Source organism: Astyanax mexicanus, chromosome 6, assembly GCF_023375975.1.
Source record: "Astyanax mexicanus isolate ESR-SI-001 chromosome 6, AstMex3_surface, whole genome shotgun sequence".
Taxonomy (NCBI): Eukaryota; Metazoa; Chordata; class Actinopteri; order Characiformes; family Acestrorhamphidae; genus Astyanax; species Astyanax mexicanus.
In genome coordinates, this window is record NC_064413.1 from 21,156,676 (window position 1) to 21,228,764 (window position 72,089).

Sequence of the window (72,089 nt, forward strand, 5' to 3'; positions counted from 1 at the left end):
AAAAAACATTGACTGTATTGACATTGTATAGAATAATTTATTGGTTGTCTCAAATAATGCATATTTCCTACTAAGTCACTACAAAAAAAATGAACAAACGTTTCAATAAAATATGTGTTAACTCTGGAGTTGCTGTGATTGTAGCTGAATATATTTCTCAGTTCAGTCCAGTATTGACATTCAATGTGATGTAGTTGTAAAAAAAAACAGCAATTTCAGACAGGTTTTACTTATCATGTTGAGCACAGGAAAGCTGTTTGAACTCAGCGAACGAAGACACTATGTGAGATCAGCTGTGATTGGTTGTTTAAAAAAGGGGCATTCAGTTGTGGTGTGTATGCAAAAGGCAAATGAAACCACAGAATGTATGCTATGCAAACTCTCTCTCCCCAACCTCATCTCTCACATTGTGATGCTGGTTGCACAGGCATCTGTTAGCTTAGGTATTGGGCCTGGTTCGCCGTGCATTCTTTTGAGCATATTGGCAGGTCAGTATCCTGTACTGAAATGCACAAAGTTCAGTGCTGTTAGGATACGAACGCTCCAAAGTCAGAGTGCACCTGGTTCCTAAAGGAAATGGCATGTGACACACTTATTGGTTTATTTCCCTCTATGCCCAAAACACACACATGATTAATAATTAATGATAAATTAGTACATGTTTTTTGAGCATGAAGACACACCTAAATCCAGCTGTGTGATCCACAATTGACCGGTGCATTATAGAGCACAAAATAGGGCCCTTAAAATTGTAACAATCACTTTTTAAAAATTTCTTTACACACACACACACAGCTCTTTAACAAACCTGGTTCTTAAAAAGAACCAAAAATAATTTCTCTTGTTCACCTCCTCTAACCTAAAAACTAAGGCCAACCTTTGTGTGTTATTTTCCAGTAATTGACTGGCTTGTGAGAGGTCAGGCCATAAGCTGATTTCCAGCATGGTTGTGCAATATCCCTGCTGAAACTGGGGCAGTGGTTCTTCCTAATTCCTCCTCTGTGCTGGATTAGTGGGTGTCATTGCTCTGATACCATTGTTGTGATTACTTTAGGTTTTAATGTTAGCAGTCCACTGAATTAGTGAAACTTTTACTCAGGAAATGTCATTATACAGCAAAAACCACAGTACTGAGTACATCCACAAGACTTAACTTACCCACAAGACTAGTTACATTTAACTCAGCATTCTTGAACTCTTTAACTAAGCTAAACCATTTAAAAACACAAAGACATGGCATAAAGAGACACAAACAGGAAGTCAACCTGATCTAGAGAAAGACACGAATGGCATGGACACAATTAGACAGTTATTCAATATGCTTAAGTTTACAGTGGAGGATTACAGATTATCAGTCTCCATTTATAAATAGGTTATACACCCAACGAGCATAACATTATGACCCCCTCCAATCTCCAACAGCACTGCTGTGTCTGATCCACTTGTAACCGGAATAATACACACTAACACACCACCACCACGTCAGAAACAAGATTATAATGTTATGCTTGTTATTGCTTTACAGTTGACAACAGTGTCACAACAAATGTGGGTTTATAATAATCACATTTCTGAATGCGAAAATATAGACAAACTCCAAAGAATTTTCAAATTCCTGCATAACACAAACAATAATTTTAAATATTTTACTGAGGAAAATTCAGTTCTAGACAAACCTACTGGGTCAGAATAATTAACAATGGTAGGGATCCAGATGTCAGAAAAGTTGAATGCTTCTAGCTGAATGTTTTGTATAGTAAATAAAAAAATAAAATGTCTTTAGCTATATATATATATATATATATATATATATATATATATATATATATATATATATATATATATATATATATATAAGTTTGTCTTTTATTCGTACTTTTTTAATTATTTATTTATTATTACTTTTTTTTATGTTTTATATTATTATTCTTATGTTCTAAGTTCATTATTATTTATTCATTTTATCATTTTTTTCATTCTTACCATCTTCCTTTACTTTTACTATTGTTATCTTTTTCTTTATTTTATATTTTATAAATTCTTAATTTAAATTCTCTGTGTGTTTTTAACCTTCTAATTAAATGATATATGTAAATAATCTACAGTATGTAGTTAAATAATTATCAATACATTTGGGAAAAAGGAACCATATTGCGCCAACATTAGCTCCACAATGATCGTCACACATCTAGTTTGAGGAACAAAAACTGTTGAAATAGAGTCTACTGATGTCACTTGTCACAATGCATTTGACATAACCCAGAGTGCATGGTTTGCATTATTGTAGTTAGTCATAAATGACATGGTCTCTTAAAAAAGCTCCAAAAGGTACTTTTTCCATTCTGCTTCCTCTTCATTCCTAGTCATTATGGTTTAAACCTTAATTTGGTATTGTAAATTGACATATTCAGTGAATCCTATGAATCAAAAAACATTGTTTTACAATAATCTTGAAATGGTTTTAGTGTGATATTTATGTTAAACACACCTGCATGGAGAGATACATGAAGAAAATTATGGGGTAATATAGTATCATTTTTTTTTTCAAGCCCTGTTTTACTATGAAGATTATTTTTAAAACTTTTAAAACCTAGTGTTAGATCACTGGTGGGTTTGGATAGTAAATAAAATGGTTATACTTGTGTTATAGACACCACTGTGAAGGAATATTTTTTTTTTCTCCACAATAAATCATTTCAACAGGTTTTTATTTTTATTTTCAGTATGTAATTAAAATTCTTACATTTGATTTTACAGACAGTATGAACAAGATATTTCATGTTATGTCTGCTCAACTTCATTTTATTTGTAAATATACATCAACTCCTGCATTTCAGGCCTGGAACACATTTCAAAAAAGTTGGGTCATTGGTCATTTAGGTACTAAGTAAACTTGCCTTGATTGTCATGTCATAGACTCCACCTTAGCATCATTAAAGTCTCGAAGTTTGTGAGAAAGTATAAAAGTAAAACTATACTATTGTAAAAACAATTCAGCAATATGTGACTGTAGCTTTTTCTCGTTGCTGTTTTCAGATGGTCAAGGTAGCCTTTGATGTTCAAGATGGTTGAAAAAATGGTCAACCAACTAGGTCATGAAGCCCATGCTGGTGGTTATTCTTAAAAGCAGGTCTATTTTGTATTGCTTTTGCTATTTCCTGTATTAAAATGTTTGCCGTTTATATGCATGCACTTATTATGCTACTCTTTTGTGGCAGATTTTTGGTGTTAGATTACTTCATTTTTGTTAAATTTTTTTATTTTGTTACATATTTATTGTTTTATACAAAATCAGAGTATTTGTAACTGTACTGTTTACAAAAAAGGACAACCTTTATAGACTTTTTGTTTCTACGGAATTTATGAAACTCTTGTGTTTTTACAAAATACATTTTAATATTCATTTTGTTGCAGTAGTATATTCTTTAAATTATTTCTGAAAAATCAAATGTTGTCATATCGCTGAAAATGTTGCCCATCCCTAGTATATGTCTAGTATTTACCCTGTACTAAATTTTACCTTTTCTGAAATTGAACAGATACAAACAGGGCAGTTTCAATTTATGTGGATTTGGGGGCCCCAAGCTAAATGGACCAGGAAGAAAGCACTAGCACTGACTCCCAGCAAAGTAGCTAACATAAGCATTATGCATATACAGCTCTGGAAAAAATAAGAGACCACTTAAAAAATTACCAAATTAAAAACCTGGAATATAATCAAGAGGAAGATGGATGGTCACAAGCCATCAAACCAAGCTGAACTGCTTGCATATTTGCACCAGGATTGGCATAAAGTTATCCAAAAGCAGTGTGTAAGACTGGTGGAGGAGAATATACCAAGATGCATGAAAAGCTCTGCATTTTTTTTTTTTTTTTTTTTTGTTATTTCAGCAAATTCTCATTTACTGCAAATAAATGCTCTAAATGACAATATTTTTATTTGGAATTTGGGAGGAATGTTGCCCATAGAATGAAACAACAAGGTTAATTTTACTCAAATATTTAACTATAAATAGCAAAATTAGAGAAACTGATTTAGAAACTAAAGTGTTCTCTTATTTTTTTTCCAGAGCTTTATGTGGGCATGAGCTCTTTGTGTCTTTGTGTTCAGAGTGGACCCACAGGGGGAGCTGTGGAGGAGCCAGCGCCGCAAGTTCCTTCAAACCAGTATAAGTCTGAGGACACTTCTAACGGGTGGAGGAGGAGAAGTGGAGGCGGAGATGGCAGCGCTCCTGTAGCGTGTTCTCTCCTGAACAGCAGTTTTCTATTGTTGTGTTTGGGTGAGGAGACGCGGACGGTGAGAGCGGGAGCTGAATGCTGAGCCCCCCGGAGTGGAGAGCCGGAGAGCGGGGGAAGACAGGGCAGAGAGAGGCGGCGGCGGCGGTGTGTGTGAGAGAGGGAGAGACACGACACCACCGGGGCGCTGGTTTCACTGGTTTCACCGCGGCTCCTCTTTCTTCCAGAGGCTGGACTGGTCAGGAGAAAAGCAGAGACGGACAGGGCTGAGGGAGCGGGGTTATCTGGAGGGAACTCCGAGGAGGGAGAGCTCGCCATGAAGAAGAACAATTCAACAAAGCGGGTAGGGCTGCTGACTGCCCGCGCTGCGGGGTCTTTAACTATCGGGGCTCTTTGTGTTGTTCTGGAGGCTCTTCTGAGCGGAGTGGAGCCGCTGCTTAGCCCCCGCGCTGATGTCCGCTGAGCTAACTAACCTAACTAACTAACGGTGCTGGGCGATACTCATCCAGTTCAATACTGCGATACAGTACAATAGAATTTACCGCGGTATCACTTCAATTTTAACCGTCTGTGACTTTAATTATATATTTTAAATATTTTTATTTTATTTATATTTCACATTTTTTGAAGCTTGTGAGTCCATATGGGTCAGTGTAACGTTTATTTTAAGTTTAAGGCTAAATACAAAAATAGAAAATTGTATGTAAAAATTCATTATTTGCTTTTTTTTAATGAAGTGCTGTGTACAAGAAACAAGTTTTCATCCATTTTACAATTTTAGTTTTTTCATCTCTGAACCTCACAATTGGATTTTCAGGAAAAAATGACAAATCTGAAAATATGAAAAAGATTTACCTTTTCATTTTTTCCAGAAAACCTGTTTGCTAAAGGCAAAAATTATATAATTAAAAAAATGGAATAAATCTAATTTCTTCTTCACTCAACTGAATGGAAAAAAATGACTAAGTTTTATACACAATTTTCTATTTTCGAATTTAGCTTGATAAAGTCAGAAAATTTAACTGCTAAACGTCACACTAACCCCTGTGAATACAGCAAACTTAAACTTAGATTTTCACCTTTTGATAACAAAATGATATGAATTTCAGTTTGTTATCAGTTGTTTTAGACCAATGAGGCACCTAAAACATGCACAGTAGATGGAGGTCTTCAAGACCATAGATGAGAACCGACTGCTTCATCAGGAATCATTTAGTTCACAAAACTAACAAAAGTGGTATAACGGCACTAAAGGCAACAGATTAATACATTAGGCTTTGGTACGTTTACAACAAAAATGTAAAAATATATATATACAATATACGTATTCTTGCACATATACATATTTTTATGTATGACCTGCTTGTATGCCACACTATTTTGGACACATATTAATAAGACATGTAACATTATATTAAAGATAAGTAAGTAAGCAAGTAAATAAGTTAACATGGTGTGGTATCTGTATCCAGACTGGTGATAATTTGATTTTACAGCCTGTTTTAAAGAAACTGTCCTATTATGTTTATTTATTTAGTAAGCTAGCGTTAGAAAGAGTTAACTCAGCTAACCTAGGTTACCAAGCAACAGTATTAATATTGTTAACCAGATAGAAAACCGATTTTCAGGCAAGATACAGATTAATAAAATTTTTTTGACTTGAAAAATGCTGAACATTGTCTGAAACGAACAGCAAATTTGCTAGCTAGGTTAGCTAGTTATGTTTTAACTGTATTAGAGTTAGGTGTGCACAGAATATTTAAAAACTGAAAAAATGAGGCCAAAAAAGGCAAGGAAAAAACACTTATGGTATATGGCTAAATAAAAGTAAAAAAAATTCAATAATTTGAAAAGCATGACAATAAACATTTATACAGTTTGTATTATGTAGTATTGAAAAAATTGGTAAAATTAATGAAAACCTGCAAAACTTCCAGATTTTGGCTTTTGACAGTTTTTTTAATCTCGCTCGGTTTAAGTTTTACCCCCTACGAAAATCAATATCGTAACATTTCGGTATTACATTACACAGTATATGAATTGTTCTGTGGTTCTATACTTAGTGTTTTGTGTACTTGATGTAATAGGTTAGTAGGATCTGCCAGTTTCCTTAAATGCACTTATAGCAATGGTTTATTGCAGAGCGGTTGGTTCTCTCTCAGCCCCTCTAATGCCTTTTTTTGCCTCAGCTTGCACTGCTTGATCAAAATCTTTCCCAAATCCATTATTCAGCCTAGTTCACAGCCTGCGACAAATCTGTTTTCACGCTGAATGGTTAAAGGATCATTTCAGACTTTCCTCGGCCTCACTTGATGCAAAGTCCTGCATGGAGGGACAAAGAATCTACATGACAAAGGAAATGGTAGTGCCTTGGCGACTCCACCTAGGCTGTCCAGATTCAGTGAAATACGTCTTTGTACCTTGGTGAGCCATTCAGATGTACTCCAGCCTTTTTCTCACCGCTTTGTCTCTCTGTTTTTGGTCTTTTTATAAACTCAGGGCTTGCAGGACTCCAGCCAGCACCCTGCACAACCAGAAAAAATCGGCTGGATTCGGAAGTACTGTGGCAAAGGACTGTTCAGGGAAATATGGAAGAACCGATTTGTCGTGCTAAAAGGAGAGAAACTCTACATCTCCGAAAAAGAGGTTAGTTCACATTTATAGAAATGCTGATTTAATAGTGTTTTTATTATTTTCATATGCTTATTACAGCTTAATTAACGCAGTGCTTTGCTTCTTCATAATATTAGAATGATCTAACAGTGGCATACAGGCATTTCTCTACAGGAATACTGGCTCTGTGCACATTGTTGTGCTATTACATTACATAAGGTTTACATAAAGAGAGCTAAAACAATGTGCGATTAGTTAAGCAAAATGTTTCAAGGCTTCATTAAAGTTCATAGTGTGAAGTGTGTTCACAATCAGCTGATCCTGAGCCAGATGTAAATTGTTAAAGATGTGAAATGGATCGATATGCATATAGATCATTTACATTGTAAATAATTCCTCATTCATTGTCTGAACAAATCAGGTGCTTTTGTTGAGCCGTTGGTGAATGAAGGCTTTTGTGTAGCTGAACAAAACTGGTGCACACTGGCTTACTGTGAGTAATAAAAGAGGAAGCTTTTGGTTAATTTGCTATGAATATAAGGAAGGAGCAGATGCAGTAGAGGAGAAGTAAATCTCTAAATATAAAATATGATTTAATACTTCTTTTGATATTGTCTGTAGTTAGCACAGCAGACAGTCTCACAGGCTGATATCAGAACATGTCTAAGGTCTGGAAGCTGCTTCATGGATCTGCCCTTGAGCTCATATGGTTACATGCAGTAAAATTGATTGAAACATTGTTGAAATAGTACTTGGTGTGAAGTTGTCTGCCATTCCTGCTGATGCCCCGCCTGTGCACACACTGACAGCTCACAGAGATCAGTGGTCATCTGCTTAACAGCTGGTCAAAGAGTTGTTCTAGGAGCCAGCAGCTGCACAGTGCAGCACTACTACCAGAATGCTTGTCTTTGCAACTTTTTCTTCTCAGTGAAAGTTGCAATTTTTTCTAAATATACAGTTTTTTAAGCTTGGATAAGGTGAATAAGTTGGTTTATCACTGCAGGTCAAATGCGAAAATAGTGATCGGATGAGAATTTTAATAACGTAGCGTCATGCATTTTTAGTTTTTCATGTAATGACGTTCTTGTCCAGGGATTTGGTGGGCCAGAGTGACTTTAGCCTTCATTACATTGGCCACAGACTGCACTCTCTGCCCTATTTAAACTTGTTAAAGGTACAGCTGTAGACACTTAATAAAGCTCTATAAACAACATTGTGTTAACCATCTTCAGAAAACACTGAAAAAACTGAAGCTAATAAAATTCTGATTGCTTTGCATTTTATTTGCTTTGCATTATTTCTTAAAAGCTAACTGTGAAATCCATAAATGTATTAAATAGGCAAAAACAGCTATGTAAAAGCATTGGCTGAATTTTAGAATTATTTCTTATATAAACAAGTTGAACATTAATTGATCAGCAGAAATGTCCAAACTCAGCTTTCAGCTCATTCTCATTCTCAGAGTTTATCAGTGTTTTAATGTGGTTGATTCCAATATTCCAAGTTCCAAGTTCTACACAATGATGTATTACCAAGTTTGCCTTTTGTGTTTTCATAAAATGTTTACATTGCTTGTGATTTTTAAGGTCACTATCAAATTATCTACTGACAAATTGTCAGATTTTTAGTGTGTTTATTAGCCTTTAACCAGAGTTTCATTGAATGGATGCAATACTCAATACTCTCGAGACAATAGTACAGACAGAAATGATAAAAAGACATTTTGATGATACACAAACAATATTTTGCCAGACAAAATGAATCAGCAGTGACAGATTCTTTAAAACTCTTTTTAAATAATGTCTTCATGAGTAGTACAGTGATTGTCACATTTTTGCTCCACATCATTTATTTCAATTAAACATTAAAACACTTGAGGTTCGCTCATGTAGCGCGAACCTCAAGTGTATTATTGCGATTATACCCCAGTTCTATTATCGCTGTTTATTAAAATATTTTGAGTTGAAGAGGTTGAGAAAATATGATCGGTTTAGTTATAAACACTCTGCTTTGTTTGTAGCTGCACTGTTTGGCTTGTAAGCGCTGCATCATTGCTAGGTTACCAGTATGTGGCAGAGTAATACATGGAGAGCATTACCGGCTGATAACGTCACTTAAAGCCAATCACATTGCAGGGTCTGAACCAACCGTGGCATTATGACACTTTCTGTAATTAAAATTGCAGATGCTTGTTAAAGCACATTGTCGGTATGATGTGAACATTTATCCTGGTGCGATTTTATATCAATATATTCCCCAGCTCTACAGGACAGTGATGCTTAATTAACAGTGTAGTAACGTATCAGTTACAGGTCAAAGCAGCACTTTCCTAGCAGTGTTTAAAGGTTCCAAGTGTGGTGCACAGGCATGGTTTGTCTTAGGGTGTGCATTTTCCAGTTGCACCTGTTGTGCTTTGCTGTGCAAGTGAGCAACTGTCCTTACGCAGTCTGCGTCCCCTGATGGGAATGACAACACTCTTTGTGGAAAAACGTGCTCGGCTGAGCAAAGAAGGCCACCTACATCACAAGCCTGTTTGTTTGAGCAGCCAATGCAATGATATTTGCACACCTACACATTGCAAAAAATACATTGCACCAATTCATTGTGAAAGGTGTTGTGTTTTGTGGTGTTCTGCATCTATGCAGTCAGTAAGGGATATAAATATTGTCAGTTTTTTTCTGTATCGTCTTTGAACAGATGATAATATTAAATATTGAATTATTTGTTAGATTATTATAGGACACGTTTGTGGATTTGTTAGCTTTACTACTAATCTGCTTTATTATTTTTAGTGATATTTGTTCTTTTAGTTTAGTGCTTGAGGTATTGTTTTTTTTAGGTTGAACAACATCCACACTTCAGTGATCTTTTCCCATATGTGCTGGTCTGGACAGAATGTTCATCTACATGAAGATCCATAGTGAAAGATAGAGAAAAGAGCTTTCTGTATTGATTATTTGATGTATTAATTGACATTGTTTAGTAGTAATCTAGATCAGAATTAGAATCTACAAGAAGGAATTGCTCTAAATCTCAATGACAGTTTAAAAAACGAGCAATTTGATTGCTGCCATTTTGTTGTTGTTTTAGGTGCAAGTCTTGGGTGTGAAAATTTAACCCTATAACACAGAGCTTGTAAACTGCCTGTAAATGAGTTGAACCAAACGGGAGCATCCAAACACCTGCTCAAAAATGTGCTGTGTCTGAGACAACACAATCATCACTATTCAGCAGCCTGGCACACTATGTTCAGTGTTTTAACATAAAAATAAATATGGTATTGTCTTTCTGGCAAAAAAAAGGGAGAGGAAGTATTTAACTAGCATTTAACTAGCATTTACGATTTGTTCTGTTGTATTTGTTGTAGTGGTGTCAGTCGATTAAAAACTTTAATCTGATTAATCATTTATCAATTCTGTGATTAATCGCACTTGTTCTTCTTAAGAGGCAAGTTTTAAGTGGATATTTAAATGTAAATAAAAGAATGAATGTAAGAAATGTAAAAATGCAATTAAGCCTGCGGCCCTGTGCCTACAACCGCAGCACAACAGTGCAAATATTACACATTATAGCACGAACCTTAAGAGTATTGGTGCGATTATACCACAGTTAAATTATCCCTGTTTATTGAAAGACTTTGAGTTAAAGAAGATGAGAAAATAGGTTCTGTTTGGTTATAAACACTGTGAGTTAAAATAGTTCTATTGCTGCTCTGTTTGTAGCTGCGCTGTTTGGCTTTTAAAGCCCTGCATCATTGCTAGGTTACCTGTATGTGGCGGAGTAATGCATGGAGAGCTTCAGTATTATACCAGTAATATTGTTATCACAAAAATACTGTATATTGTCAATTTATTTTAGGGCTATATCGCCCACTCCTAATTGCAGATTTGGTGCTATAATTATTATTATGTAATTAGATATATACATTATATTAGGCAGATATAATCTGCCTCTGGTGTGTCTGTCATGGACAACTAAAAAAAGACAAATAAGAATTTTACTTTTGTATCAAACAAGCATCAATCAAGTTGTAATATGATTAAATTAGCATTATGTGATATTGTACACAGAATGTAATAACAATTCTCAAACTATACACATTACACATTAGTTTCAAAGTAGTAATAGTAAACACAACACTCATAGTAGATACTAAGAATAAGCTGAGGGGTCAAGTGGTTAATGGAACTGTCCTGTCACTTTGGCTTTTCCTCAACAATAACATTCCTAAGGTTGTGCCAGGCATAGACTTACTGCGAGAGGCAAGATTAACACCTTGATCCAATCCTGGACACACTATGTGGATCAAGCTGCAACGTGACGGGCCACTAGAGTACAAAGCTGAGGAGGAAATCTCATGTAAACAAACGGTCCTATACGAAGACCTATGCAGATGCTGCTTAGAAGTATTGCAATACCACCCTTTTTTCTAAAAATCTGTTGGAGATTTCAGATTATTATTAATAATGCACAGTTTATTAATAATGTAATGTATTAGGTGTACTATATGTTTTTCAGGGTGGTGATATCTATATAACTGTCATATTTTACACATTAACAAGGAAATGTTGATCTAATTATCATTAAATATTGTCCAGTTTAGGGCGATATAGCCCTAAAATAATATCACAATTGTTTTTATATTTTAGTTTTACGATAACAATATTTTATTTTTACGGTAACGATTATCTTGGCGATATGATAAAAACACTGAATTAAAAACATATTTCAAGAGTACACTTCTGCAACAAAATGAAAACGAAATTTTATTATTGTATACGAATTGATTTGGCACACCCTTAACAGATATAAAAAAAATAGAATTAGAAATAGAATTTTATCAGATTTGTCGCAGAAGTCAATGAAGAATGTCATGAAAGAATGTCATGAAACTAATTTTGCACTTCAAATATCTCCATATATCCAGGATTAAAGTAAATTAAATGATGGATTTTATCTGTCTCTGGCTGATTGTGAATGTGTGCTATTTCAGGCTGTTGACACCATTGAAAACAATAGGCTATCTCTAATGCTGTATTCTGTGGTGCATACTGTTCTTTGCCTGATTCCTTAATTAATTCATTACATCACATAACATTTAACTACATACATTTAACATGTATATATTTTTTTAATGTAGACAGAATGATACTGTATGAAGTAGAAATAAGATTAATTATTAAATACTAAATCTAGAAGATACAAGGGGTTAACTGGCTAGTTCCCACAAGCATGAGTAATACACCCGGCTTGCTATTCCTGTGGCTTTTTTCCAGCTAAGGCCGAGTGGAATGAGGGAAGGTAAGATGGAGTGGGTTTGAGTCACGCTCATGCAGAAAGCTGTTTGCTGCGCTCAGCATCAGATCAAACAATGCCGCGCCAGCATATGGCCCGTGGCTACGGGAAGGATTGACCCTTTTAGCTAGTGCTTAACAGACTGAGGTTTCATCGCTGACGAGATACTCCACGCAGCTGTCTAGACAGACACCCTTGATGAACCAGCTCTGTTGTTTTGGTGTAATCGTTTATTAGATGAGGGACAAACAAGAGGATTTCCAGTATTTTAGCAAGGACCCTAAAACTCCCTGCCAGCTGTCCCAGCTGATAAAAAAACCCTCTTTTTAACACTGAGACATCTGGCAGGATTTCAGGGACCGTCTCTCATACGTTGAGTCGACTGTGTAAAATTAAAGAGCACTGGATCTGACAAATTATGTGACAAATTCTATCTGTCCGCTCCACTAACAAAATTCTTGACACAATTGTGTCAGGAGTGAGTAGTTTGCTGTAAACTGAGCTGTAGTGTCCTCTCTTACACTGGAGAGGGGTGTGGGACCAAACGTGATCTCAGTAGAGCACTGGAGTCTCTCCTCATCTGTGCAGGAGATCAGATTTCCCACGCAGATGGGCGTTCTCATAGTGGGACAGCTGTGGGGAGTGGAGCAGACATGTGGGAGAGCTTATTTTCACTCTGTTTGCCCTCGACTGCCTGTACGACTCACTGATTCTTATTTCGGGGTGTCTCTGTGCCGTCTGTGTGCATTTAAAAAAATGAACGAAAAAAAAAAAAGGTTTTTATACATTTTCCCCCTTTTTGGCCTAAATCTTTTTTTGTCCTAATTAAAAAAAAGCAATTACAAAAATACATTTTTTTATGCATTGAACCTTTTTAATATCCCAGCTAACAAATCAATTAAGCACATTTATTTACATTACCTCAGCAGTGCTATTCTAATCATTTTCTTTTCAATTACATAGCAATGCCTTTCCAGTCATAAATCTACCTCAGTAGTGCTACTCAAGGCACAGAGAAATGCAGCCAGCCTTTTGATAAACAAACTAGCCAGGGCTATGTTAGCTCAGCTAACCTTATTTAAGCTGGACAACAGCAAGCATCATAAGTAAAGCTGAATTCTTTTATTTTCATTTGTAAAAATACAGTTAAAATGCCAGCTTTCTCCCTCATTCTCTGCTCTGTATTTGCCATTGTGTGGTATATAAATTATTGTGTCTTTTCTCTAAACTGCGTTTAAACACTGAAAGTGCTTTTTGCCATTTTTAGCCAAGTATTTTCTGTTGCCAGAAAATAATTTTTGATGCACACTTAATTACTATATTAAAAAATCGAATGAACCATTTCCCCAAAATGCAGACATTGAACTAAGACAGTTTTAGTTTTTAAAAGTAGTGTGGCTGAAAATAACAAGTTTATAATCCCTTTTAGCAGCACCCCAATAGCCCATATGGACAAAAGTTATGAGACACCTGCTCATTCTTTAAAATCAAGTATATTAAAAAAAATATTTTATCCTGTTTTTGTTGAAATAACTGTCTCTACTCTCCAGAGACGACTTTCAGTGACTTCTTTAACAATAACATTAGTAAGGACAAAATGTGGAATAATCACTGCCCCACCTCATCCCCAGCTCTCCTCAGCTTATCCCAAAAGTACTGGATGCAGAATCATATTTCCAGAGAACACAATTCCACTGCTCCACAACTCCGTGCTGAGGTTTTATACCCCTGTTGTCCACAGCTAGCCATAGGCTTTGTTCCAATAGTTTTAAGGGTTTAGGGTATTTTGATTGGTATTATATTTTGACTATTCGGTGACTCTTATCTCTTTCCAGGCTGGATAGTAGACCCTTAAAAGCACATCAAATATGGAATCATATCAATTCAATCTGAGCTGTGAAGTAGTGAGCTAGCATGCATAGCACTGAAATTTAGTCCCGCGCTCTGCAGGATATTGTGAAGGAACCCACAGAGTCCCGCAGAGTCCTGTGGGAATGCAGACCACTGCTGTCCTCTACTGACCTCTACAATGCTCAGACCACTGCCACACTGAAACAGCTGTACAAACAACAAATGTGTAGTTTAGTGTTGTGTGACTAAATTGCAGCGGCGGTATTTCAGTGTCCACAAAGTGTATGAAATTGTTAGAAAGGTAAATACTGATATTGATCTCATTGTTATATTTTGCAATACTGAATACATTTTCAAACACATAGTATGGGATTTTAGGCCATTGTTTGCATGAAAAAAAAAAATTTTGTTGGGCTTAAATCCTATTTGCCTTAAATCTGACATTAAGCCTGTAACGATTTTTTAAAGAATTTTTTGTGGACGATATATCATTCCAGAAATGTTTGATCAAAAATAAACAAAATCAATGTCATTTTAAAATTCAATTTTAACTGATATAATGATAATAACATAACATAACAAAGCAATTACATCTTATTAAACAAAAACAACATTTTAATTAATTATGTTTTTTCTTCATCTACCACAGTCCAAACTGTGTGTATGGAGTCTCAGTTATTAAGTAATTTGTAATCACGATTATCAAGTATTATTTAGGTCATGTCTATTTATTGTATGATAAGTTGATAATGTAATTATTGTGACAGACCTATCTGATACAAAAATGCAATAAACTGAATTATAACTCCTGTGTAATGGCACAAATAATTTTAGAAGGTTCCTAATAACACAACTGTGTATTGTATACACTGCAATGCCAAAAGTCATGGCATATCAGTAAGTGTCAATGTATCAGAGACAGTACCTGCTCAGGAAGCTGAAATCGTTTGGAGTGAATAAGGACATTCTTACCACCTTCTATTATACCTTCATTGAAAATATTATAACATTCTCCTTCATTTGCTGGTTTCATTCCATCACCCTGCAGAATAGAAACTGTCTGATAAATGTGGTTAAAGTCTGCTCTAAAATCATTGAACGACCTATCCGTTCTCTTATCACCCTATGTGATCAGCAAACTGTGAAGTTGGCTCACAGGATTGTACAGGACCCCTCTCATATCTTGTTTCCCGAATTTGACTGGCTTCCTTCTGGACGCAGACTTCGTTGTCCGTATTGTAAAACGCAGAGGAGGAAAAGAACCTTCATCCCCAGGGCAGTCCAGCTTTTAAATGCTGAAAAATGACTGTTCAAATGAACTGATGATGGTACATTAATCTAATGGTGTATCTGTGGTTGTGTCTGTGTATTGTGTGTAGTATTTGTTGGAGGGAGTGCGTGCCCTTCTCTGAGCTACTCTTTATGCCCTTTTAAATTGCCCCTTGGGGACAAATAAAGTAATCTGAATCTGAATCTGAATCTGAATTATGTGTGAAGTGTTATCTCAGGGAAGGGTTTGGAAATGCCCATGCTTGTTTAAGTCATGAGGTGCTATCTTGTGAGTGAATCTAAACACATACTGGCCAGCATGCTCATATCATAGTGACATGAATTATCAAGCAATACAAATAACAAGTCTTTGTATAAATAACAGAAGTAGATACAGAGTCCCTGCACTGTGTGCTTCTATTCCAAATATGGCAGTGTTCTCATATTTCTGTATGTTGAAAGTGTCTCTTGATCTCTGTTCTCCTTTTTGAGTACATGTGTGTGGGCGGTGTTGTGATAGGAATATAGTATTCACAAGAAAATGTCCACATCTCCAGTTTCTCTCTGTAAGAGAAGGGCCTGTTTTAGATTGCTTGATTGCCACATACATGTACAATGCATGTGGTTAAGACCTGTCTCCATTTCAGCTGCATTAGCCATCTCTTCATTCCGTTATGAGAAATGTGCACAATTATCGAGAGACAAAGACGTGCAGGCCTTTTCTGACGCATGTTCCTACCATCTGCTGCTGATTTCTCCAAAACTACCCTCAATCAAAAGCCCCAGAGATGATGATGATGATGTGAATAGAAGAAGGAAGCTCAGTTGTTAGCAGGAATCAGAAAACGAGAAATTTTCCGGTTTTAACACTCTTAATGAAGCTGCTTTAAGGTGCACCCATTGCTGAGTCAAGCATTCTGTTATACCCACACAGCTTGTATAACCTCCAGTACAGAAAAGTACTGCTAATAGAACAGGAGCTGCTCTGAAGCTAGTGCATATGAGCCAAAGGTCACTGTGCCCAATGCGGCATGGTATAAAGAAGGATATAAAGCCTCCCAGAATTAGGAAGCAATTTGGGAACAGTGAAGTTAAATATGTGCTGTACTGTGGAGGTTTGTTGTACCAGCTCTGTAGTAGCTCTGCTGCATTCTGCTGATATTTGTTTTGGCTCAGCGAGGGACTCTCTAGAGGGTTATCTGGTTAGTGTAGTTAAATTGTTTCTTTAAATTAAATATAGAGCTATATAGAGTGATAAATCATTTTTAGCATCTTAATATAAGGTTTTTCGACAAACACATTGAAAGAGCTGTGATAAGGCTGTGAATAACAGCAAACTAACAATGCATTACCCACGTGCAGCAACAGAGGGAGCTGTTTATGCTTCAGACTGTCAGGTCCACTAACTACTTTTTAGCCTGAAAGAAAAGAGTGCTGCCAAGCAAAAAATCTGGCAAAAAGTGGCAAAAAAATCTTTGAGGAGATTAAACTAATTTATACTGAAGAATTAATTGATATCAGGATATCCAAAAGCATTATCACACATCACTGGTCGAGTGGTCCGGCAGTCTAAAGCGCTGCCACTCTGATTGGGATTGCTGGTTTGAATCCTGTTCATTCAGCTTGCCATGAACTGCCGGAGCCCAGAGAGAGCACAATTGGCCTTGCTCTTTCTGGCCTTGCTCTCTCCTAGGGTGAGGTCAATCAGCTGCACTTGTCTTTACCCTCCCTGTGTTGTGGCATCACCAGTGATGGGGGATAAACAGCGGACTAGCAGCTGAATAGGTGGTTAAGTTTGGTAAATTGTGAAAAAATGAAAAATAAATGTATATTAAAAAAATATAAAATTAAATAATACCTGAGCTCACTTGTGCTCTTGTGCCTGCATGTAGTCAAATCCTCACAGCAATGATAGATAGATAATTAGAAAAATAAACAACAAATGTTAACTATTTAATTTTAAAACAGGTCTGATCTAAAATTATACACTTTTCATACATGGATCACATTTCAAATTATCACTAATTGTTCCTCACCCTTTTATGTTCAATCGCAACATATCAAACTGTACTTTTGTTGGTTTAAATAATATTTTGACTCTGAGAAACCTTTGGAAGAAGAGTTTGGCCTCCTGTCAATACTCTTCCCACCGCTGGAATCTGGATTTTCATTGCATGAACTGGGCTGAATAAGTAACAAATTACTACCATACACACACAGGGACCACCCACTCATAATCATTCTGATTTATGTATTTTCTTCTGAAATAAAATATGACATTGTGTGATGAAGTCATGAAGGTCATGGAGTTCACAGTGCAGAGGTGTGAGGTAGATAACATGGGGGATTAGATGTTATTTGTTATGTATCACACATATGGAAGTTTGGAGACATTCTAGATATAGACTATGGCTTTAAATATAGGTCTCTTCTAGAACTGGGCAAATAATAGTATGTGTTTTTTATATTTATTTCAAATATGTAATCCAATACTTTTGACAAAATTAGGCAGGGCAAGTTTCTATGTTGTTAGAAGGTAAAGTGTAAAGTCCAAATAGTTTGGGAAAATAAAATTGTAATAATACATTTAAAGTGAGACTATGGAGAACCAAGGAAACTAGATATAAAGAAGTGCAAATGAACGCTATCTCATTTTACACGTGAAGATGAGATCTTATAATGAATCATGTAACTGATACATTGTTATATTACAATAGTAATCAACTCTGAATGAGAGAGAAGAGCTCAGTTTCCTGAAAGCTTCTTTACACAATGATGATTCTTTAACGGTCAAGTCTCTGTCTCTCTCCTAGTTAAGATGATGTCAGTGATATAGTGCTTTTGTGAAACTTGACACAGATTAGTTATTTGAGTTGAGCTACAGTTTAAAAATGCCTTTAGCTTTTCAAATCAAGAACATATGCACCTTTTCTTTGTACAAGATATACTCTGATCCTTTTTTAAGGGTGTTTTACAGATGTAGTTTGTTTCTCTGACCTGAATCGGTTAATGAGTTTTAATTACAGACTTTCTTTCTGTCTAATCTTTGTTTTTCTGCATATTATTACCGTATATTTCGCACTAAGGTGCACTTAAAATCCTTTAATCTTCCCAAAAGTTGTCAGTGCGCCTTAGAATCCGGTGCACCTTATTATGTATGAATTGGATGTAAGGAGCAGTAAAGCCACTCCGTTGAAGTGCAGCATTATACAGGAGTTACAGTTTAGTTCTCCAGCACTATTAGCATTAGCCGCTAAGTGATAGCTCTTTTGCTGTTCAGATGTGAGTATATCAGACTGCAGTCTACATGTTTATCGTGTTAAAACAAACTCCGTGGGAAGAACTGCTAGCTAAAAATCGAAATCTGGAAATCTAAGCTTACTGTAAATAATTGGAAGAGCTTCACTCACCCAGTGTAGATCAACATCCAGTGCTAATTTGACTTGTCTGACTCGTCTGAATTTTTTTTTTAAGAATTAATGTTTTTTAATTCAGTGAGATCTGCTGAATTAGAAGGAAAACATGGTGACACCTGTTCCTTACTAGTGTTGCATAAAATGTGCCTTATAATCCAGTGTGCCTTATGTATAAAAATAGATGTTTATTAATAGTGCGCCTTATAATGCGGTGTACCTTATAGCGCAAAAAATACGGTATCGTCCTTTCACCTCCTTTCTGTTTTTCAATGCACAAATAGGTATTGCAGTGACACTGATTAACATGGTGGTGGTGTGTTTGTTTTGTGCTGGCGGTACAAGTGGATCAAACACAGCAGTGCTGTATCGAGGTGTTTATAATGTTATGGTTGATTATAGAAGATATAGCTATAACAAAACTAAAACATTTAATGGAAAGCTATGGAACACTGTAAAAGGACTCAGTACACAGATGAGTGTATTGCGATGTTTCTGCACTTCTAGTCTTGCGTTTTAACACAGTATTTTAAGGCCTATTTCTGTTAGGCCTACTTGTTTTTCTGTGTGGGTGTTCCTCTTTAAGCTCCGTCTGAGGTTTATGAGAGCAGTTTCTTGGCTGAAGGTTAGTCCAAGTATTTTCTTGTGTTTTCCCAACCCTTCTTTATTCTTTAGAATGAAACAGGCTGTGTTTGATACTGTCATACATAGAAATGAGCCGTGTTTTCATGTATGAAACTGTTGTTTTTTAATGGATGCTTTATTTGGTGCCTCACTCAGAAAGCAATGAAACACTAATTGAAAGTTTAAAAACAGTGGGCAGTAGGCTTGTCAGGCTACTTTGTTTATGGATTTATTGTAGGATAAATTAAAATGGTGTCGATAGTTTTTGATGCCTTTAATATTGCCCACTGTATTTACCTGCATGTATTTAAGTTTAAACTTTTAGCCGCTAACGCTGTAGTGTTTTCCAGTCCAATTTATCGCAACAATTCCTGGGACAGCAGTTAAACTGCTTTGAGCTGAAATGTCAGTGAATTGTTAAATAATTGTTATATTATAGATACTATATTCCTCTAAAGAAGTTGTGTATTTAAAAGTGCTTGATTTTTTCCTCACTTGTAATTTGGAAAGATGTTTGTAAGTTCAAGTGCCCTAATTTGAGGCCCCCTTTTATTAGCCACATATATCGTGCCATGAGAAATCAGTTCAACTTAATTGAACATAGACATGCGCACTGGGGATACATCATAGAGCGCATTAAAACCCACAGTGAACAGTGCAGTGCATGGTAGGAATCGTGACCATCAGCAGCGTCTGGCTAGAATTATCCATGCAAGATATTGACAGCAGAAATTACATCCACATTCAATGCAGGAGGCCACACAGTTTTGTCCCACAGGTCAGTGCAGTGTTTTTTAGCTCCTGTGAGACATGGCAAAAGACATGGGCAAGATACTCGTTCTGCTGACACTGAAAATAGCCAAAAAAAAAAGAAGAATGCTCTAGACACTGAAAAGAGACTTTATGAGTACAACAAAAGGGTCCATCTTTAATTTTGGTCTGTTTCTCTAAATATATTCCGAATTGAAACCTGCTCATTTTGTTCAGTCTCATCACCCCACCCCATCTGCCTCTTAAACACTGAGAACTAACCACAGGCATGAGTAATAGGCTTTTATACTGGGTCATTTCTGCATAAACTAAAAACATTACCAACAACAGAATAGCATAGTGTTGCTCTTGTAGATTTTATTGCATTACGAGGCCAGTTATACGTTTAATGTTAGGGTTTATGGATTATGAAGCAAACTTAATGGCAGTTTAAAACTCATCATGAGCTGCTAACAGAAGTTTAATTCATGCTTTTGGAACAGGAGTCTGTCCCTTCCGTGACACCAATAACACAGTCTGCCAAAACACTGAGCACGACCCTGCAAATCCACTTCTACCCCTCACCTAGATGTGTTGATGCATGCACTCTCTACTCTACTAATGGAAATTGATTGTAACTTAATGAGCTGGTTCTGCGGGGTTAGCCAGCGTTGAAGTAGGCCATGATGTTCTGGAATGTGTAGCAAAGCTGAACCAAATGGGTTTGCCATTTTTCACCCAGACGTACTTTTGTTGTTGTTAAATCTCATGTCGAATTCAAGGGCACAGTAGTCTTTTAGGCTAAACGGTTGCTTGTCATTGAATAATGTGATCAAAAAACTGATATGCAGGTGACTAGAGATTAAGAGGATAAACAGTATGTGGATACTGTCTTTGCAAAGATTCATTGACTTAATACAAAAAAAGGAATCGGTCCTATTTAATTGGATATAGTGAAAATAGGAATAAACTGTACTTTTAACATTTTTAAAAGTTAATTTTAATTTTTAAATTAGGCATCTGACAGAGAAAGGCAGCTAGTCATGTGGTACACAAACAAAAGCTAAGGCTAGATTACTAGCTCTCAGGTAATGTTACTAGCCCTGTGCAGCTTCTATGTTTTAGCCGGAAAACAGACAGTTTGTAAGGAGGTCGTAAACTAATACCAAGTATAGTAAGTTGTGCTTAACATGCTCCAACTTCTACAAGCCTGGCTATTGTGTCTGTTAGCTCCTCAACTTTAATCCTGCCAAGCCTGACTCTTAGCATCACGGCTAACCCTCTTTAACCCTGCCAAGACCAGCAGCTGTGTCTGTTAGCTCCCTAAATTTAATCCTGGCAACCCAGACTTTTAGCATCACAGCTAACTCACTTCCCAGCGGCTGTGTCTGTTAGCTTCGGTGCTCCAATCCTGCCAAGTCTGTCTGTTAGCACTACAGCTAACCCACTTCTACCCTGCTGAGCCCAGCCGCTGTGTCTGTTATCTACCCAACTCCAATCCTGCCAAACCAAACTGTTAGCATCACAGCTAACTTGCTTCAGCCCTACCAAGCCCAGTGGCTGTGTCTGTTCACTAGTATTGTGATATAATGTAATTGCTTTATCATCAGTGAGAAAATATCCAGTAACAGCCAACTGTTTTACTAATGCATGGCATTAGTAGGATTAGACAACTTTGCTTTCTGTCAAAATGTTTAAATAAACGTTTCCCTGAAGAATGCTTGCTTGTGTGAATATGTGGATACACAAACCAATGTAAATATACTCAAAATAGCGGTGTGTCATATCATATCGTACGCAATAATTTCGCCAACATTTTTCAATATTGTGAATGATATTAAACCTTGAAATATTGTGCCATATCATCCACCCCTTATTATCACATCAGGGTACTACTTTTTTGCTGTGAAGAAAAATTCACACTGTTCTCATTTCCCATTAAATATCTACTAGAGACAGATTATATCGGTCCAGTATCATTCATTTTACTGCACACTGAATTTATATAGAGAATTATTAGTATTGTGCAATTAGGGCTGGGCGATATGGAAAAAAATCTTATTACGATATAGTTTTTCATATCAGCCGATATCGATATGTATCACGATATAAATCAAATCACTTTCTGTTACACTTAAAGGTTTCTATTTTTACTCAGAAGTGACAGAATAAGGGAGTTATGGACAAAATCACTAGCAGGCTCAGAGCCTTGTGGACAGACACTAGGATGTTAACATCTTGCCAGGTGGGTACAGCTTTTAAATTAATTTTAAAAAGGGGACAAATATATAAACTAAAAAATATGTAAGACCCTTTACATTATATGTCTGTTTAATTTAAATTGCAATAACACTTTATTTATTTTTATAAAATTATATTTAATCAAAAGATCATTCCCCTCCCTGAATGCAGGCAACTACATAAAGCAAAATACAAGAGTATATCACAGTGTTCATTTTGACAGGTGATTTTGATACAGTCTTAGTCTTTTCACTAAAATGTATAATAGTTTTAGTTACATTTTAGTCTATCGGATATTATTAGTTTTAGTCAGATTTCAGTCTAGTTTAATTTTGGTCATATAAAAAGTATGTATTACATATGTTTTACTGTTTTTCTATTTTCTATTTGTTGTAATTTTAGATAATTTACTGCTTATGTTTTTTTTTAAATAAGAGCCTTTAGTTTTTTTTTCATTTAAATTAAGCTAACATTTAAATATTTAAAAAAAAAAGTGGCCTATAATGGAGGTGGGAGGAATAAAGTCAAGTTTCTGAAATGATCCACTTCTACTGCAGTACAGATTTATACTAACATTACTGGCTTTCAGTAGACTAGACTTACATTACTTAAGTGTATTTAAAACTCCAGTTCAGTAACAGCAATGTTTAGCTCAGTTCAAATACAGCTAGACAGATTATATAATCTTCTGTATTTAGTAAAATATCCAGCATAACAGACTCTCTATCTGTTAAAAACTATAAAACACAAAGACAGAGGAGAATGCTGCCCTCAGGGTTTTCTAACAGAAACAGTGAGAGTTAGGAAAAAAGATGGAAAGTGCTTCCTTTCTGTGTGTTTATATACTAACCCCTCACTCGTGCTGAAGTTAACCTTAATTTACACGAAACGTGGATTAACACGGCTAACGTGCGTTACCCATTAGTTTATTAGAATGTAAAAAGCAGTGAAAGCATCTTAGCTAATGATGACAGATTGCACAGATCCCTTTTACACCTAAACATCGCTAACTTTAAACTGGAGACAAGCTAATCTAACTAGCAGCAAACAGAGCAGCGTTTACCTGCCTTCAGAAATCTGAACAAGCTCACCTCTCTAAATATCTTGGAGACGCATGCCTCATATTTAAAAGGTGAGTTTTCCAGTGTAGCGCCGCTGAATAGTATAAATGAAGTTTATCCAGTAAATGGGAGAGAAGGAGCCGCTATGTGAGGAGTTCAGAGTGGAGGGGCTCGGGGGGTGGGGCGGAGGGGGATGGTGGAGAGGGGAGGGGAGGGGTTGTACTGGGCTGAGCAGCAGTTCAGCGTGCTGCCTGATCTCGTGCTGCGCCTTTTCACAACGCTACTTAAACGGGAAATAGAAAATTTAGTTTATCGAATTTCCCGCCCCGACTTATCGCGATATATAGTTTCCTCGATAACTATCGATATCGTTTTATCGCCCAGCACTATGTGCAATAGTGTATTCTTAAAAAATCGTCAAGAGTATCATTATCGCAAAAATACCATGAAATATCTTGATATTATTTTAGGGCCATATCGCCCACCCCTAACTCAAAATGCTTTATGCTAATGATCTGACAACAACAACAATAGCTGTAATTTCTACAACCCTGCCTGAAATTAGAGAATATCTAGGACTTCTTAATAACTTAATGTCTTTACTATGTTTTCCATTTTATTGAAGTCCAGAAAAAGAAATGATTATGTTACTCCTTCAGCACCAACTGACTGATAAGTTCTGACCATGTAAGCTGACCAGTAGTCATCCTTCTGGTAATGGCTTTAGCTGAGGGCGGAGAGCAGCGGGCAGCATAAATATTGCAGGTACAGCTTTGTCCTCAGACTGCCTTTTGGCAGGTTGGATATGTCTCAGTAGTGTCATGTGCACTGTGGCTGTTGCCAGGGTCCAAAGCTACCACGCAGGAGGCCAAGTGGCTCACATTATGGCCACTCTGCTGCACATGCAAGGCAGTAATAGCCTCTATCCAAGCAATGCTTTAATGAGCTGGGTCTGCACACCTAATTGCCGCATCAGATGTCGGTTGTGAAACCTGATGACTGAGCCAAGTATGCTAATATTTTTGTTATTCCCTGTCAAAACACTAGTATTAGGTTTTTATGTTGGCAGACATTTTTAGCCAAACTGTTACCTTATATTCACACCTGGCGAATAACTGATTTTATAGTACGGTAAAAAAAAAAAATAAAATTATCCCAGCTTTCTTTCATGAAATACAAAAATACACTCTACATAAACTAACTGAAAATAATTAATGGTCTAATTAATGGTGCAGTTTGTTATCACAATTTAGCATGATGCCAGACCACCTTTGGTCTTCATTACAGGCACTTTGACAGCCCAAAATTAGATGAATGAGGTCCCGCAACCAGTGGCTGTACTACCTCAACGCATACACCGTTTTGCTGTTCCAACAGAACAATGCTCGCCCACATGTTCTCCTACTGTTGTCTCAAGAGCTTCTCTGAAAGACACAGACACTATGCCATTGCCAGCTGCATTGCCAGATCTATCGCAGATTGAACATTTGTGGGATACTGTTAGATCCACACTGCATCTACAAAAAAAAAGCAGGAACTGTGTGAATATTGAAACTGGGATGGATTATTGCAGGACACCATTAGAAAATTCTACTTGAGACATCTGTCTAACTGAAGTTCTGTATTACAGGTAACCTAGCGACGATGCAGCACTTACAAACCAAACAGCGCAGCTACAAACAGAGCAGCAATGGAACAATTTTAACTCGCAGAGCGTTTATAACTGAACAGATTGTATTTTCTCATCCTCTTTAACTCAAAATCTTTCAATAAACAGCGTGAATGGAACTGTGGTATAATCGCAATAATACACAATACACCATGTAATATCATGCGACTGCAGCACAGCAGTGCCAATATTACACATTATAGCACTTTCTCTTGTGTATTGTGTTTTAATGCTAAATTGAATTACATCAATGATTTAAATCTTTTGTTTTCCTCAGGTGAAGGATGAGAAAAAAATCCATGAGGTGGTGGACCTTACAGACTACGAGAGATCTGAGGAACTGCGCAAGGCCAAGAGTCGCACCAAGAAAAACCACAGCAAGTTCACGCTCTTGTGCTCTCGCCAGCCTGGCAACACAGTGAGTAGCACATAGCACAACAAGAGCTCTGGCAACTTCAGCGTTCTTCTGGCTCGACTAATTGAAATGACACTTTCCAGAAATAGAAATAGAAATTGAGCAGATAGATGATGGTGGTGATCAAAGATGGGTTTGAAGTAGATTGCATAAGTAGAAGTAGACTGCCTGCTGTAAACTATAGCCTATAGCAGATATCCTGTTGTAATACTAACCTACTGCTTATTATTATGGATTATGGATTATGCTAAGATTAAGATGAAACGTTTTTAGATTTGAAGTACCTAGTGATACACCACACAAACTGTAAGCTGTGACACACCTTATATACAGCTGCAGACGAAGACCCTGTCATCAACATGTCCTGGATAATTAGCTTTCAGTAAGAATGTTTGAGCTAATCGCCTTTCACGAGCGCTCAGCACCACACACATCCTGCTCATGTGACAGGAACACTAGCCTCTAGGCCAATACTTTACAAACTAGTGATGCAACATCCAAGCGTTTTATCTCTTGTCTCTGAGCTAAAATTGAAAAAGCCAAAACCAAAAAAAAAATAAATAAAAGTTTATTCTTATAATCCAGAAAATGCAACTCTATGACAAAAAATCACTAATCACTGTGTAGCACTAGCAATAAAATAGCTATTACTATGATTATTACTGTTTTTAAATTTAATTATATTGTTTCTTATGCAGCCACAGTAAGACAATCAATGCTTTAAATAGTCACAATGTAACTGATTTACTGCATCATGCATGCAACTAATTCCCACTTTCCTGTAAATCTGGATTTGTGACATTTAACTTTAAAGAGCTCCAGTTGGATGGACTGGATACATTTTCAGCATTTTTTTAAAGACTAGTAAAGCATTAAAGCTGACCAATCTGCTGCAGCTCCAGTGCAGAGGCAGGTGGCTAATCCCTCTGGCTTGAAGTACTGGATGAGTGTGTGCGAGGAATCCATCAGCGGCACACGCCACCACGTGGCAAATAACTCCCACTGCTCCCAACAGCTGCTCTTCAAGCAGAGGAGACTGTGGAGGATCTATGTAAAATGAACAATACAGTCAGTGCCCACTCTCTGCAGACAGAGCTGGCAACAGAGACTGGGCATTACATTACTGTTTGGCAGGGGTGTAAAAAAAAGCCAAATTGTTCCCAAATAAGCAACATTTTGTTTTTGTTTAGCCACAATTACTCACCAACACTGCCTTACCCATCTTGGTTATGGAATTCACCAGAGCTACACAGGTTAACACTGGAACTCCGTTTCCACTCCTCTTTAGTGACATAAAGGAGCTAGGAGATATTAGACACCTTGTCCTCTTCCGTCTGAGGATGCCCCATAAGTGCTCAATTGAGTTCAGGTCTGGAGACATGCTTGTCCAGCATCTTTACCTTTATCTTCTTCTGCAAAGCAATAGTCATCCTGGAGCTGTGTTTGGGGTCTTTATTATGTTGGAAAACTGCTATGCGGCCCAATAACTAGAGGTAAGGGTCATGCTCTGCTTTAGAATGTCACAGTACATATTGAAATTTAGCACTCATATAGCCAAGACCATGATGCTACCATCACCATGCTTGACTGTAAGCAAGGGACAGTTGCCTTGGTACTCCTCACCAGGATGCCGTCACACTTGCTGGACACCATCTGAACTATCTTAATCTCGTCAGACCACAGGACATGTTTCCACATAACCCATGCTCTTGCACTGCTGGTCTTCAGCAAACTGTTTGCGGGCTTTCTTGTGCATCAGCTTCAGAAGAGGCTCCCTTGTAGGACAGTGCCATGCAGACAGAGTTGATGCAGTTTAGATATTAATTGCTGTGCGGTTATTTTGCAATTTTGAGGGCACAGCAAATTTACACAGTTATACAAGTAACAAAGTGTCATACATCAGTTTTGTCCTATAAAAAGGTATGATAAAATATTTATCAGACTTTGAGGGGTCTACTCATTTTGTGAGATACTACAACTGTATATAACTGCTGTATATTAATATGTATTTTATAAACAGCGTTACTGTTTGGTTGTCAGGAGACTTATTTTAGTATCTGACACTGGTGGTGATGCAGGAAATCCTGTCAGACTGCAGTAAAGTATGTACATGGTTGAGTCTGTGTTTTGGAATCTGACGGCATTGTGATCTGCACAGCTGCAGCAGTGGTAATAGCATAGACTGCTGCTGTCTCAGCACATTTACATTTAGGAGTTTTGTTCTATGGTATGGTGGGTGCTTCCTAGTTTTGCTGCTTCTGCAGTTTAGAGTCAAAACTATGCAGTTGTACCTGCTTGGTTTTACTTAGCCCACTGCCTATATAGTACGAACAACACCAAAGACATCCTCTAATGCCGCACAGTCTGGAATAAATACAACTTAATGCAAATTTTTGCTTTTTCTGTTCTGATTATGATATAAAATCATAAAGCTGGCCAGATTTCCTAAAGGCACCTACGCATAAGATTCTTGTTTAAGATGACTTTTGTTTGTTTAAGCAAGCATCATACTGAACACTCTCTGTGTCTTGTCATTTAAGATGATCTCAACAATAAAGATGCTTTATGGAAGCTGCAATGCTAATAGTGGATTAGTCGCAATGCTATTAACTGGGCTCAGCATACAACTAAAGAATAATAGCGAGAATCAAGAGTATTCGTTAAACTCCAGGCCTGGAATGCTTTTATTGCTCTACTGCATCTAATGTTGTTGGAGCTACTCAAGACCTCTTACAAGAATTGCATACAGTCACCCAAGTCATATTTGTGATAAACTGTGTTATATGACTGTATCAGTCCTTTTAACTGATCTTTTACTTTTAAAAAAAGATCCGTAAGTTTTGGGATTTGGGGGATTCAGGGCCCTCTCTGGTGAGAGTGGGTAATTGCACCGAGCATGCGGAAGAATCATTTGAAACTGGGCGGGTGTTATGCGGTCTTCTCTCAGAGCAGATGAATCAGATTCCAGGTTATGTTCAGTCAGAGAGAGAGCTCCCTTTAATTTAATTTCATTTTTGGCTTTAGATCTTGCTTCACTCCTTCGTTTCTTTGGTTTTACTATGAGTAAATGAGCTACTGAGGTCTGAGTTTCCTCTTCTGAAGTCTACATTTCTCCACCAGCCGCTCGCCCTCAGTAAAACTGAGCCGAATCCTCTTTTAGAGGCTGTACATGTGACGTAAGTATGTGAAGACGCATGACGTGGCCAGAAGAACTCCAGCGAAAAATGACCCGACACTCCAGTTTTTAGAATGAATATATCAGGCTTAGCAGGGATGGTCGTTCCAGCACACTGTTACCATTAAACACAATATTTTGTCCCTTCTCCACTCAGAAAGGCTTCTGCTTTCAGTTTAGGAACAAAATAATACGAACTGCCACTTTAATGATGGTTCTGCACCTCTCCGCATGTACCATATTGCTCCCAATGTAATCTGGAAACTGTAACTAAAACTTCTTCTTTCACAAATTAAACCTTTTACCAAGTTTGGTGCCAACTTTCTGCTGTAATTCAATCTCCTTGTCTTGGTGACATATGAGCAGTTTCATTTAGCAGTTCGGGAAGTGGATTACTTTTCCTTTATTTTAAAATAATGGTGAAATCTTATAACTAACTACCACACTTACACTTTCTTTCACTCTCTCTCTCTATCTCTCTCTCTCTCTCTCTCTCTCTCTCTCACTTTCCCACAGACCATTGCTGCTAAACCTAATCAGCCCATATTTATATTAATGTCGTTTTTTAACAGTAGAAGATTGCTTACAGTATGAGCCTTAACCTTGAGGAGAATATTTTCTTGTTCCTTTTTTGTATTTTGCATTGATGTTGCTAACTTTTTTGGAACTCAAACTTAAACATAGTTTACAAAAGACAATCTGTCTTCAGTAAAAAAGATAAAAAGATACAATTCAACAAACATATTCAAATATAAACACCATTATGTTTGTAGTACAATGATTGCTATATTTTTCAATTTACATTGTGTTCAGTGTTAAGGACGAAAAAATGTGATTAATCACAATAAATCACACCACACGAATTTCATTTGAAATTCGTTCGAAAGCCCTAAAATAACCAGTTCTCACACAATATTTCAGGCTGGATTTGCATTATTGGCTTTCCTCTAACATCCTGGTATTTTCCGCTGTTATCAGTTTAATCCTGATACCCACTGATACTGAAAAACCATCTATATTAAAAGCACGTTGGTAAATATTAGACACAGGGTTGTCAGAAGCCTCTAAACACCAAGCATTTATTAGAACCAGCACATTGCACACAGTAAAACACTATACACACTTATTTGCATATGGCAGGGTCATTATTACAATGGTTAGTATTGTGATAATCAGCATGTGACACATTATACAGTGTAACTGTGTGTGGATGTGAAATGAAACGTCTGGGTGCTCTTTGAACTTGAGGTAATCTTGATTTTAATATTGTGTGTGTGTGTGTGTAGAAAATACGGTAGTATAATAGAAGTATGGATTATAAACATTAATAATCTCTTGTCCTATAGGTTCCTAACCTGGTCTTCCTGGCTGTCAGTCCAGAAGAGAAAGAGTCATGGATCAATGCCTTAAACATAGCCATCACCAGAGCCAAGAACCGCATCCTGGATGAGGTGAATTAAACATGTATTTTACACACACACACACACACACACACACACACACACACACACACACACACACACACACACACACACACACACACAGCACACAACACACACTCACACTTTCCCCTTTCGGCTACCTCTGGTGTTCATGACTCATCTTTCAGTTTTTAGTGCAGCCAGACTGACAAAGAATACTGAGCACACATTGGCCCTGTTCAAACACCTTATTAAATGATGATTTGATTTTAATTTACATAATTTTCCAACTACCTCAGCATACATATTTGAACCTAAAGCTTGCTTTCTTTGCTGGAGCTATTATGCTAACATTGCTAACAAAGACAAGAAGTCACCAGGCAACTAATAGTGTGCTGTATAAACTATGCATGCATGGACAGCTATAAATATAAACACAGCTTAAAAGTTTTCTTCTGTTTTATAACAGATTATGAGTCATATGTTCAAGTCTGCAATCTTAATGAAGAAGTGAAAGTTCTCAGCATGTGTGTTTTCTAGTGTTTCCACTTCTGCCTTGTTTTTTCCGGACCTAATGACTTTTCAGTTTGGTTTAAACCAAAATACAGATGTGAAAGTTACCATGAACAATGGTCTTGACCAACTGGAGTTTGGTGTGCTACCACATAAGATGGAGGACTAGGGTTCAAATTCAGGTCTGGGTGATTATGCTGCTCTACACCAATAAGAGTCCTAACACTACATTGGCCCACCTCTTAAAAAAGATTAATCTTAAAGGATTAATAAAAGTTGCTCTGTATAAGAGTGTCACATAAATGCTGTAAATGTAAATAAATAGATCAAATTTAGTATGACCAAATGGGGTGGTCTCAGCCTGGATCAGCTGAACCATGCGTTTTGTTTGAAAGTGTGAAAACACTTTTTAAGATGGTTCAAACTTTCTGACAATTACGTGAGTCAAGCTGTCAACAACCATTGTGCAACAGAAGAAGAAAAAAAATGTTGTGCCGAAATCCTTTATGTAACATGTATTGGTACAAGATATATGTGACTCTTGTATCTACTGTAACTTTGTATAAATATCTTTTAAAATATTTTTTTTTTTTTGCAAAAAGAACTATAACTATATTGATAACATGGACAAATTCCAGGAAATTTAGGAAGGGTTTTGATACTTAATAAACAACAAAAGGTGAAAAAAAGATTTTGGGCTGAAATCAGACTCTACTGTGCATGCATGCATATCATGCAACAGAAGGTGCCAAACAGATGATGTTGTTATGCTGAAATCTGACCGTCTATTTTCTGGTCTATTTTAATACGCTTAAAGGCCCAAGCGCCTAAGTAAACAAAACTGTAAAAAAAAAACATTTTCTTTTCAAGTCAAACGAACATTTTGGATGTTAATCTACACAGATTTCTTTCCTTAAAACTGTTTATTTGGGTGAGTAAAGCACTACTGTTTATTTACAGTAAGCTTAGATTTCCAGTGTTTTGTCCAAGGGTGAGCATTAGCCGCAGTTAGCAGCATAGCCATCCCAAGTTAGCAGCACTACACAGCTTTGGTTAGCAGCATAGCCAGCCCCGGTTAGCAATGCTAGCCAGCCCCAGTTAGCAGCACTACTCAGCTTTGGTTAGCAGCATAGCCAGCCCTGGTTAGCTACGCTAGCCAGTCTAAGTTAGCAGTGCTACCCAGCCCCGGTTAGCAGCATAGCCAGCACCAATTAGACGTGGTTAGCAGCATAGCCAGCTGTGGTTAGCAGCACAAGTCAGCCGTGGTTAGCAGCACAAGCCAGCCGTGGTTAGCAGCATAGCCACCGCTGGTTTAACAGCACTACCCAGTCAGGGTTAGCAGCATAGCTAGACACGGTTAGTAGCACTAGCTGGCCGCGGTTAGTAGCATAGCCTGACCCTGTTAACAATGATTCCTAGCCCTGGTTAGCAGCGCTACCCAGTTGTGCCAACTCCCTTATACTCTATAATTTATCAAAATAGCTTTACTGCTTCTTACAACCTGACTGGTAATATTTATACCACAGACGATTTTGGGAAAATTTAAGAATTTAAGCGTGCCTTATAGTGTGAAAAATACAGTACATAGCAAAGTTCTTTAGTGTGTTTTCTAAACTGCAAACTTCTATTGTCTGATAGCATTTTAATCCTGGAGCTCTAGTTGGCTAATTGGGTAATTGACCTCAGCTGGGTTAGATGGAAAATAGTGTAAAATGGATTAAACAAAAAATATATTTTTTTATCAAGTGTGAACACCACATGATTATTCATTTAAGCTATTCTTTATCTTCATCATTTGCTTTGTTTAACACTCCTGCAACCAGTCGCTGCAGTCAAATGTAACCAGTTGCTGATTATACAGCATATAGTTTGCTTGTAAATGCACATGCTTTTCTCTTTTGAAATTTTAGCAGACGTCACTGTCTGCACAGTACTGAAGTAGTAAAAGATAAGACTGAATACTCTGAAGGACAGTGGTAATAACTGCAGTGCAGTGCTCTCGCAGTAAGAGGGCTTGAATTGAGAGAACCTGAGAGTATATGTATAGACCGAGTCTGCCCTTACGTGCTGACTGAAGAGCAACACCTGACTGCAATGATTCAGCTCTATGTCTAGTCCTTGAAACTCTCTATAAGAACAGATGCACAACCTGCACTCTCACAGGAGAGAGAATGAAGTGAGCACACAAAGCCAGATCCACTGTGAACAGGTTGTTCTACTGCTGTGCTAATGCAGTCTACAGCTAGAAATCAGATACTGGACTTTCACGCATGGCTGCATTTACACTGGAAGCAGGACTTTTAGGGCTCGCTGTAACACCTCTACTGATAAGCACATTTATTAGTCATGAAAAGCTTTAACCTGAGCATTCTGCACAATCCTAGTGAGTTTAAATTTAATAGGCCTAAGCCTATTCATACAGTACCAGTAAAAAATTTGGACACACTTTTCACTCTGTTTTTCTTTTTTCTATATTGTAAGTTGTGAGCGTGAAGGACTATTATATTCAACTATTATTCCACACCTCCAGGAACTCCAACACTGAGAAAACTATTCCAGGTCACTCTACCTCATGAAGACACTGAGATTACAATACCAAGAGTGTGCATATCTGTCCTCAAAGCTAAATGTAACTTCATAGAATATTCTGGTTTAATTAACACTGTGATTACAAATATAATTCCATGTGTTACTGTACAGCTTTAATGTCTTCAATGTTGAATTTACAATGTAAAAACAATAATAAAACACATAGAATGAGTATGTCCAAACTTATGGCTGGTACTGTATATCAAATTAAATTAAAGTTAAGTTAATTGGTCACATGCAGTCATAAACAGGACAGCTAGTAATGCTCTGATGACTATCTGGTCATGTAGAAAACTATGATAAAACCAGGATGGATAAGATAATTAATAATTTTAAAATAATGTTAAAAATATAAATAAAAAGACATTTAAACACATTCTTTATTGGTGCAGCCTATGAAACAAGTTTTATACAGATTCGCCCCTATAGAAAATAATTCAAATAGTTATTTATCTACGTTTACATTTCCAACCTGAATTCATTCAAATCAGATTTTTTTACCTCAGTATGACACTTTCATCACTGTGTGGACATGTCTAATCAATTTTTTCAAATGTTTTATATCTGGTCCTAGATCACACATCAACGTTCTGGAATGATCATCTCTATCCCCAGACTTGAATATTATTAAAATCTGTGGTGTGATTTAAAGTGCACTGTTCTGCTTAGAAACCATCAAACCTGACTTAACTGGAGATGATTTGTAAAGCAGAATGGTCCAAAATACCTTCAACCAGAAGCCAGACTCTCAAATTCCACTTTCTAATTTTAGGAGAACCCGGGGCCAAGCAAAACAGAAGAAATCACATAGTGTTGCCTTATGGTTTAATGGGATGCTTTATCCACACTGTACAGTGTACCTATGACTAACATAAGAAAAGAAAAAATGTGCGCACTTAGTTTGATTTAATGTTTGTTCTTTGGGGGGGGGGGGGGGGGGTTGAGGTTTAAAAACTTTTCTTTAATCAAGTTCAGCAGCAGCAGATTTCATTACTTTAGCAAACTGATTTCCATCTTGATTTGTTGCAGCACTTTTATTGTGAACCCAAAGACCCCCTGTTCCCATGTGTACATCACGTGCACACAGTAAATCAGCTCATTGATTGGTTTATCAGCACACACACACACAAACCCCCTTTACATGACCCTGCAGGCCAGTGTGGAAGCATGTTGCTAGATGTTGCACTTAACATGTGACTGATCTTTTCTAATCCTCACTCATGCCTGTTTGTGTAACCCAATAGGTTACGGTAGAAGAGGACAGTTGCCTGGCCCATCCCACACGTGACAGAGCGAAGATTCCACACACGAGACGACTGCCCACTCGTGGACACCTTATGGCTGTGGTGAGCAATCAGTTTTTAATACATGAATTAAAATGCATTATCATATAAAGTGAGGTAGGTTTTTTAAAGAAAGGAATACAGGGCTCCCACACATTCAGGAACAGGAGAATTTTCTATTAGTCATGGACAGTTAAATTATACATTTTTGTCTTATATTAAATATTAGTGATGTTTTGGAGTTAAGCTATAGAGATTGTATGTTGTAGCAATATTGCATTAAATCATTTAGAGAGGGCTTTGAATCCTACAGAAAAGATTTGCTAGTTGGGTTGGAGGATGGTGTAGCCCTAAAATAATATCAGGATATTTCAGGGCATTTTTGCAACAACATTTTTTTTTTTTTTTGCATTATTTGAGGTCTGAAAGCTCTGCATCTTTTTTTGTTGTTTCAGCCATTTCTCATTTTCTGCAAAAAAAATGCTCCATATGACAATATTTTTATTTGGAGTTTGGGAGACATGTTGTCTGTAGTTTATAGAATAAAACAACAATGTTCATTTTCCTAAAACATATATCTATACATAGCAAAATCAGATGAACTTATTCAGAAACTAAAATGAACTCTTTTAGGGTTAAACAAAATGAGAAAAAGTGTAATTGTATTAAAAATATATGATATTTTTAATTATTCCTTTAATTCACCTCACCACTGAAGCCTCAATTAATTAAAAAAAATCTTTTGTGCATTTCAGGCCTCAACATCGTCGTCAGATGGTATGCTGACCCTAGACCTTATTCAGGAGGAAGATGTGCCGGCATCTAGTGGCAAGGACACCACTGACAAGAAGTTCCATCTCACTGCAAACTCAGGTGTGGACAGCTGCAAACTGTCACCTGGCACTGAGTCCAATGTCAAATCTCAGAGCCTACCACGCAAGAGCGAGAGCGCCTGGGACTGGTCTGGCTCAGAAAGCCAAAACCGAACACCCAAGACTGGAAAAAAGCTCAACGGGTCCGAGAAGAACCGCTGCGCCTCCATGGACGAGATCCTGTCTCACTCAGACACACGGGCCACAAAGAGTCCTATTCCCCACTGCTCCATGTCTGCACCTGCCCAGTCCATTGGCAACCTGCAGGATCTTATCTCCAAGAAGCTGGAGAGAACACAGGAACTGCTGACTGAAGTGCGGAGTACTGGGCAGAGCAAAGGGAAAGACCATAGCAACAGCAAGGCGGAGGTGGAGCGGCTGCTGGAGGAAGCAGCGTCTACCTGGGGTCAGGCCCGGGATGTCCTGGAGGAGGTGAAGGAGCTTAGAGTGCTTTGCAGGCAGCTGGACTCAGCCTCATCTGCCCCACTGAGCTCCTCTACCAGTGGAAAACTGAAGAACTTGCAGCAAAATAATTACAGGAAAAGCATGATGTGACGATGCTCCTAAAAAAACAAATCAAAGAAGGGCTGCGCAATTATAGAATGACAAGAAATGATAATTGCGATTCTTTTGACTGATATTCATTTTTGATTTGGACTCCCATCGACTCAACACAGGCCCAATTTGAATCTGTCAAAAAGATAATATCATCCGAACTGCAACGTAAAATATTGAGAATCATTATTTGATGACTTCCTCCGTCTTAATCTCACAAAGAACATAACAACAAGAGCTCTGCACTCCTAGCATACACAACTTCCTCAGTGCTTTTCCTAACCTGTTATGTTTGGTTACGTGATGCAGCAAATATACATTTTTCACTCCAAACTCTTTTCACTCCAGTGGACCAAAGTGTCCCACTGTGTGTACAGATCTTCCGCATTTCCTCAGTGGACTCTGTTGACTGAATTGTGACCGCTGGACATTGTGACATTGATTGATGTGAATTACACATGCAAATATGTTTGAATCGTAAAAGCAGGTTTTGGGCCAGATTTCCTACAGCTTCTAGCATGTATAGAGGTTCCATTGCTGTCACACAAAAACCTCTCCATCATAGCAACTTTAGCAATCATTGCTTTCAATGAAATAGATGATTTACTGTATATTGCGCACTATAAGGTGCACTTTTAATAAACGTCTATTTTCTTGGCTATTTTCATACATTAGGTGCATTTTGAGAGACAATAGTAAAGAACAAGAGTGTAGCCATGATTTCCTTCTAATGGGAAAGCTTGGGTAAGCGCCTAAGTAAATAAAACTGTAATAAAAAAAAAATAAAAATACTAATCTTTTAAAGTTAAAAGAGCACTGGATTGTAATCTACACTGATTTATCTCCTAAAAACGTTAGTAAAGCGCTTCCATTTCTTTACAGTAAGCTTAGATTTCCAATATTTTGGAAATCAGCGCTAGCCCAGTAAGCATCAGAGCTAGCCGCGCTTAGCAGTGCTTAGCGCTAGTAAATGCAGCCCGACAAAGCTACACTGAGAAACCCTGAGTGTTCCGGTATGCCAGGTTGATGTTAGCTAGCGGTTCGTCCCACGTAGCTTTAACACAGTAAACATGCAGACTACATCCCGATATACTCACCTCTAAACGGCAAAAGAGCTAGCGTTGCCGTTAGCGGCTAATGCTAATACTGCTTCAGCCTGGAGAAACTTCACTGTGACTCCAATATAAGGCTGTACTTAAGTGTAGTGGCTTTACTGCTCCTTACAATTAAAATTCATACATAAGTTGCACCTGATTATGAGGCAAACTGACAATTTTTGGGATTTTAATGCGAAAAATGCAGTTTCTTAATTTTGAGTATAGTAATTTGTCTATTCATCATGAAATCTGGATACAATGCAGTGTTACTGCTACATTTGTTTTCATTCAGCTGATGAATTGCCGCTATTGCTTCAGAATGTCTTCCAATCCAGGGCTTTTAATTTGAAATGTCAGAAACAGGAAGTGGAGATGTACACAGGGGCTTCATGACTCTGTTCTGATTCCTCAATGCCCCAAAATGCATCACTCAGCATGTTGACAGCACTATATTAAATTAAAATGATTATCAATCCACAGAAAAGTGAACACACAGCTTGGTAAATGAACAAATGCTAATGCTAAGTTAGCCCAGCTAGCATAACTGTCCTGGCCCTTTCAGTAAAATAAGTTTTCCTTAAATGCCAGACATGATGAATTATGCTCAATGCTTTATTTCATATTTCATATCCATAAAACATTAATTATATGGAGGACGGTCCTATATGAAACAATGCAGTGTTTAAAAAAAAGTAAATTATGAGTAAAAAATATTATGAGAGCAAAAATAGAGATGAAGGTTTTTGTGTGACTGCAATGACATGTAACTTGTGTGAAAGTGATAATTGCCATAACTCAGATGTTGGTTACTTTAATTGCTAAACATGTTAGCTACTTGCTTTAGTAAATCCAGGCCCTAGTTTGTCTCTGTCAGTTCAGGGGCAGAGATTTATCGTTAGTCAAACAGATATGTACTGCTGGACACTGCTGTTTTTCTATATTAGCCTTCATTTTACTCTTATTTACTATTTTACAGTAATAGACCAGGGTATTTACTGGAGTGCTTACTCTAACTCTGAGTGCTTCAGGAAGATAAGACATAAGAGCAGGGCCGTCCATACAGTGGGCATTCTCATAGCGAGAAACCACTGTCATCAGCAACCTCAACAATCTCAATGTGAATGTTTTCCTTTTCTACTTCAGAATACACTGGAACAGCTCTGGTCCAGCAAGGCCGCACATCCCCAGGGCTCTTCAGAGCCGTTTCTGCTGCTTCTCTCCTTCCTGTTCTACCCTCAACAGTGCTCAAGCACACACACACACATGCTGTATTATACATACATACATACATACATATATATATATAGGCCTACTAACAAAGATTGAAAGATCAATGTCATTTTTTCACAATGACAGAAGATGTCATTGGATGTCAAAATGGATGAATGCTGTTGATTGATTGATGTCATTGTATGTTCTCCACAAACTTTCTCCATATGCAGGTGGACTCAAAACAAAAAAAACAAACAAAAAAGAGCCATGTGTTGTTATACCGTACTGAATGCTGATGAAATCTGGTGCCAGTGTTGCTACATGTTTAAAAGGAGGAAGAGACACAGAGCTGCCATTCGAGCTGAGACTTCCTGCAGTAAAGGAGGCTAGAGATGTCTAGCATAGAAGAAGCTGATGATTATCTCAAATTTGCACTATACAACGCTGTAAAACGAGAACGACACTGGCAAGCTGTCTTTTAAAACCTAAGGACTAAACAGACAATCTACCGATAGCAAGGAAAAGAGAGCCTACGTGGCCCTTCTTAACATATTGGTATGCTTTGAACTCGTAAACTGCCTTAGTGAACCTGCAAAGGACACATGCAATCTGCATACCAGTCTCAAAGACACTGCTTCTGTTTTCCATTATTAAAATTTTTCACCTCCCAAGTTGCCTGCACCCAAAGTCGAGGTGAGCGGAGTCGTGGCACTGAGGCCTTCAAGTCCAAGCCCAATTCGCTTGTGTACATCTCTGCGGAATTTTGTCTTTAGAGAACTATGCAACGTTGCATATGGACCTGAAATAATAATAAACAGGCTGCCGGTGTACAAAGTGGCATTGTAACAGACCAAAGGGTATGTGTTGCCAGGATCTAATGTCTTGTTTTACAGTTAGTAGCTAAATAACATGTTTGCACAAAATCTGTGGGTACGAATTTAAACTGTTCTGTCATTCAGACTTGATTACAAGCAGTGTTAATTTCTTTTTGTGTACATTTTAATGTAACGTGCTTTTGTAGCGTGACTAAAATCTTCTAGTTTTTTGTTGTTGTTGTTTTTGCTTTTACTTTGACTGACCTTTACAGCGCTCATCTGGAGAAACAACTGTTTTGACCCTGTTTACTACTGGTCCCTTCATGCAAATAGCATCTGGATTGTATTTTGACAGATTTTCGTCACATGATTTAAATCTGATCATTTTTTTTGGACGAGATATGCAAATTTGCTTGTCGCACGACCATTATTACTGGTGTTTTCTTCGGTTCCATTTTGTGCATATTTAAACTTGTCTTCTTGTGTGGCTTGGCCTTATCCAGATATAATCCTGATCAGGTAACCAGGTGTAAACAGGGTCATAGAGTCTTGTGGAAAACCTTGTTAGCTTGTTAACCTTGTTAAAAAGCACAATACATTCTTAATGGCAGGAAGTGCTGACACACCTACTTCATACACGCACTCAAAACATTGCTAGTCCTATCCAGTTACTGCAAAGATGCCAGAAGTCACTATAACAGGCATATGTTAATTTGTATCACACATAAAAACTAATAAAAATTTGGCTACTGGTCTAGATTTAGAAACAAGGAATGAATTGCTCAGAATATCCCGTCTATCCAGAAGCAAATGAGGTTACAGGAACAGGGTATGAAAATTAAAAGGATCCTTTACTGTATCAAAGTTTTACTGAATAACAATAGCTTATGTGATTTAAACTACTCCTTTAAGCCATATAATATTACATTGTTGTGGTCAGTTGTTTACATACACTTAATTACATCTTAAATATGAATTCCATGTCAATATCTGCCTTTAAGTGATTTCCTTAAAATGTTCTTTTTCTGTGGCAGAATGAGTAAAGAACATACATATTTAATTGAACCTCACCAGGTTTCACCCAAACCAGATGCACCAACATACTTGTGGTACAATGCTGGTTAAATAGTTGATCACTCTTTGCTAAGGCCATACCCAATGAATACCATAACTAACCAAGATTGTGTTTGGGGTGAGTGGCCATTTAGCCAATGATTTTACATTATACTCAATATTTCTAAACTAGTCCTTGTTCTTTATTATTCCATCCACATTGTGCATTATACCAGTTCGACTGGCAGCAAAACCGCTACAGAACATAATGCTACCAATACCATGCTTAAACATTTATTTTCTGTTATTAATTATAAACTCCTTACCTTTACTCCTCAAAATTTAAGTGATTCAGAAGTTTCATTGTCATGTGCACAGTAATTAGGCAGTACTTACACTGTACAATGAAATACAAAACATACCTACAGTCATTGTGGTCATTCCAGAGCATGATCGTCTATCATTTTGTGAATGATAGTCTATTTATTCATTATGATGGTCTCCCTAGAGAACAGATCTTAAGTTGTTCCTGACAATCCAAACCGATTTCCCTCTCAGCTTAGGGTGACAGATTGCATCTTCTTCCAGACCTTAGAGAAATCGCCATACCTGCCATTAACATGTGCTTACCTTCAGTCGTTTAATCTGATGATCTTGGAATCTGTAGCTGTTTAAAAAAAGGAAACCATGAGGCATTTCTCACTTCTGTAAATCTGTACAGTAAAATACTGTACAGTAAAATACTGAGTAAAATAAACATTGTTGTTTTATTCTATAAACTACAGACAACATTTCTCCCAAATTCCAAATAAAAATATTGTCATTTAGAGCATTTATTTGCAGTAACCTAGAAACGGCTGAAATAACAAAAAAGATGCAGAACTTTCAGACCTCAAATAATGCAAAGAAAACAAATTCCTATTCATAAAGTTTTAAAGAGTTCAGAAATCAATATTTGGTGGAATAACCCTGGTTTTAATCACAGTTTTCATGCACCTTGGCATGTTCTCCTCCACCAGTCTTACACACTGCTTTTGGATAACTTTATGCCACTCCTGGTGCAAAAATTGGTGCAAGCAGGTCAGCTTAGTTTGATGGCTTGTGATCATCCAATTCCATCCACTTAGTGCAATTAATCAGTTCTACTGGCAGTAAAACAGCCACAGAACATGATGCTACCACTACCATGCTTAAAAGTTAATACACTGTTATTTGAGCAATCAAAGCAATCAAAATAACTTTAAGCAAGAAATTGAATGTATATTTTTTCCAATATTCTGCCCGTATCAAAAACAGTTAAAAGAAATCACTAAAAGCTCAATATTGCTATGCCATTAAAAACATGTATCTTAAAAAAAGAGCAAATTTACAGGTGAAGCAAAAAAAAGCACTTCTATTTGTTCATTCATCATGCAATCATTTATCATTAACACAATGTGAAGAGCAGCTTCTGTGTTTAAATGATGAAATGTAGTAATAGTCAATATTGGTGATACATGTTTTTCTTTGGACAACGACAATATAAAAAGTATGTACATTTCTGATCACAGCTGTTATTGAAGGAATAAATTATTGTAAATAGCATAGCAAAACATCTTACTTTGTTAGATATGTGGTCCCAGGAGTAGAATGCTGTGTCATTGTACTTAATTCTCTATTACACATCATGTATTGTTTAAAGGTTAATCGTTGTACCTGGACCAATCCTAAGGGGTCTCCATCTGTAGATTACTGTCGTCTATGCCATACCACCATTGTAATGCTGGAAATACTTTGGAATTGCAGCTCCATGTACCTCAAACACCTTAATTACCTATTTTTTGTATTCAAAAGCACAACAATGGCATTTTGTAAAAAATGATGGTGTAACTCCACAGCTCTGTTTGCTATTTGTGAATCAGTCTGCCGGTATCACAGTAAAACTGGATACAGCTACTTGTGAATATGTAAAGTAGGTGTTGCACTTCATCCCAAACGCTCAGGCTTGGCGCATCTCTGATATACTTGAGACACAACCACTTGTGCAATTAAAAACATTATAAAACCACAAGCCCATTAAAACAGTGTGTACCGTTTTTTCTTGACAGCAATAGTAAGGTTCTGCTGGAGCTATGCCAAAGACGATCAATACATCACTGCAACAAGGCTGATTATGTTTAACGGATGTCATTTCTAGATCTCAGAACAATTCACAAACACATTCGTAAATGTTTTACTCTGAAACTGCTGTCAAGACGCTCTTAACTCCAAACATGAGCAGCAGAGAGTGTGAAAAATCACACATAAAGCCAAACAGATCTTATCAAGTGCTGTGTAAATATACTGCAGCTTGAACTGAGACACCCGCAGTAGATTTTTGTTCAGATTATTTCTTCTCCGATGTGCTGAATTAAGTGAACTAACCTTTAGCTGCTTCGTTTTAAAATGTAAAAACGGCCATCTTGATTTTCTACCTGGTCAGAACAACCTGTTTCTGCTCCATAATCAAACCTGTTTGCTCGTAAATTAAGTCTCTTTAATACTATCATTACTACTGTACAAATGTAAAGGTATTTTGTTTGGTATGCCCATTTTCTTCTTGTTACAAACCCTTATCTTTCTTAAAGCTGACCTTTTTAAGATTCATTTGGAATAAAAACCAATAGTAAAATGTGTCTCTGTTTTATGAGTTTGTTAAAAAAATGTTGTTAAAATACACAGACATTCTTCAGGGGACATCTTAAGAACATAATTCTGTATAAGTTATAAGCAAAGGTGTCAAAAGTATTTACATTCATTACTCATGACTAAAAATACTTCTGTAGAAGTTAAAGTATCAACTCAAGCTCTTTACTCAAGTAAAAGTGTAAAAGTTTTCCTTTTAAAAATACTTGAAGTATAAAAAGAAAAAGTAATGTAAGAGGGAACAATGCCAATACAGACAAGGCTTATGCTGCACTACTGGGTCCTATAGTGCACTTAACCCCCCACCCCCCAAAATAGTTTTTGAAAGCCATAATAATAAGAAGCTTAGTTGGGACATTATACCCTCAAGATCTCTTGAGTCTCTGCATGGATCATCTTTATACTAGACTAGAAACATCTGCTATGTCCTTGCTGCAGTGTGGGCGTGATGTGTGTAGGTGCGATGGATCACGTATAATCCATTAGGGTGTCGGAATTGTGTACGTTCATATTCTTATCCATCTAACCAACCAATCAAATTCACTCTAGATAAAGAGATTTATCGGGAAATCAAATGTTGAAATTATTTATTTATATAATTGCCCATCCATACCACGCTAGAGATGCTGGTAAATTACCTAGCTATGGTTAGCAAACTTTGCTGAAGCTCAGTGATTACCTGTTCATGAGAAAAACAGTGAGCTTACCCTTTTCATGGCTGCAGCACATGGTTTGCATGCTATTTCGATCCATCCCTGGCAACCTGGGGTGTGGAAATGGGACTGGGGGAATGCGGGTGTGCAGGTTGGATAGCTAAAATCTACACAGATTACTGTGATGTACCACACAGTTCAAATTGGAATCTCTGCTGTCAAGAGCTGCCTGTGCTTAAACTTAGCATGTTTCCTTAATATAGGAGGATAAAGGCTAATCATGTTAGGAGTTGCTACACAAAATATATCACCTAATGTTCCTTAATGGTCCTTTAAGTTAAGAAACACAGTAATTTATTTGCCTTAAAAAGACATTTTTATGTACACTTCACCATTTTAGGACCAAACTTTCTCCTAATTACAGGCAGTGTATGCATAAAGCTTTTAGAAGATGCTTTAGCTTTAGCTTTCTTTCTCCTAACGGCACCAATATGAACAAATCTAATTTGTCAAGTTTCTCTAGAATGGAGTATTTTATGGTAAACCATTTTGACCACCTTCAACAGCCTACCAGGGAAATCCACCAGTTGTTTCAAACCTTCTATGCAAGTCAGCTGCTGCACTTTTAACAACTTCATTCAGCCTGGTTTGGTGTGAGACTACAACGTCCTACATCCTCCTCTGCGGTTGTAGGCCTACTTTAACTTTACCATCTTGCAACTATTATGAAGCAGTGTCTCAGGCATTAACAGCATGTATTTTATCAGTACACTGTAAAAAGTATCCTGTTAATTGTACAGTAAGTTAACAGCAAATAATTTGTCAATAAAGGACTGTAAAATAACAGTAATTCAATGTGGAGAAAGTTACAGTATATTACTGTATAATAAGAACTGCCACACCATTGGCCCTGATCTGTGTCTGTCCTGTTCTGTGCCTTCACCTGTGTTTCATTTGTAGCTCCGCCCCCTCATTACCTGTCCCCACGTGTTTCCTGTTCCCTCCATGTGTATTTAAGCCCCTGTGTCTTCAGTGTTAGTTTGTCGGTTCTTATACGTTACTTAGTCAGTTCAGGTTGTATGTTTCTTTGTCTCAGATCTACTCCTTGTTTCCTTGTTGTTTTTAGTTTTAGTTTATTGTTCATTGTTTTTTTTTTTCATTTTTCTGTTAATAAATATATTCACATTTGCATCCGCTCTCCACGTCTTTTCCTTGCTGCACACCGTACTAGGACAGTATTTTACTGTAAAGTAATTACAGTGTATTGCAGCTTTCTTAGAGTAGGTTTTGCATACATACATTGAAATATTGCAATAGCCATATGTAATTTAGATTTTTGAGGCTCTTTAGTTGCCAATAAAATACTGTAAAATTAGAGCTAGCCATACACTGTAAAGCATTTCACTTTAAATTAGCAGTAAATACTGTTAATAGCAACATTGGAAAGTTACTAGCCTACAAAACTGCAGCCAGGCAGTCAAAAAGTGAATTATTTATTATAAGAATTTAATGTAAAATATACAGTATAAGAACTGTCTGCAGAGTATCTATTGATGTTCTTTGGTTTCTTATAGCCACAATGTATACTTCAAATGTCTAACTTTATAACCCCTAAAAATAATCCTGATGTGTCAGGTTTCCCGAAAACAGTGTGAATGATTACTTGCTTTCACATTAGCCACAGCTCTTCAATATCTCATTTTTGATCTGTTATTCTTGTTGTTCTGCTATTTGTTGTGCTATTCATTGTCAACCAGAGAATTGTGGGTTGTTTTGTCTTGTTTGTCTTGTTTCCTCTAAAGGTTTCTTCTTTACCATTGTCAGCTTAGGTTTGTGCGAAACCAACTCAGACATACAGTGGCTTGCAAAAGTATTTATACCCCGTGACTTACCATAAACATAAATATATTTAATTGGAATTTAATATAAAAGACCAACACAAAGTTGTATACAATTGTGAAGTGGAAAAAAAATATGCATGATGAAAACATTTTTTTACAAATAAAAAACTAAAAAAAAGTGTGGTGTGCTAAAGTATTCATCCCTCTTTTCTCTAAGTGCAACCAATTGCATTCAGAAATTGACTAAATTGACTAAAATTGACTAAAAAGTGTCCATCTCAATACAAATACAGCTGCTCTATGGTGGCCTCAGAGGTTGGTTAGGAGAATTTTGGGGAGTAAACAGCATCATGGAGAAGTTTAAAGCAGGCTTAGGCTATAAAAAGATTTCCCAAGCTTTGAACAAATCTTACAGAGCACAGTTCAGTCCATTATCTGTAATTGGAAGAAGAATGGCACAACTATAAACCTACCAGGACAAGGCCGTCCACCTAAACTTACAGGCCGAACTAGGAGAGCACTGATCAGAGATGCAGCCAAAAGGCACATGGTGACATGGTGGAAGAAAACGCAGAGATCCACATCCCAAGTGGGGGAATCTATTAGTCGTGCACTGCGCAAATGTGGTCTTTATGGAAGAGTGGCAAGAAGAAAGCCTGTTATTAAAGAAAACCATAAAAAAAAACCATTTGCAGTTTGCCAAAAGCCATGTTGGGGATACAGCCAACATGTGAAACAAGGGGCTTTGGTAAAGTGAGACCAAAATGTAACTTTTTGGCCAAAATTCAAAACGCTATGTGTGGTGAAGAATTAACACTACGCATCACTCTGAACATTAACACACCATCCCCACTGTGAAACATGGTGGAGGCAGCATTATGCTGTGGGGCTGCTTCTCTTCAGCAGGGACAGGGAAGTTGTTCAAAGTTGATGGGAAGATAAATGGAGATAAATACAGGGCAATCCTGGAAGAAAATCTGTTGAAGCCTGCAAAAGACTTGAGACTGGGGCAGAAGTTTACCTTCCAGCAGGAAAACGACCCTAAACATAAAGCCAGGGCTACAATGGAATGATTTAAATCAAAACATATTCATGTGTTAGAACGGCCCAGTCAAAGTCCAGACCTGAATCCAATCGAGAACTTTTGTTCACAAACGCTCTCCATCTATTCTGACTAAGCTTAAGCTGTTTTGCAAAGAAAAGACATACAGCAAAAGGTGGTTTCATGAGGTATTGACTCGGGGGGGGGGGGGGGAATACTTTTTGAATACTTTTGCACACCACACTTTTCATTTTTTTATTAAAAATGTTTTAAATCATGCATCTTTTTTTTCCATTTCACAATTGTAGACCACTTTGTGTTGGTCTTTCATATTAAATTTCAATGAAATATATTTATGTTTGTGGTTGTGATGTGACAAAATATGCAAGAGTTCAAGGGGTATAAATACTTTTGTAAGCCACTGTAGATCTCTGTTAAGCTACTTTGTGAAAACATTCGTTGTGAAAAACAATGTATAAATAAATCGATTCAATTTGAATACTATTCATATGAGTAAACATCAACTATGTAGGCTAGAAAAAGGAAGTGAACGTCTGTCACTGGCTTTAAGATGAGTATATTCTTGAGTATATTCTTAAGATAAATATATTCTTGTCAAGAAATTTTGGTTACTAAGGACACATCTAGTTGTAAACAACTTTCAGAAGACGTGTTCTTAAGATGCATAACAGTTTCCTAAAGACTTGGGTGTACATCCAACCATGGTTAGACTATTGGTCTAACCGAAGAGATGTTGGGTCACGCAACAAGACAGTTACCCAGAGCACACAAGTAAATCAGCTCGAGATGCAAGCTATACCTAGAATACTGATGAACAGAAGCGTGTGTACAGGGAGGAAAGATCCAAAAAAAAGCATCTTCAAATGTTATGCATATCATATTCACATTACAGAGTTGCTGTAAACAGTTCCAGGTAAAAAATTAAGATGGAAAACAATAAGAACATTCTGTGATGGCTGTTTACTGATGGCGCAAGGCCTTCAGTGTGAAGGTAATACACACACACACAAACAGATGCTGACTTATGGAACAGTTTGTTGCAAGAACATTTTTGCAGAAGTAGGAAAGAAGAACAGTTTTGAGGAACTTTGTGTTTTAAAAAACAAATCGTATCATTGTGATCTCTCGTCTTGTGTGTATTATTAGTCATATCAAATGACTTGTTTGACCGTGTTTTTTAACTGTCTACTCTGGGCATTAAGGGAATGTTTCACCCAAAAAATCCCCCCCTACAAAAGCATTGTGATTTCCAAGCATGATTCTGCCCCTAGAATGAAAGCACTCTATGCAGGTGTTTAATATGTAATGAGGCAGGAACACTCAGTTTGAAGGGTTTGTCTAGTGAGTAATTGGGAGCGAGTGCTCGGGAGGTAGACAGCTGTAATTAAGCTCTGAGGGACAGCAGGGCTTGGCTCCACAGCTGTTAATTTTTCTGCCCCATATGTTCCTATCAGCCGTGATCACGGCACTGGTGGAACAGGGTCTTGACCAACTGTGACAACCACTTAAGAGGGAGAAACAGAAACAAAGCCTGTACTGAATGACAGTTCAGTAGCTCTAGTAGTTTCTGAAAAGATTAGCTCTTAGAAAGCTTGAAGAATTGACCTAATATATATGGAATTTGGCCGAATGTGGTTTATATTTGGCAACAGGGGTGTTAGCCCAAGCTGCTTGGGCCAATTCACATACTATACTCAGAAACTGGGTTGTTGGCACAAGCAGCTTCGACAGGTGGATTCCCATGTTATACTCGGTAACCGGGGTGTTAGCACAAGTGGCTTTGGTTGATTCATATATCATACTTGGTAACCGGGGTACTGGCACAAACTGCTTAGGTTAATTCCCATATTATACTAGGCAACCAGGGTGTTGGTACAATTGGCATGGGTCTAATCCCATATTATATTAGGCAACTGGGGTGCTGGCACAAGCTGTTTGGGCCAATTCCCATATTATATTAGGCAACTGGGATGTTGGTACAAGTGGCATGGGCCAATTCCCATAGTATATTAGGCAACTGGGATGTTGGCACAAGTGGCATGGGTCTAATCCCATATTATATTAGGCAACTGGGGTGCTGGCGCAAGCTGTTTGGGCCAATTCCCATATTATATTAGGCAAATGAGGTGTTGGTACAAGTGGCATGGGCCAACTCCCATAATATATTAGGCAACTGGGATGGTGGTACAAGTGGCATGGGCCAATTCCCATATTATATTAGGCAACTGGGGTCTTGGTAGAAGTGGCATGGGCCAATTCCCATAATATATTAGGCAACTGGGATGTTGGTACAAGTGGCATGGGCCAATTCCCATAATATATTAGGCAACTGAGGTGTTGGTACAAGTGGCATGGGCCAATTCCCATAATATATTAGGCAACTGAGGTGTTGGCACACGTGTCATGGGCTGATTTCCATACTATACTTGGCAATCGGGGTGCGGTCACAAGCTGCTCAGACCAATTCCCATATTATACTCTGCAACCAGGGTGTTGGCATGTGTGGCCACAAGGCAACCTGGCTGTTGCTGTAACCCCCCTTTATGGCAATGTTCAGAATTCAGCTATACATTCACGTATGCGTGATGACTACTCATTTGATGCATCGGTTATTCACGTTCATAAAAAATAGCCCACCACATACACGAGGTGCAGTGCACACAAAAAAGTAAGAGGCAGTGCAGCACTCAGCAGCTCTTGAATGCTGTAAAGTTTTGTTTCTGAAGAGCATTCAGTGGAATTTGAGTTTAATCTATATTTTATATCTGTTCCTGATACCCAAAAACATATAATTTGAATTTAACAGCTGTTCGGACTGGTTTTTACACAATACTCATTTTATTTTGTTAGCCAATATGTCTTTATACTTGTACACCATGTAACTGGCAACATGTATTTTCAAATAGTGTAAAAAAATATACAGTTTACAGGTTTTGACAGTGACGTTATGCTTCTCATTAGCAGACTGTCAGAGAAAGACACACATAGTGACCAGCATTCCTTTTTGGATGCTGGGTAACTTCATAAAATATTCATAGTCTCTTTGAGAACACACAAACTGTGCGAGTAGGAAGTGATGGCGTGAGAAGCACTTCCTACTCTGTCCTCAGCTTCCCCTTATAAGGCTTGAAGTCACTGAGGCCCTCTGATTTGCTGGAGGAGAGACAGGTGGCTGGGGGAGGGCAGACAGGGAGGGCTGAGGTTAATTGCAGGGCCAGCGGGGAGTCTGAGATGAGCTGACAGCAGCACAATATCTCAAAGCCTCTGTACTGAAAACAGGAAGGCGTACAGTGTGAGGATGAGGCGGTTTTACAGTAATTGGGCCTGGATACTGGCGTCCCAAGTGCATACTAAATATGAATTCCATGTGACACTTTCTGTACTGTTTATAATAGGGTGTCAGAATATTTGAGTATGAGTTTATTCATGTACAGTGCAGTTAATAGTGACATAGACTTAGAATGCAATTCTAGAGTATGCCAAAAAGGTAAAAAAAAAAAGAAAGTTTTGTGCAGTAATGAAATTCCCTCAATCGATTTCAGTGTATATAAATTTTTAAAAGAACCATTTATGTTCTAAGCTGTTTGAGTTTCTGAAAACCCCAAAGGAAAGGTTTGTGACCTAAAACTCAAGTGCAGTTGTGTCCTGCAAAATCGCAATTATCCAAAGCACACAAGCAAGTCCAGCTTGGAATGGCTTAAAAGAAACAAAATGAAGCTTTTGGATGTTCTGATTTAAATGTTTTTTTTTTTTACATAAATCAGTAGTCAGAAACAAAAACAAGTTGGTAACAAAAGGCAACAAACAAAGGAAGCGTGTTGTAGAAGAGCTAGATAACTAGATACAATACTTGGCAGGGAATATAAAAAAACAGAAGGATTATTTATACTATATAGACCAGGTGGAAACAATAAGTAACTGGAGGAGCTGGAACGCCGCAGCATCACATGATCAGCAGAGTTAGGGAAGTCCGGTGTGAGTGCATTCTGGGAATTGGAGTCTTTCTTGTGTAGATCAGAGTCCAGAGCAGGCAGACTGACAGGATAAGAAATAGTCTAAGTCAAATTAAACCATGATATTAGAACCATCAATAAAAAAAATAAAAAATGTAGCATTTGTGTAAAACACACACTCAACCGTATACTAATGTTAAGTGTTGTTTAATACCTCCCTAAAAATATGCTACAGTTTTTACACTTGCAACATAATAATAAACAGAGATGATATTTGAGCTTTAGTGACTCAGAGCAATCAGAGCATTTCTGCTGTGAACTGATTGGTACGTAGATGATAAATGGCCCGAATTGTGAAAAGTGCTCTTGGAAACACTGAAATCAGCGACAGAGGCAGACTGACTGCTCATTTGGAGCTAATGTGGAATGATGCATCATTAAAGCTGCACATCAGGAAAAAAAATTAACTGACTATATCAGTATGCTTTATAGGCTTTCATTAATTACACTGATTACACTAAAGATGCTAACATTTCAATAACAAAACACAGAGGTTCCCCTAGTACATGTACCACATTTATATATAAAAAAACTGATGAACAAAATTATCTTGTGTGAATAAAAAAAAAAAAAAACAAGCTGTAGAACAACAGGGAAAGGTGTTGTATTACTGTAAGCCTAAGAGTACATTTAAAGAACAGCGAGAATAAAGACGAAAATTCAAGAAGAGCTAGCAGAGAATGTTATAAGTACCGTATATGGGACATTCCAGGATTTTGGTACATTTCCTGTCCCACCACTAAAATTTCAAATGCACATATCCAAAATATCTAAATGACTATTTTTTGTGAACAATGTACTTGTTATAAGACAAACTGTAAAATTTGGTGAAAAAAAAAGCTCTTTAGATATTATTCAAAAGACCACCTCAAAAAATTGCCGTTTTCTCTTGTCCCACACATTGGGTGACCAACTCCTTTGGCAAATTTAACAATTAAAAAAAGCTCTAAATAAATTACTTCCTCTTGAATATTGTTGATATGCATCTCCTTTACTTATGAAAACAACTTCTTGGGTCTACATTGTATTTATTTTATTTTATGCTATTTTTTATGCTATTAAGTTGTGTCCCACAACATGCGCGCAGCCCTGTTACCATAAGGATGGTAACAGGCAAGACCAAGTGCTCTCACAAAAAAAAAAAAAAAAAAAAAAAAAATCCAAATATGTTTGTCCAAGTCGCAACCCTGTTACTGTAAGTTACCAAATATATTGCATAATCTAATAAAAAAACAGCTTTGATAATTGAGCTTGACAAATTAAACTTTTTGATTTTTGTAAATAAACTAAAGCGCTTTGCTTACCCAAATAAACAGTTTTCAGAAGAGAAATCTGTGTAAAAGATTTTTTTTTTAACTTAACTTAGCTTAAACCCCACCAAGCGGCAAGACCTGCTGAATTATAAGAAAAACATATCGACACCCCTGTTCCTTACTAGTCTCGCTTAATGCGCCGTATAATACAGTGTGCCTTATAGACCAGAAAATAGATGTTCACAGATGTGCACCTTTTGCTTTAAATTGGTGTGCCTTATAGTGCTAAAAAGTTGTAAAGTAGTACATTTTAGAATAAACTACTCGCAATACTTAAGTACAAAAAATGTTTAATACTTTAACTTTTATTTAAGTCACTTTTTTGATAGAGCACTTGTAATTTTACTCAGGTCAGGGTCTCTAGTACAAATGAGGAAAAAGTCCTATTTTTCTATACTGTAAGAAATAAACTAAAAAAAAAATTCAAATGAAATCAAAGGTAAGCATTTAAAAGATATGGCACAAAATGTTGCTACATTGCTTACATAAACTCTACTAAAATATACAGTTACAAAAATTAGCTTGAATATGAGTGTTACAAGGTAATTTTTTACTGAAGAAAAGAAAAACAGTTTTTATGTGGAAAAACATTTTTAAATAGGATTTTTTTAACACTTGTTTCAGTGTAGATGGAATGCTCTCTTTGGTATTTTGAGAACAGTTTTCCTCTCCATGTTGTGGTGACAGATCCAGCAGGAGGTGCTAGTGTCACACACTAATGTATATACAGAGAGCTCTGTGGGTTTATTCAGCCTGCCAGTGAGCTTCAGATTTACCAGCCCTCATTCTGGCACTCTCTTTGAACCCTACACCTACTCATAACGTGTGTAAATAGCGCCGCCTACAGGGGAAAGCCATGCATACACACAGACCACCCTTACTGACATGCTAAAACACCGTAATCTAAATCTAACACAGCAGGTCCGACTAATGACTAAAGTGCCATTACATTACATTTAGCGGATGCTTTTATTCAAAACAACAAGAAATAAAAAAAGGCCAAGTAGAAATAGTGGGATAGAGGAGGAGAAGAAAATGAGGTTAGATTAGTTAGTTTGTTACAATACTACTACTACAATCATATCAACTCCAAAATCAACACACGTGCAGCACTTTCAATAATATCCCCGTCCACACGGAAAACCCATACCACTCTTCCATACCACTCAATAACATCTATTAGTATTTTAAAAAATGGTTAAAAAAAATGGTTACTGTAGCCATTCTGTCAGCTCCATCCAATCTGGCCATTTTAGGCTGCCCTCTCTTATCCTCAAGACATTTTTATCCACTGAACTGTCAGTTTGGGCGCACAAGATGTTCTAGAAATACTTAAATCAGTCCAGCTTAAGATCACAAGGTTGATATTAACATAACCTGGACCTGCTAGCCTGTTTCTTCATGATTTTATGCATTGCACTGCTGCTGCTATATAATTGTCCAATTAGATAACGGCATGGATGAGTCAGTGTACATGTTTTTCTAATGAAGTGCTTGGTACTTCACAGTACAAGGCTGTGAGCAAAGTATTCATTTGCTGTAAAGTATGTAAAGTAATTTCAGACAGATTGATATTGTGAAGGTTCTATTGCACGCATGTTAGCATTTGCGTTGTTTTACTCAGTTCTATATTCACTGTTCAGTGTTGGTTTATAAATATAGACATCTTTTAGCACAATGAAGCACAACACAGCCCAATAACATTCGCTATCAAGCTAACTGCTAATAGCACAACACAGACCAACAATGTTATCTAACAAGCAATTTTTTTATTGCTTTTGACTTATAACAATTACAATAACTATTAAATGGCAACAACATTATTTTACTTTCAGCTTTGTACTGTTTGCTTCCCTTCAGCCTTTATTGGTTAATTTGAATACTACTGCACATGGACTTACTGTTTTTTTACTCACGATTGTACATTTTGTTCTTATTTTGTGGTTCAGTGCTGACCAGAAAAGGATGGCTTCCCCTTTTTTGGCTTGGTTCATCAGTACTTTGTGCTTTAAGGGAGTTTTTCTTCCTCACTTGTAAGACAAACAAACAACGAACACAGTGAACTGTGTTCACAAACAATGATTTGTGGAAGTGTTTCTAAACCCATGCAGTGATTTCCAGTACAGAATCAGTACAGCCTGTTTTTAATGCAGTGCCGCCTGAGGACCCGAAAATCACCAGCATCCAGTATTGCCCATCGGCCTTGACCCTAAAGCACAAGGGATTTTTCCCAAAAATCGGAATCTTTTGATAATAATATGTAGTGTAGATGGTGTATTCACAGTCCTTGCAATTTTACATTTCGGAAATGATTTTATAATTTTTAACAACAGTTTTTGCAGATTGACGAGCCTTTGTCTCTGTCTTTCTAAAATTGTCTTTTACATCCAGCCATATGATTTAGTTGCAAAAAAATAATTAAATAACATTTTTTATGAAATAGTAAAATGTATCTTTTTCCATGTTCTATTGTGAATATTTCTATAATAAACATGGGTCTACCAGTTTTTAAAATCATTGCATTGTTATATTTTTCTTTTTTTATTATTTTAGATCAAGAGTCCTTACATTTTTGGAATTGGGGTTGTATTTCACATCAACACTATTGATTCATTTCAAGTTTTGGCAAGAAACATAATTTATGTTACCATAATTTGCAAGCAACTATTTTCCAAATTGAAATTAAATCATGCACACCAAAATCTGACATCAGTCAACTTCAGCTATTTGTTTTTTTTTATCAAACACCAAATGAAATAAGTAGCCTAGTTTTTAAGCTTTAAATTAACATTTTAAGCTTTAGGCTTTAACCATTGGGTTCCAGCCCACATAGTACCTTAAAATCCCACAATACAATCATTAACTGAATTCTGAATAGTATTGGAAGTCAATTAGGAATGCTAGAGTTTGTGTACTACTCTTTATTTAGTGCCAATGAATATTTGAACTGCTGCATGCTGTGATACACATGCTAATGAAAAGTTATTTAAACAAGTCCCAAAAAAGCAATGAGTTGCATGAGTTGTTCAGTACAGAATTCTACATATCTAATTTAAACTTGATTTAAATTGTCTTGTGAACAAATAAGTCCTCATTATGTGTATTTTAATGTTTCTATATGGGCTCCATATTTGATAGTGATGAGCAAAAATATTGGAGAAGCGAATTGGGGCAGCGTTAAGTTTTGACTCGAAGTGTGTGAAGGTCTTTTTCCATCATTTTTTTTCTTCATTTTAAAAGGTCTTGTTGTGGTCTCTAGTAAGAATGCCACGTAAGCCGTTTTTTGTGAGAAAAAGTGCTCGGGTGTTTCTTTAAAACCCTGCTTTATTTCACTAAATTACTGGCCTCTGACAAAAAAAAGGATTTCAACTCTTCCTTATGAATATTCATACATGCAAACATAGCGCTATTGATTCGCTAACACGACTGCAGCAGAGAACGCTACATGCCTTTGCCCACAGTCAAATTTACAGCTCTAAATCTCAAAGGACTTTTTTTTTTCAGAGAAAAAGCCTTAAAACGGCACACGCTTTGACCAGTGTTCTGTGGAGTTGTGCTATCTTGTCAGACCTTGCTTCCCTACTGTATATTTAAGGTCTCGGTAAAATACGGAATCCACCGGAGATCCTACAGTTACTTGCACAAGATAGCTAACGTTAACTAGCTGGTTCAGCGCTGTCTGTGGGCGGTCCCGAGCCAAGGTGGGCTCCGTGAATTCTATTTTACAAGTTGACATAGACACAGTGCTTTTCCTGATCGACTTGTTTTTCTGAGTAATTTACTTTCTTAGCTACTGCAGACAATGGAGGTTTGAGGAACAGAACCTTTAAAGCTCCCCAGCATTGGGCTGCATGACAGTGGAACTGTGTTGTCTGCAGTGATTACACTTTATCCAGTATTTTTAAATGCATTGGAATAGTGGTGCTTCTGATTCAGAACTAACATAACATCAGTAATTGACCTTACAAATGCTTTTGAGGTCAAATTCAATTAAATAACAGAAATGTTCCAACATCTATGGTTAAGCCTTCCAAGAAAAGCAATATTAATTCTGGACTACTAGAAATATACAAGCCTAATACAAACAAACTATATATAGTGTGCTGAGTGGCCTGCAGCATGCTTTCTGTAGATTTCTAACAAAATTAATATATGTCCAGCCACACGAAGGAAAATTTCTTCTTCTTCTTCTTCTTCTTCTTCTTCTTCTTCTTCTTCTTCTTCTTCTTCTTCTTCTTCTTCTTCTTCCTGACCGATTCATTACACACTGCAGAGTTATGTCTTTTAAAACACAACACATGCAAAGATGACTCACGGGTACTTAACATATATCATGAAATATTTAGTAAATACAAGTTTGTTCAGAATGGAACAAGTGTTGACAAGCCAGTGTTGATATTGATAATAATATTACAGCTGCTGCAGCACTATTAGCTCCCCAATCCACATTACTTTGGTCTTACAAATGAAAATAAGGTTAGTATGTTTGTTCTCGGGTGGTCTACATCCTAAAATGGGTTCTGCAAGGGTTCTTTAGAACAATTTGTGTATTTTTTAAATGGTTCTTTGTCTAATTATAGGGTTTCTCTCAGTGGTAAAATAACTATAAATTAAGTGGTTTAAAAAATATAACTTGTGTAAAAAGTTTTTGAGAGCTGCAACTGAAATATATGAAATATATCTCTATAAATTCTACCGAAATGAAGATTTGTCATTTTGTCATATGTCACAAACTCTCATGAGAAGTCAGCCCTGTCACAGAAAGCCAGTTATTTAGCCTGAAGCTAAACGGACCTGGATTCCTCAATTTCCTTCTGTTAATGCAATAAACTTTAACCCCTTTATTCAGTTCGTAATTTCTGGCTTTTGTACAGGTGCTGTCATACTGCATAATGTGAGTCTGTGTGAACAGAGCTGGGGATCTGACTCAACTTGTCCTCTGCATATTTGTTGAATGACGTGGTCTGGCTGCTTATCTTCCTTTTAACAATATAAGCACCTTTAAAAAAAACACTGATGATAAACCCCCCACTGCATTACTTTATTAAATGCTGTTACTGTGTAAGTTAAAGCTGATAATAACAGACATCACACCCTGCAAATACGGATTTCAGGAAGGTAGCACCAAGCTGCCCCCCCTCCTTTGCCTTCCAAGCCATATATTTATTTAATTCAGTTAAACTGTATATAAAGTTTCTTACAGATCCTTATATTAAAGATCCTTACATTGGTTACAAGTCTAAGAGTCAAGTAGAATGGTGAACAAGTTGGTCTCGTCCAGTGAAACTACAGCTCTGAATTAGGTTCGCATTTTTTTTTTGGAGAAAATACCCTTAATGAGCGATGGGATGTCTGTAAAACAGACACATCATAAAGACCCCAATAACCAGTTGTCTGGAACCAGAATTAGTTGGCGTGAGTGACCACAAAGTGCCATGAATGGCCTATAAGATTGGCTGATAACACAGAGCCTTCTTTGAAATTAAGAACAGTCACAAGTTAAGATGGTAACAAGGCAAAATGTACCTGTCTCCCCTGACTCCCAACAGGGATGCCTTAAAAAAAAAAGAAAAATAGAAATGATGAGAGAGTTAAAGAGAGAGAGAGAGGAGAGGATGAAAACACAAAAGGATGAGATTTAATCAGTCAGAATCAGTTAAACCCAATAGGGAAGTAAATGCAAGGCCTTTATTTACAGCTTTTTTTTACTGCAAACAACCCAGAAGCAATTTCAAATAAACTGCACTTACACAGTTTGATTTAGGGTTAAAGTGGGCAAGTGCTCAGCATTTGAAAAAAAAATGGGTAAGACACCAGGACACTCAAGTAGATGGTAGAAATAAAATGTTAAACTAAAACCTGCAATAACACCTTCTAGTGTTTGAATGCAAAAGTGGCAATTTGGAGAAAATGTGAGACAGAAAGAAAATAACACCATCATGACTGTGGAAGAGAGATAGAAAAAGACATGTCTGCACGGAAACTGTGGATGAGACACGTAAGATTCCCATTTAAAAGTGATCATATGTTGGTTTTTATTAGGTCATTTAAAGTAGCATTTTGTCTTCCACTGACTTGTAATAGGGAGAGTAGAGATAATATCGTTGCTACCCGGGGCTTGGCACATGACAGGAAAACTATCATGAAAACTCCTTAATCCTGCGTAACCCTGCGTCACATTTGTGTAAAAATCCCACAGTGATACTCTAACACCTTAGTCCACATGCTTCTTTCACTTTAAGTGATACTTCTGTTGCTCTCAGCTTGTCCAAAAATGCATGTGTAAATTTAGGGGGAGCTCGGGAGCATGAAATGCCATTTTTCACCTAATACCTAAAAAAAAAAGGTGGTATTCATTCTACAACTAAGCTGTGGTTACCAGTCATTCCCATACAATTTTAATATGACATACTGTATTTCAGTGTGACCAGCTTATGTGGCAAATGAGCTCCCAATGTTTTAGTGTTGGCAAGCTTTCAACTTCCTCACAAAAGTACTACTGGTAACCTAAAAACAGGATTTTAATGATTACTCATGTCCCAACTATTTACTGTTTTGTTGGAGGAGGACTTGTAAAAATCCCCACTGTTTGACTCTCGTTCCCAGAGTTAATACAGCGCAACAGCAACAAAGATCTCAGTCAAGAGTAAACAGAATACAAGTCAGATGACATAGAAAGAAAAGGGGCAGACTTGTTTTTGTCCTGAAATCAGGATAGGTCATTATGATTAGATGCATTTTTAAGATGCCCTTTTGTAAATAAGCAATGAGTAAAGCAGGCTAAATGAGGAGCTAAAAAAATCAGAAATTTTATAAATAAATATATATTTTATATATATACAAAAAACATGGTTGTGGTAGTGTGATGGTCTGGGGCTGCTTTGCTGTCTCAATACCTGGACAACTTGCTGTAATAGATGGAACCAGGAATTCTACTGTTTACTAGACAATCCTGAAGGAGAATGTCCGGCCATCTGTTTGTGACCTCATGCTCAGGCTTAGAAAAAATGAAGGTTTTGGAGTGGTTTAATCGAAGTCTGCACTTTAAAAAAAATTACCAGACATCTCAAAGAATCATTTATATTGTTCCTTGATGTTTAACTATTGTAAGTATTGATTGATTCAAAGTCATTTTCTATATACAGTATACAGGGGTTGGACAAGGAAACTGAAACACCTGTCATTTTAGTGTGGGAGGTTTCATGGCTAAATTGGAGCAGCCTGGTGGCCACTCTTCATTAATTGCACATGGCACCAGGGTGAAGAGTGTGAAGGTTCAATTAGCAGGGTAAGAGCACAGTTTCCCTCAAAATATTGCAATGCACGAGATATTATGGGTGACATACCAGAGTTCAAAAGAGGACAAATTGTTGGTGCACGTCTTGCTGGCGCATCTGTGACCAAGGCAGCAAGTCTTTGTGATGTATCAAGAGCCACGGTATCCAGGGTAATATCAGCATACCACCAAGAAGGACCAACCACATCCAACAGGATTAACTGTGGACGCAGGAGAAAGCTGTCTGAAAGGGATGTTCAGGTGCTAACCCGGATTGTATCCAAAAAACATAAAACCACGGCTGATCAAATCACGGCAGAATTCAATGTTCACCTCAACTCTCCTGTTTCCACCAGAACTGTCCATCGAGACAATAAATTATTGCGGTCTAAAACCAGGTGTTTCAGTTTTATTGTCCAACCCCGGTATCTCAGCTATATCTTATCAGATAAAACAAAAATCAAACACTGCAGCATTTATGACAGCATTCAAAGTGCTTAACAAAACTAAAACTTATAATTGCTTGCTACTGTGAACTCTTAAAGGACCAATATGTTACTCATTTTCAGTAGTAAATGATAAAATAATCAGGAAACATGTTGAGTGAAAGCACTGGCAGCTCTTGTCAGCAGGGCTTCAGCAGTACGTTCCTATTTTAAGTTTTCACTCCGTCCCAGAGTTTTGTGTCAGTTTTGTCCTCTGACTCCGCCTGCTGTCCTTCCCCAACACTAACTCCACCCCCGAAGTTGCCAGCACCTACACTACACTACAGCGAACGGTGCTGCAGCAAAGGAGCTGTTAAACCTCAGCTGCTACACAGTTTAAAAAGTCTCAGCATGTCTCAAAAAAGCTCAGTGACCAAAGAAGGAATATAACAAGAGTGAATACTGGCAGTGAGTTGAAAGTTGGAGCTCAAAAAGACACAAGACCATCCCAGAGCTGATACTTTTCCCCTGAACAGTTAAGCTAACTGGCTAGCTAATTTAGTCAGGTAATTTATCACCACCACTAGATGTGCTTAGTAGAGACTGGTGTTTAAATTAATTTAAAAATAGTGTGTTCACATTCATATCAGTGATCTGTGTGCATGTGTGATAAATAGGCAGAGGGTACCTGAATGAGCTAGATAGCTTAGCACGGTTAGCCCGGATGTAACATGCAGTCCCCTTGTGTAACATACAGTCAATATAACGTATAAGCACTGGTGATAGAAGAGTTTAGAATTTCTATATTTCTCCTCTCGCTCATACTCTAAGTTCTCTGCCTCTCCTACTAGTCTAAACTTTGAATAGATTGTGTAGATCCAGCCTGCTGAATTTGGCAACTCTATGTAGCTTCGTGGTTAGGCAGGGGTGGGCGGGGCAGACTACTCACTGTGATGTTTTGAAATTGGACTGCTGTAGCCATTTCACACTCTCACTCTCTATTCCTACAGAATGTACCTTTAAGGTTTAAAGTGTGTAGATTTGATAAATGTACATAATTTTAGTATACTGATGTGTGCACTTGTGAGTACCTGTTTAGTTTAATACATTTATACATTTATTTTATTCATTGCTTTTATATAGTACAACCTGGTGAAGCCTAAAAAAAATCTCTCTTCTCATCTCATCTCCTCTCCTCTCTTCTTTTCTCTTCTCTATCAAACAAATAATATTTAATATGGGTTGTGAGAGGCAGTTGTGAGTATATTGCAGCAGGTTACTGCAATTGCAGGATCGCCTGTGGCAAACCAGTAAAACAAGAAACGACTAATTGCAGATAATAAACATGGATTAGGAAAACAAATGTACTGATTAAAGGTAAGGCTATGCCTGAAGCCTGAAACAAAATGTTCCCCTTTACTTTCTAATGGAGCGCACACGCAACAAACACTGCAGGCTATTTTTACCTGTCCATATGTGCTCTTTACAGATCTGCAGGACTTGTTTCACAACATTAGGACCTCATCTCTGATGACTTTAGGTTTGCAAAACCTATGGGGCGGAAATGACCTGCCTTGAATAAGGTTGTGCTTTTTTATCTGTAATGTGGATTATATATATTTATATGTTGTGACCCCAAAATGTGTTTGCTTGGGAAACATTCCAAGGGTCTAATTTTAGCAATTTATAGGCAAGCCACCAATAGCACACCATGCAGCATGATTTATTGGGATGTCAGTGTCTTTGCTATCGTAATGACAGGAAATGTACAATTTCCCACAATTTTGTGACTCGAAATGGATTCTGTGTTCCAGCATGTATATCTGTGCAGTGTGAAGCTGCTTCAACACTGAACGCTGAAAGACTATACACTTTCTCACTACAAGTGAACTGCTCCAGAGTTCCCTGAGCAAGATTGTCCCATGCTCATTCTAGGGGATATGAACATCCACCATGACAGTACCAGCTTCACAGACTTCCTATCCCTCATGCAGTCTTTCGAACTGGAGCAGGTCCCCAGCCCTCCAACACATAAAGCTGGCAAACATCTAGACCTGATCTTCACTCGTAACTGTGACACCGACTCTCTAACTGTCACTCCTTTGCACGTCTTAGATCACTACTTTATGAAACTCAATGTTCATATTTCAAATAAACCCACAGCTACTCCTACTATGGTCTCGTTCCGCCGAAATCTTCGAGATCTCCCAGCAGACCAGTACTCCTCGCTGGTGACTGACAATATGCAAAGAGTTGCCTTGATTTGTTTCAAGTAAATACAACAAATCACATTTTTTTTTAGTGTAGGTAGGAACACAGTGTACATTGTGTGATTTAAGACACCATTTATGGTCAAACAGATATTTGTATTACAGAGCGGGTGAAAACAAAGTTCCTAATGTGTTACAGCTTTGGAAGTGTGTGAGCCATGGGAACAACATAACCTTTAACATTGGCTTAAGTTTTGACCATCACTTTTAATGCTCATGGTTGGGAAATTCCTTGGCCTACAGCCACATGACTATGACTGTAATACACCAGTACTGTTATCTCACGCTGTTGCTCTTTGTCTTACGCATTCTTGTTTCATTCTGTCTTTTGTACATCTGCACCAGAGTTTTGTATTATTATGAAGAAGTCAGTGTTCCTCTAATAATGCAAGGTGGTGGAGCTACTGAGGGTAATTTAAGTGATGGTTCGTGTTTATAAAAGAGACCTATGAGTCTGAAGATTTTTTTTAATTCTAATTATTCCATTACCTTCTACATGTGTGGAAAGGCTTTATTTAAACTAGTGCTGTCAGGATTTGAACCCACATCCCCAGACCCCTGGAGCTGTGTGAGGTGGGTGGATAAATTCCTTCTTCCGTGTACTTACTTAATTGTATTGTGAGTTTAAAAAGGAAAAAGAAAGGTTTATTAGAATATTATACATGGGCTTGCTTTCACACCCTCAGGCCATCCTTTCACTTCTGTTGATTTCAATGACTACACACATGGCACCAGGGTGACTACTTTTTATGGGCTTTCTTGAATACAGACTTTAGAAGAGGCCCTCCTTCTGGAGTGACAGCCATGCAGACCAATTTACTGTAGTGTGTGGGGTATGGTCTGAGCACTGACAGGCTGACCCCCCACCTTTTTAATCTCTGCAGCAATGCTGACAGCACTCCTGCGCCTATCTTTTAAAGACAGCATTTGGACGTGACGCAGAGCATGTGCACTCACCTTCTTTCGACGACCAAAGTGTTTTGGGTGTTGGCAATCTTCTTGTAGCACAACAATTTGTCTTTTAAGATCCTCAGAAAGTTCTTTCCATAAGGTGCCATGTTGGAACTTTCAGTGACCAGTATGAGAGCGTGTGAGAGCTGTACCACAAAATTGGACTCACCGGCTCTCTATGCACACCTGAGACCTAGTAAAGCTAATGAGTCACATGACATTTTGGATGGAAAATGACAAGCAGTGCTCTATTTGTCTCTTAGGGGTGTACTCACTTTTGTTGCCAGTGGTTTAGACATTATTGGCTGTGTATTGAGTTATTTTGAGGGAAGAATCAATTTACACTGTTATATAAGCTGCACACAGACTATTTTTCATTGTGTCAAAGTGTAATTTTGTCAGTGTTGTCCCATGAAAATATATACTTAAATATCCGCAGAAATGTGAGGGGTGTGCTCACTTTGGTGATACACTGTATTTGTAATTTACTTAATACACTCTGTTTCTCCGTCAATTTAAAGTAGTATTTGCGAAGTATTGCCAACCTACTACATCTCAACATACAGAGTGAGTCTCGTGTGTTTAAAATTTTCCGCATTTGAGATATACACTAGCTTTGTTTAACAGGGTTGTTAATATAAGTCCCAGCTCTGATATTTTATATCTGTGAGTGTATGACCAGTGCTTTAAACCTGACACATATCTATTCACTAAATGTTAATTGATGATAGACCACAGACTTGATGATGATCGTCCACCCTCACAAGATAATCATAAAAAGGTTTCTGTGATAAACTCTCTCTCTCTCTCTCTCTTTCATTTTGTGGATGGTTGATAGATTAGCCTCAATAGATTTTTTCCTCTTTCTTCCATCAGCAATTCATTCTTGATATTTTCTATCTGTAATGTATAATCATTTTACAGTGTGAGATATGATTACTCAAAGCTTCAAAGCTCCTTAAAGTCCTTTTCACACATGTGCTTTCAGCGAGTGAAAGCCCTGAAGAGGTGTATTTTGTACATGATTCTAAAGAGAAGCAGAAAAAATGATCTATCCACCTTCAGGCATGCATGACCAGCTCTGTATAAAACGTATTTAGTTTCCAGAGTGAAAATAAAAGTCACCTGGGTGTGTTTTGGTCTTTTATGCTGGGGGACTTTATGTCCATTTTGCTGAGAATTTCATGGTGTATTTAAACTTGAACATCCCCTCAAAATACCCTTTTAGGACAGCCAGTATGCGTGAATGTGTTACAGAAGTGAGGGGATGGACGTAAGTGCAGAATATAATTAATTTTATTAAATTAATAAAAACTAAAACAAATTAACAAATAAACAAAATCAAAGTTACACTGAATACATAACTACAAAACACTAAACTTGAAAACAGGAATCTAAGAAACAGCATGAAACAAACCTGAACACGAACAGCAAACAAACCAACAAAAGACTAGACAAAGAAGGCTTGAAACAAAGGGGCTTATATACACATGGAGGGAACAGGAAACTGGAAACACCTGAGGATCAATCAAGAGGGGGCGGGGTTACAAATAACTAATGACAGGGTGGGGCTAGGGTGGAGACAGGACCAAAACACAACAGAAGCACATGGCTGGTAAACACATGACAGGTAAACAGAGGGCAGGAGCACATGGGACCAAATGAGGGAGAAACATGACAGACATGGGCTAAGGTGTTACAGAATGATGCAGAGTCAAAACATTACTGTTTAAAGTACTGTGCCTTGCCAATGTTCTTTCTCGCATTATAATTTCCCCATTAGTCATCATCCATCAAGTAATATTCTCAGTGGTATTTAGTGGTTTTAGCGCCACTTCAGCAGTTTTAACACTCTGGTCTTGCTGTCGTTGTGCATTCATTCTGAGGAATGGTTGCTTATGTGGTTTCCCCTTCCATGCAAGTGCTAAGCTGTAGCAATGTGATCACATGAACGAAACTGTTTTACTCTTTTAAATGGCTGCTATAGTATTGTAGCTGGATGTAGTGGTTACAATACAGCAAGCTCACAGATATAGACATATTTGCACCCTTAGTTAAAATATGTTAAAAGGCTTAACATAAATGTATTGAATTTATTGCAGAAACATAATCTCACTCTGAAAAAATAAAACCTTCAACTCAAGTCAATAAAAAAATAATAAATCCTGTCTAAGAAATAATTTTTTTTCATAAAATGCCCTGTTCCTCTCAGAAAACCTTTTCTGAGTTATAATCATAAGCGTAAAATGAGTCCAAGATGGCAACAAACACTTTATGAGTTCGCAGAAAAACACCTTATTTCCACTATTAAGTATATGGGAGGATCGGTAATGCTATGGGCCTGTTTCTCCTCTAAAGGACCTTGGAACCTTTTAAGGAGACATGGGATCATGATCTCTTTGAAATATCAGGACATTTTGAATCAGGATCTGGTGCCCGAAAGCTGAAGATGGGTCGTCACTGGGTCTTTCAGCAAGATAATGACCCTAACGAGGACAAGCAGGGAGAGAGTTCAGCATCCTCACAGCCTGTTGGATAGAGCGGCCCCTCTGTCTGCTGGACCTAGGCCCGAGTCCAATAACGGTGTTGCTGCTAAGTGACTGCGAAGGTACACTGTATCTTTGCTGCCCAATAATAAACAAGTATCTCCAGTTTTGGGGATGTTTAGTTTACTACATAGTTTAAACACACAAACTGTCTCTTACACTGTGTCAAAATGTTTTGATGAATAGACTAATAGAGTTTCTCCAAATTCCCTGAAATAAACTTTTTACATTGATTTCATTATAAGACGGTTTTTATCTCTTTCCTGTAAAGTTGCAGTTTTAGAGATACTTGTTTTTGCAGTAGTACACAGCAGGATTAGCCAGCAGACTTCGTCTGACTGAGGGATCTGTATCTACTGTCTGTGGTCAGTCAACAGATGAGTATGGCCAGCAACAGCTAATTTGCATAAAAAAGGGACAGAGCCCATAAATGGCTCATTCTAAAAGGGACTTGAACTTTCAATAATAGAGCTGGTGAGATCTCTTTATGTAAGAGTGATTTTGTGCAAAGAACTTAATGAACATGTTTTGTGTAGTCCATAGACCTCTTCTAACTTTTAAACAGAGGTACAAAAGTACACATTAAAGTACACATTAAAGTATTTTTATTTTATATTCACAGTTGCTAAGATCAGAGTGGTTGCAAGGGTATTTCAGCTGGTAGTTGAGGTGGTTGCAAAGATAATATCTGACAGTTAATAAAGAGGATTGTTGGTGTTGTATTCCAGGTGGTTGCAGTGGTGCATCAGGCACAGTTCTAGGGGTTGCTAAGGTATGCCCAGTAGTTGTACGTTTTTTTTAGCCAATATGTTCTAGGTGGTTGATAGGGTAGTTAAAATTCCACTGGGCTTAGAGACAAAGGTCAGATTTCAACACGTGAAGTAAAAAAAGAAGATCAGAATGTGATCACTGACATTTAGGGGATATTGAGATTAGTCAGCATGATTGCTTCCTTTATTTTTTAAGGCGTAAAACAAGCAAACATTCATGAGATAATCACTTAAGTTATATTTGAATGATAATAAACACTACAGTAATATTTCAAGGCACTGATGGCCACAAGTAAATGAATTTATTTACCTGAAATATTGACCCTACTGTTATATTGATAATACTATACTATTGTGCCTTAGACTTCAGTCTGCTGTACCTTTAAGGAAACTAACCCATTTAGTGTGCCCTGTTACAGCAAGTCAGACAGTTCAGTAGACCAAAAAAAGTCAATGTATTTGCTTTATTGTGTCAGTGTTAACAGAAAGATTTCTATCTTAAGTTACATTTTATACTATATACATACATTTTTTAATTTATAAACTTATTTTTGATCCTCTTTCAAATTAAAAGATTAGTATGATTTACAGAGTAACAATTGCCCCTAACAACCCCAGATCAGAAGAAGGTTGGGACAGTATATTGGGGGGAAAAAAAAAAAAAATATATATATATATATATATATATATGAATATATTTATTTTGAGTTCACTTTTCATGCATCTTTTTTTCCTCCACCAGTCTTACACGCTGCTTTTGGATAACTTTATGCCACTCCTGGTGCAACAAAATCAAGCGGTTCAGCTTGGTTTGATGGCTTGTGATCATCCATCTTCTTCTTAATTATATTCTAGAGGTTTTCAATTTGGTAAAATCAAAGAAACTCATAATAATTAAGTGGTTATTTTTTCCAGAGCTGTATGTGAACTAAGGCAGTAGAGAAATTGTACAAAATATAACAGAAATCTGACTTGAGCAATGCAGCATTATGCATTTATTAAACATCAGTATACTTGACAGACTGCAATTAGCAGCAAGTCAAGTATTAATTACCAACAACAGACATGCTTATCTTCTAATGACAGGTCAGTAAATCATTACACTGATTTACACAGGTTTTATTATTATTATTTTCCTTGTCAGACAGAGTTAGAGTTTAAGGCTGTAGTCCTGCCCTGGCCCAACCCCAACTTTCACTTAAAACACCCTGCCCCAACACACTCCCATACATAAACACACCACATGCAGCCCGAGGACATTCACTCCTTCACTCTCTCACTTCTCCAGCATGCTCACGCTGCTCTCTCTCTGTGTGATTAGCACTCTACTGCTGCCGTACTGCAGGGGTAAGTACCACATCTACTTTTAATCTTCCTGTTTTATTGTTTTCCTCAGACTTCCTCTAACTTACATATTATCTAGTTTGTGAAAAAAAGCCTGCCTCAATTATTTTTTATTATATAATTAAAAGGCATTTAAAGACTGTGATTAGGTCCTTTGTACTTATATGTGCTCACATTACTTGCAATTAGACATGCAACTATGTGAACAATAAGGTATTTTGATATCTTTTAATCAAACAGCCAGTCATGTGTCACGTGTGTCAGTTTAAAAAAAGTTAATCGGCATTTCATGGTCTGCTTTGATCTGTTTGCATAGGCAAAGCAGGAAAGTGCACCTTTTACAGTGCAAAAGTTTGGATACCCCAATCATGTGACACACTTTATGGAAGTGGAAATAAGTTTGCCATATATGCATGTAAAAAAACTGCATGCATGTTAAAAAAACATATGGAATTATTTAATACACAAACCAGAATATGTTTTAGATTTTAGATTCTTTAAAGTAGCATCTCTTGCTCAGAAATTAAAAAGTGTCCTCAAGTGCAGTCGCAAAGACCATCAAAAATGTTATGACAGAACTGACTTTCATGAGAACCAGCCACAGGAAACAAAGACCACCAGACCTGGTTTGCTCTCTATTATGTGTGTATATGTTATATTTAAAAAACAAAAAAATAAATGTTATTTGAATGAGTGTATCCAAACTTTTTGAAATTCCAAAATTACTAGGTTATACGTGTGTTTTAGTGTTAGATAGCTAAGTTAGATAGGTTATTTGTGTGTTTTACTGTTAGCTAGCTAAGTTAGCTAGGTAATATGTGTGTGTTAGTTAGCTAGCTAAGTTAGATAGGTTATATGTGTGTGTTAGCATTAGCTAGCTTATTTAGCTAGGTTATATCTGTGTTAGTTATCTATCTAAGGTAGCTAGGTTATATGTGTGTGTTAGCATTAGCTAGTTAAGTTAGCTAGGTAATATGTGTGTATTAGCGTTAGCTAGCTAAGTTAGATAGGTTATATGTGTGTGTTAGTTAGCTAGCTATCTTGTGAAACTACAAATACATTTCCCAAATGGGTTTTTTAAGTTGTTATTGAAGTTTTTATTGCGTTATTGCTTGAGACAGACAGTGGTAACCTATCTTTTTTTAGCATGTTGTGGGGGTTTTAACTACAAAAAGTGTCTCAGAATCTCACCTTCTTTTAGGAGGTGTTATAAAGTCTCTCAAGTTTCTGCTGCGTGGAGTTCAGTAGATTCTGTTCTGTAAGATGAATATCAGAACATTGCTCAAACTAAAGCTCTTCAGGAAATTCAGAAGGAAGCAGATATAGACACTGTCTGCAGGACAGTGTGAAGAGCTAACACTAGATAACGGGTGTTCTGGCATCGAAATACAACAAAAGCTGTAGACTGTCTAGTCGAGATAATGAATCACATCTCTCAGGCAAAACTGTCAGCGTGAACTTTGTTCAAGCTGTAGCCTGTCTGATGTTGAGAAAAACTGCCACCAGCCTCGTCAGTTTAACAGCAAGGTTACATGTCAAGTGTGTCCATTCAGTTATTAAGAATGCTGTCTTGAGTTGCTTCGAAATTGCTTCCACTTAAAAAATGAACTTGAAACAATCTTTCAAATAAAGGTTTATGCCAGTAAAATAAAGTTTTCCATAAGTGAACCAAATTCAGTCAAAAATGGACATAGGTCCTGGAATGACATATTGAATGACAGAGGAAACTGACTGTTTTATAAAGACTCCTTCTCAGTGGCCTATTGGTCATACATACGGAACTGTCTAAGGATCAATGCTTTTTGGTGATGCCTTTTACAAACGTCAATAACTACATTCCTTCCCTCCATTTCTTGGTTGTATCTGGAAGCTCATTCAGTTAAAAACAGTGTATGATATAGAAGCTTTGTAGTAAGTTTGTATGCTATTCTTGTGATTTTTGAATGAGCTCTTGTGTCTTCTCTACACTATAATATTATATGCAATAACATTATCACTTACAGTTGGATAGGGCAGCTCTAGCAGGGTAGACCTTTCCCAAACTGAAACAAACTGTAGCAAAGATGCGATTGGTTGACAGGGCCTTATTTAAATTATGAGAGATCTTCTTCTCTCTACTGCTGTTTTAGTCTGACAAACCTAAATCCAAGAATTGGGAGCGCTGTACATATTATCTAATGGCTTAAAAAGGCAAAAAAAAAGGCAAAAAAGAAAAAAAAATGAAAAACACTTTTTTTACCAAGCATTTTAAATGATGCTTAGTTGTAATTCAAGTTTGCTGCTCTATATTCTATATACATATATACTGCACACATTAGAGAAGGCTAAACAGTCTCTTGCTTGTTGCTATGGGCAGGCCTGAGGCAGCTGTGACATCCCAGATAGATTGTTAACCCTGCTTGCAAACAGGTTACACTCTAAAAAACAGAGGTACGATATGAGTACTTTTTTGTACTCGAAGGTACATTCAATAAGTACAGATTTGTACCATTTAACCAGCCAAAAGGTACATTCAGTATTCTGCATCACTGTACTAATGAACAATATATATTTAAATTGCACATTTTTTTTATTTGAAAGCCAGACAATTTTGTATCATCAAGTTTTTGAGACATTTTTAGTTGATGACAATGTTTATAATCTTTATAATCTATACTGGCACAAAAACCATGGGTACAAAAAAGTTCTTTCACTGAAAGGTACTTTTTTGAACCTTAATATAAGGTACAGCCCCAGCGACAAGCTTTGTACTCTTTTAAGTACAAATCTGTACTTATATTTCTTAGAGTGTAGCATACGGTCAAAATATATTGATTAAATATTATAGATTATTTTTGACCTAAATTTTACCTGTACAAACACCATTCATCGAAACAACTTAAAACAGTGCATTTGTATAGGATTTCATATTTAAAAAAATAATCGCACATGACAGCTTTTCACAAAAAAAACGACATTTATAAACTCAAAAAAATAAAGTTTTAATAGATGTCATTGGAAAAAACTCTGTGGATTATGCAAAGGACAAATTATAGGACTTCAATATATGTGACAGCCCAATAATACAAACAATATATATACAATTATATTATCAATCGGTTTAATACATCAATGCAACAAACACCACAACACAGTTTGGTGCTTAAATAACATCAGACATCCCATAGATGTGCTATAGATGTTGCTAAGTAAAGGATTTATTAGCAAGAATAGCTCAGGGCCTTCTTTTATGGCATCATTCATATACAGGAGTTAGACAATGAAACTGAAACACCTGTCATTTTAGTGTGGGAGGTTTCATGGCTAAATTGGAGCAGCTTGGTGGCCAATCTTCATTAATTGCACATTATTGCACCAGTAAGAGCAGAGTGTCAATTAGCAGGGTAAGAGCACAGTTCTTCTCAAAATGTTGCAATGCACACAACATTATGGGTGACATACCAGAGTTCAAAAGAGGACAAATTGTTGGTGCACGTCTTGCTGGCGCATCTGTGACCAAGACAGCAAGTCTTTGTGATGTATCAAGAGCCACGGTATCCAGGGTAATGTCAGCATACCACCAAGAAGAACCAACCACATCCAACAGGATTAACTGTGGACGCTGTAAGAGGAAGCTGTCTAAAAGGGATGTTTTGGGTATCCAAAATCATAAAACCACGGCTGCCCAAATCACGGCAGAATTCAATGTGCACCTCAACTCTCCTGTTTCCACCAGAACTGTCCGTCAGGACAATAGATTATTGTGGTCTAAAACCAGGTGTTTCAGTTTCATTGTCCAACCCCTGTATGTTATTAGTGTAATATTAAACTCACAGGATTTGTGTCTTTCCACCTTGTTACACTGTAAACATCTGATTCTCTTTTTTGAACTGATCGGTGAAAAAGCAAAAGGTTATATTTGTTTATTAGATTTAAGGGGATTTAGAGACCTATTTGGTGAGAACATGTTATTGCACTGAGCATGATGAACCTGGTGATTTTAGCATGCTCTTTCAGCTTTCCAGCTCTCTTCAGTTTTAATTCTCTGTTTCTTTAGTTTAAGCATAAGTGAATGAGCAGATTAAGACTTTTTAAGGGTTGGTTTTTCTGATATATCCATGTTTATAGTAGCTCTTGTGTCATCATCATTAGCAACAGTTGCTCAGGTAATCACCAAAAGCTTGTTTTTTTTTTTTAGAATAAGTACATATTTTTGGCTTTGCAGGTATCATTTTAGAAACACATTAATTTTATTTATTGCAATATCCTATCGTTTTTTCACTCCAGTATTCCAGTAGGAATATTATTGCTCTCAATTTAAAAGAAATAATCTTAAGGACTGCTGCTTAAAGCAATCTATGGTGGAACATGATACTTTTGTTTCTTTTTAAAGGTACGTATTCTTAAGCTTGTAATTCTGCCGTTTAAATATGACACTTGGCTGACTGACCCTGAATATGCCGTTCATGGCTCGGTAGCTGACTAGTGAATGACTGATATTTAGCGAGAGTCATAAGATTAGTGTGAGAACAGTGAAAAACTAACTCATGTGCTATGTGACTCACTCCATGCTGGATATGTCTAGCCTAAGGGAATCACAAAAGGGGAAATTACAAAAAGCAAATAAATAAAAAGTGAGACACTGCGCAATCGTGATTTGTGCCACTGATTCAAAAAGAAAAGAAAAATATCCCATGCTGCCAGCAATGCACTCTCCCCCTACATGCAGTCTGTAAGCAGAACTGTGCAATGTAGCAAAATCCTGTCTATACCTGTTCAGTATGGGTAATGTGGCGAGCACCAGGATTCAGTTACAAGAAACTGAACTGCTGCCCTTTTACAAGAATAGGAGTGCTCTGTCAGTGAGTTTCAGTCTGTTTGAGATAGATGACAACCAGAACAGACCTCAGTGAGCATTCTCTGCCAATTTCTCGACTTGTGTTATCTTATTGCCTTGGA

At 37.2% G+C, this 72,089-nt stretch overlaps 1 protein-coding gene and 1 long non-coding RNA gene across 3 annotated transcripts in view; both read left to right on the top strand.

Annotated features, from left to right (window-relative positions):
- The first annotated feature begins 4,162 nt into the window (after positions 1-4,162).
- Positions 4,163-41,328, top strand: plekho1b (pleckstrin homology domain containing, family O member 1b). The gene is made up of 6 exons (XM_007237277.4): positions 4,163-4,579; positions 6,736-6,882; positions 25,300-25,440; positions 29,959-30,063; positions 34,380-34,481; positions 35,174-41,328. The coding sequence occupies exons 1-6, from the start codon at positions 4,553-4,555 to the stop codon at positions 35,843-35,845; spliced, it is 1,194 nt and encodes a 397-aa protein (XP_007237339.3). The 5' UTR covers positions 4,163-4,552; the 3' UTR covers positions 35,846-41,328.
- Positions 41,329-67,038: 25,710 nt separating this feature from the next.
- Positions 67,039-72,089, top strand: part of LOC103043490 (uncharacterized) — a 12,908-nt gene continuing 7,857 nt past the window's right edge. Inside the window, exon 1 of one of the 2 annotated variants that reach the window (XR_002650504.2) lies at positions 67,039-67,154. This is a non-coding gene — a long non-coding RNA (uncharacterized LOC103043490). The remainder of the gene's footprint in view (positions 67,155-72,089) is intronic. The other variant, XR_002650505.2, reaches the window with a different exon arrangement.

Coding starts and splice junctions, on each gene's coding strand:
- plekho1b (XM_007237277.4), top strand. CDS start 4,553: ATGAAGAAGAACAATTCAACAAAGCGG. Junction 4,580..6,735: donor AGAACAATTCAACAAAGCGG/GTAGGGCTGCTG, acceptor TTATAAACTCAG/GGCTTGCAGGACTCCAGCCA. Junction 25,441..29,958: donor CTCGCCAGCCTGGCAACACA/GTGAGTAGCACA, acceptor CTTGTCCTATAG/GTTCCTAACCTGGTCTTCCT.